Source organism: Littorina saxatilis, linkage group LG12, assembly GCF_037325665.1.
Source record: "Littorina saxatilis isolate snail1 linkage group LG12, US_GU_Lsax_2.0, whole genome shotgun sequence".
Lineage (NCBI taxonomy): Eukaryota > Metazoa > Mollusca > Gastropoda > Littorinimorpha > Littorinidae > Littorina > Littorina saxatilis.
The window spans coordinates 58,729,916-58,802,004 of NC_090256.1; the positions used below are offsets into that span (position 1 = coordinate 58,729,916).

The 72,089-nt window shown below is 41.4% G+C and overlaps 3 protein-coding genes across 3 annotated transcripts in view; all 3 read left to right on the top strand.

The window, feature by feature from the left end:
* Positions 1-8,316: 8,316 nt before the first annotated feature.
* LOC138983147 (uncharacterized protein F54H12.2-like) lies at positions 8,317-9,627 on the top strand. Its single transcript, XM_070356556.1, has one exon. The coding sequence runs from the start codon at positions 8,317-8,319 to the stop codon at positions 9,625-9,627; it is 1,311 nt and encodes a 436-aa protein (XP_070212657.1).
* A 13,845-nt stretch (positions 9,628-23,472) lies between these two features.
* Positions 23,473-48,317, top strand: LOC138982388 (ceramide synthase 5-like). Its single transcript, XM_070355653.1, has 10 exons — positions 23,473-23,657; positions 25,437-25,560; positions 25,860-25,966; positions 26,348-26,405; positions 26,861-26,911; positions 28,230-28,322; positions 31,420-31,548; positions 38,730-38,836; positions 45,675-45,831; positions 46,636-48,317. The coding sequence occupies exons 1-10, from the start codon at positions 23,473-23,475 to the stop codon at positions 46,789-46,791; spliced, it is 1,167 nt and encodes a 388-aa protein (XP_070211754.1). The 3' UTR covers positions 46,792-48,317.
* Positions 48,318-67,867: 19,550 nt separating this feature from the next.
* Positions 67,868-72,089, top strand: part of LOC138982389 (uncharacterized) — a 52,809-nt gene continuing 48,587 nt past the window's right edge. The window contains exons 1-2 of the mRNA XM_070355655.1: positions 67,868-68,529; positions 68,792-69,103. Coding sequence (XP_070211756.1) covers positions 69,044-69,103 — 60 coding nt within the window. The 5' untranslated portion in view covers positions 67,868-68,529; positions 68,792-69,043. The remainder of the gene's footprint in view (positions 68,530-68,791; positions 69,104-72,089) is intronic.

Genomic DNA, 72,089 nt, shown 5'->3' on the forward strand with positions numbered 1-72,089 from the left:
GATAGCAAATTTGATTTGTGGCATCCCAACCATCAACTCTAATCTTTTTTCGACCAAGGGCCTTCTCTTTCGCGTTAAACTTATGTTGGAGATGGATCTGTTTTGATGCCATGACCCACTCCAACCATTCCCGAGCTAGCTGACCGTAGGGATCTGTTTTTTCCGCTTTAAAAGCGTTTTCTTTTCTACGAATGACAGGGTGCTCTGTGGGCATGTCTTGCATGAGTGCAGCTAAATACAGCGCATTTGCATCAAATCCCTGAACAGACTGTACCGGTTTGTCCTGATTACCACGAATGTATGTTTTGTCTTTTTCGTGGTATCTGTGAAAGACAATAGACGGACCTCCGACAATGTTCTTTCGCAAAAGTGCGTGAACGTCTTTTTGTTTTTCGTTAAAAAGTGAAAAGTAGGTATCTGAAGACAACGTGTCAAACAGATACTTCAGTGTCACACCGGGGACAGAAATACCGTCTTTCAGCAAATCAACTCGCAGACTAGCGTACATACTAATCTGATGTTGCAAAGCAACCAGAAACGGCCCTGTGTCTAGGTTGTTGTACCACACCAAAAAATCCTTCAAAGTCATCATTTTGTTTTCAGTCCACACACGCTGACAAAAAGCGTACTCTGTATCAGAAATATTTGAGTTTTTGAGCTTACTAAAAAAAGCTGCATGGGGTGGGAGTTCTCTTTCATCTAGTGTACTTAGACTAGTGACGTATTCATAGCAGAAAAAACCCTTTTCCTCTTCGACACCGAACGCCTTGAGGTACTTGGAATAACTAAAACCCGGCGCAAGAAAATTGTTGATGTCGAGAAACCGAAGTTTGTCTGTACAAAGACACATATACTGATTGTTTCGTTTAACAACAAACTTGAAAGGGGGTCTTTTAGGGGCCTTCTTTTTTCCCTCTGTTTTGACTTCTTTGTCTTCTTCTTCTTCTTCTTCTTCCTCTTCTTCTTCTTCACCCACGGTATCAAAACCATCTGGTTCAAAAACAGGGTCTGTTTGACTTTCGTCTTTTGGAAGATCGTTATGGGCTGTTTTGTCTTTGACAAACTTTTCAATGAGAAAAGGTTTGATCACATTCAGATCGTAGCGGGAAGAATTGAAACCTACGACAGGCAGTTCTTGTAAATACTCATATAATTTCTGTCTGAGTCTTTCTACGGGGATGTTGAGGCTATCTGTCTCTTGTTGTTGTGTCTCTTCGATCTCAGTCAACTGGTCAAACACATCTTTAAATTCTTCACAAAGAAGAGCGCAGGAGGCCTCGGAGATACGTTCTAGGTAGTGAACCATGTTATTCACTAGTTCTTGAGGGTTACCTTTACTCACAAAACAGGTTGGTTCTGTGAAATGGGGAACATTACTGCATACAGAAACAGAAAGAGGAATATGTTTTGCTGTGTACTGTGTACAGTTTGACTCAGCTGATTTTGTCTGTGGCAAGTTATCTGTGTCAAAAAACACCTCAAAATCAAAAGTCGCTCTGTAGGGAAAAACAAAATCTGTGGCTACCTGAACACCGTGGCTTTGTAACTGTTGAAAAATGTTTTGGGGTGGTGAGTAAACCCCGCCTTTCAAGGTTTCTTTTGAACCCTCACCCTGACAAGTCTGTTCATGTCGATTCATTTGAGACAAAGACGACCAGAGTTTTCCACATTTGGAACAAGCCAACGCATGACCGAGTTTATCAATGTCTAAAATGTACATGAAATGGTCTTTGTAACGCAAGAGACGCATAACCCCAGAATGTTTGTAAGCGCTACGACGCAGAGGAACAAGACAGACGGGTGTTTGGCTCTCATCAAACTCAAACACATCTATGTTCACATTAAACTCAGATTCAATCGACTCAAGTTGGAACAAAGTGACCCCCGGAAAGTGGACAGGGGGAGAATGTCCGGCCCACTGTTTGAACAAGGTTTTTGTGGGTTTTTGCAAAGAATGACGCGAGGCTCCTTTGTGCAAAGCAAGACAGCGAAAGAGACACAGACCATCAGTATAAGGAAAATGATGATGCGCGTCTTTTTGCAACTTGTGCAAGAACTGTGTGTTTGTGATGTAGTCAGGTAGACTACCACAGGCGCATCGATAGGAAAGTCAGACAAAGGCGTGACATAGAAACTGGAAGACATGATGGTATGAACAGCATACCGAGAGTTTGGGCGTTCGAGTCTAACTTGTTCTAAAATGTCATGATCACTGATTTCACCGAGAAAAGAAAGAAAGTCCTGCTTTGAGTTGATCAGGCGCGGTCGTTGTAAGACAGAGTGGTTATTGACTGAGGCATGAAAGAAAGACAAGTCACCCGACTCTTTGTTTTTGAGAAGAAAAGAGTGAGAAAAATTGATTTTGAAGCGTTTGTTTTGTTCATGGAACAGATCAAGAAGCGACTCGTCCCAATCAGGGAAATCAGAACAAGGGTTCCAGAGAATGGTATAGGTTGACTGAAGTTTACCAGGCCGCTTATGAGTTTTAACAGAATTCCAATGCTTTTCGTACATTTGTCTTTCTTCAAAAGGTAACGTTTTGATTTTTTCTTTTTCTAGACTTCGTTTGTTTAATCCCTTTTTGGGGGGAGGGGCATCCTGTGAAGGCGAACTTTTTCTTTTCTGTCCGCCTGTCGGCACTGGTGGTGGAGGTGTCCGACTCGCAACATCTTGGCAGTTTTTGTTTGAGTTTTTATGTCGAGTAAGGCCGTGTTTTCTGCTAAACGACTTGCCACACATAGCACAGAGAAAAGGTCTGGCTTTGCTATGGACTTCGTTAACATGAACGTTAAGGTTTTTGGTCTGTGTAAAAATCTGTTCACAGTGCGGGCATTGGTTACGCTGTAATAAAAAAAAGAACTATGTCTGAGCTACAAAAAAACAATATCAAAAAACATCTTACATAAAAAAACATTTATTTTTCTAAAAAGCTATGTCTGAGAAAAAAGTAACACTCTACCTTTATTTTATTTTATTTTTTTTATTTATTTTTTTTTTATCTTTACAAGATATCAAAACAAAATCAACTTACCAAATCTGTTGAGGCTGGTTGTGGAGTTGTGTTCGCGTCACTGCTGGTGCTGCTGGTCGCCATAGTTGGGTTTTTTTCACCACCTCACACTTGTAAAGTCGAAGAGACACTCAAGACTTAGCCCCAGAAGAAGTTTATTTATACCCCTTTTGACCGCATCACAGCCGTATTCTAACTAAGCGTTTCTATTTTTAGGTGCTGACCAATCAACAAGTTCTAACATGTTTAGGTCTTGCATCTCTGTGGTGCAATACTCAGGCGTAAGCACCCAATGACCCCCCTCTGGAGGTTTACCGGAGAGGGGGCTCCGCGAAGCGCAGGGTTATACCGTTTAATTGCCTTACTCTGACACCCTCCCCTGACAGGGCACCAAACTACATAGCTATTAAAGAGAGAGGGCTCCGCGAAGCGCAGAGAAAGTGTGTGTGTGTGTGTGTGTGTGTGTGTGTGTGTGTGTGTGTGTGTGTGAATGAGTGTTGGTGTGTGTGTGTGTGTGTGAGTGTGTGTGTGTGTGTGTGCGTGTGTGTGACAGTGTATGTGTGTGTGTGTGTGTGTGTGACAGTGTGTGTGTGTGTGTGTGTGTGTGACAGTGTGTGTGTGTGTGTGTGACAGTGTGTGTGTGTGTGTGTGTGTGTGTGTGAGTGTGTGTGTGTGTGTGTGACAGTGTGTGTGTGTGTGTGTGTGTGTGTGTGTGTGACAGTGTGTGTGTGTGTGTGTGACTGTGTGTGTGTGTGTGACAGTGTGTGTGACAGTGTGTGTGTGTGTGTGAGTGTGTGTGTGTGTGTGTGTGTGTGTGTGTGTATGTATGTGTGTGTGTGTGTGTATTGGATGGTAGAAAAAAAGACTAACATAACTAGTTAGTTTTGAATATAAAATTTAAAGTAGATGGTTTTTTTTGGTTTTTTTTTGGAATTAATAAATAAAGATAAGGATAGGATCTTAGTTTAGTATGTGAAAATGGATCCAAGGTGGAAACATCCTTTTACCTGTGTGATTGCCGGTCCCACAGGGAGTGGGAAGACTCATTTTGTCAAACAATATTTGAATCACTTACAAGCTATGATGACACCCCCTCCAGAGGAATTGATTTGGTGTTATGGGGCGTGGCAGTCTGGTTACAATGAGATGAGACATGTGACGTTTGTGGAGGGTTTACCCGACGTGGAACAGTGGACAGGGGTCAAAAGGCGACTGGTCATCATTGATGATTTGATGAGTGAGACAAACGACAAGGTCACACAACTATTCACCAAAGAAAGTCATCATCGGAATCTGAGTGTAATGTATATTGTACAGAACCTGTTTGGAAAAAACAAAGAGCAGAGGACGATCAGTTTGAACAGTCACTACCTGGTGGTGTTTAAAAACCCACGGGATGCTTCACAGATCACCCATCTGGCCAAGCAGATGTACCCTGGGAAGCTAAAGTATGTCCAAGAGGCATTTAAAGATGCGACTTCTATGCCTCACGGTTATTTGCTGTTTGACTTGCGACAAGAGACACCCGATCATCTTCGTCTGAGGACAAAACTTTTCCCACCAGAGCACCCTGTAGTGTACCTTCAAAAATAACCATGTCTGCACGCCTGAAGAGAAATGTACCCATGTTGCGGATGTTGTGTGGGGCTAAGCCTGCCGTGATTAAGACCGTATTGAAAGGAGCTTCTCCAGATTTGATCCAGGCGTTGTGTGAGTGCTCCCTGAACATCTTAAAAGGCCATGTGCAGCTGACGCCCGCACAGAAGAAACGGTTGTCTCGACACAAACAGAACCTACGGGTCTTAACCAAAAAAACAACATCTGTCAAACATCGAAAGCAAATCCTACAGAAAGGCGGTTTTCTTCAGGCTCTTTTGAACCCTGTGCTAGGCATTGTATCTGGTTTGCTCGGGACCCTGGGTCTCTGATGCGATGGACCATACCAAAAAGATGATTTTGATTGAGCCACGTGTGTTGGCTTCTTTGCGGGACTCTGCAGGTGGACCTCCAGTACCTGATGCCACCTCACAAAGTTTGAAGGACATGGATCAAGTGATGCGGGGTATTTTAGACGAGAAGGATGTGGACAAACATGAAAAAGCAGACTCCTACCAACAAGTCTTGTGGCGGTTTCTTAAGCGTGTTGAAGAATATAAAAACAAACCTCTTGGAAGAGTGGAGATAGCACAACCCTCAAAACAACCTTTGACAGAACTAAATGAGGTCGAGAAAGCTCAGGACCTATCTAGGGTAGAAAAACGAGTGTTGGAGAGTGTCCCAAAAACCTTGAAGAAGAAGGCTCAGTTGCTTTTGGATATAACCAAGGACAGTTCTGACATCAAGTGGAATGAACAAGGACAGCTCGTGTATCAGGGACAGACAGTAGCAGGAACCAACATGGCTGATCTGGTGAATGATGCTCTTCGTTACCGTAAAAATGCACCTGATCCTCAAGGGTGGGAAGTGTTTGCAAGAGGTTTAAAAGCGGTTAATATCCCTCGTGAACTCATTGGTCACACAGGGCGATGGGAGTGGATGCACAGCGAGGGGGGTGATAGAGGAAGACCACCCACCAGGACAAAAAGAAGAAGAAGAAGAATTGTGAGTCCTTCCTCAGCATCTCCTTCTGCAGAAAGAGTATCATTTCCTTCTCCATCACCCAAGAAGAGGACGTGGCTATCTTATTCTTGAGCAGAATGCCAGTGAAAAAGAAAAAAGTCGCTGAGAAGCTGCGACGTCGATATTATGGAAGTCAACTCCCTGGAAGTTTGGGTGGAGTGGAGGCTTTGAGAAGAACCACCAGACAAGAACAAAAACAAGTTGAAAAGTGGTTGACATTTCAAGACACCTATACACTACACAAACCTGTGCGGCGAAAGTTTACTCGTCGTCGTATTATCGTGGGTGGCATAGATCACCAGTGGCAAGCAGATTTGATTGATGTTAGAGCGCTGAGAAAAGACAATGACGGGTTTACCTACCTACTCACATGTATTGATGTGCTGAGCAAACACGCGTGGGTGGTGCCTTTGAAGGACAAAACAGGGACCTCTCTGGTGACAGCCTTCAAAAGCATTTTTGTCCGAGGTCGTCAACCCCTGAGACTACAAACAGATAAGGGTAGCGAATTTAAAAACAAGGTGTTCCAGGATTTTTTGGACAAAAAAAAGGTACACTTTTTTGTGACAGAAAATGATGACATTAAAGCCTCAATGGCGGAGCGCTTCAACCGTACCTTGAAAGACAAACTGTGGAGGTATTTCACCAGAACAAGTTCAGTGAGGTATGTGGAAGTCTTGTCTAAGCTGGTGCGTGGTTACAATCATTCCTACCACCGCAGTATTAAGAAAGCTCCTGCTGACGTAACCATCGCTAATCAGGAGGAAGTGTGGCAACGGTTGTATGGTGGTCCAACTCTCTCCAAACCACCTAAACTGAATATAGGAGACCGTGTGCGAATCAGCAAGACGAGAAGAGTCTTTAAAAAAGGTTATATGCCTTCTTGGACAGAGGAACTCTTTACCATCAGTCAAGTCAAGACAACCACACCCGTGACCTATGTGTTGAAAGATGATCACGGAGAAGAACTGTTGGGGACTTTTTATGAACAGGAACTGCAGAAAGTGGGGGAGAAAGAAATATACCGTATTGAAGCTGTTTTGGAACAACGCCCTGGAAAAGGCAAACAGAAAGAGTATTTAGTCAAATGGCTCGGCTATGACCCGTCATTCAATTCTTGGATTCCACAGACGGCACTGACCCACTACACGGACTAGCTTCAGTGGTTCTGATGGAGGAAACTCAGAAGATTAATACGCCTCTGGATGAACCAGACAGTGTTGTTAAGCGACCAAGAACATCCAAGCTGTGGCGTGTATTTGGACGTCGTGTCCCTCGGAGCGAGATTGTCTTCCTTTGCCAGATGCTGCTTATTTATGTGGTGATTGGAGTGTCTCTGTTCAATCTGACAACCGGTCGCGGACCGGATAACTTGTGGGTGGCCCTACTGGGAAGTTGTCTCGGCTACGTGCTTCCTAATCCTTCCATTGATCCACCCTTGGTACAGTAACAACGTCTTCATTCATCATGTTCTACCTGACACTCCCCAGCAACAGCTCCTTGCAGCACTACCCTGACAACAACGCGAGTCACTACTACACAAAACTACCTCAAACAATTGACCTGGGCACCGACTACGAGTGTGGGTTGGCTGAGATTCAGTTTAACAACTCGTATGTGAATGTGGAAAAAGACACGTGTCAGTTTCGAATTTGTACCCCAATAGGTGTTGCTGTTTTGTGTGATACTCTAGTTTTACCAGAGGGGTTGTATGATTCACCTGCTTTTTTTATAGACTCACTAAACCAGCTCTTGGTTGATGCAAGTCTTACTGACTATGCAAGGTTTTATTACACCAAAGCAGCAAAAAAAGTACGTGTTAAATTACTCAAAAATATCTCGCTGTGGATGAGCCCCGAGTTGATGAGAATTTTGAAAACAGATGTCACCCAACAAGCCATCATAGGACCTGGTCACTTTGATGGTAAGGCTATGATGGATTTACATCAAGATTTTCACGCAATATACGTGTACTGTGATTTGGTGCGCGAAAGAGTGGTCGGAGATACATTAGTCCCATTGTTGCGGACGGTGCCAATTAAAAAGAAGACTGAAGAGGTCGTTCATCATATGTTTGAAAAACCCCATTACATCCCTCTGACTCGTTGTCAGTTCAACACGGTGGAAATGCTTTTAACAACGGACACGGGAAAACCTATCGCATTTGAGCAAGGGAAGACGGTGGTAACGCTTCATTTTCGTCGTAGACGCACCGACCATTTGTAGAAGATGGTTCGTCTAACCCCTTTCCAGGGCAGTGGAAAACTCTATGAAGATTATTACTGCAACCAGGTCGGTCACGGTCTCCCCGTGTTTGTAGGAGGAAGAAACTACAGAGGTCATGGCATTGGTAATCTCTTAGGGGGTATTGGTCGAGCCCTTGTGCCTCTTTTGAGAAGTGGTGGAAAAGCTCTGCTGAAAGAGGGGGCTAGGACAGGTATGCAGGTGGCTCAGGATGTGCTGTCTGGGCGTAGTGTTAAGTCGTCACTCCAGCAGAGAGCTAGCAATGCAGGGAAGCGATTGTTTCACCAAGCCGTGGGTCGAGTGACAGGCACAACAGCCGCGCCGCCTGGAGAACCTGCAAGGAAACGTATAAAATCATCTACACCACACCGCCAAGGTCAGACTGGGAGGCAGAAGAAGAAGAGAAGGAGGGCGACAGCAGCCGATATTTTTGGATAAGCATCATGGCCCTTGCCCACCCTCAGTCATGTGAAAGTGTACATACTGGACTAGATTTGTTTTCTGTACCCCCAACACAGACAGCTGTGCAGGAGGGAATGTTTGTAGAGTATCATCCTCTGGCTACTCTGGCCCCAGGAGCCCCTATTGAGTTTACCATCAGTGGTGCTACATCCGAGTACCTGGATCTAAGCAACACGTATCTCCATGTGCGAGCTAAAATCACCAAAGCAGACGGAACAAACTTGGATGCTGACTCCCATGTGGCTCCTGTCAACTACTGGTTGCACAGCCTGTTCTCCCAGGTTGATATCAGTCTCAATGATACTTTGGTAACCAATTCAGAGAACACCTACCCCTACCGTGCCTACCTTGAAGCCACCCTCAACTATGGACGAGAAGCCAAGAAAAGTCACCTCACCAGTGCCATGTATTACCGAGATAGTTCCAACCATCTGGATGAAACAGGTGGGGATGCCAACTGGGGTTTGAAGGTACGTCGTGAGCAAACCATGCGGAGCAGAGAGGCAGACATGATGGGGCGACTTCATGCTGACATCATGCACCAGGAACGCTACATGATGAACGGCGTGGACGTGAAGATCAGACTCATTCCCTCCAAGAACATCTTCCACCTGATGTCTCCTGACCCCTTTCAGGGTTTCCGCACTGTCATCACACATGCTTCTCTGTTTGTTCGCAAAGTCAAGTTGAACCCCGCTGTGAGCCTCGCTCATGCCAAAGCGCTGGAAAAAGGTACGGCCAAGTATCCTTTGAAAAGGGTCGTGGTGAAGACTTTCTCCATTCCCACAGGCAACCACAGTGCTGTGCAGGACAACTTGTTTCTGAGTCAGACACCCAACCGCCTGGTGATTGGATTGGTGGACAGCGCTGCTTTCAACGGACAAGCCTCACGCAATCCCTACCACTTCAAGACACAAGGATTGTCCTTTCTCAGCCTGTACCTAGACGGGAAACAGATCCCCGGCAAACCCCTGACACCGAACTTTGAACAACACCAGTATGTGAGGTCATTCTTCAGTCTCATGACGTCTACGGGTCTCGCCAACAGAGATGCAGGATCTTACATGGAACTGCGTGATTTTGAGTTGGGGTATGCTATCTACAGTTTTGACCTGAGTCCTAGTCTTCTGGATGGAGATCAGTTTGAACTGGTGAAAAGCGGTGCCCTGCGTCTGGAGCTGAAGTTCAACGAAGCTCTTCCAGCGCCTGTGATGGTGATTGTGTATGGTGAAATGGACAGTATGATCGAGATTGATCGCTCTCGCCAGGTCCTGACTGATTTTGCACTATGAACAGCAAAGACATTAGCCGAGTGTTGGGGAGAGACATTCATACCCGACGTGTGTTTCGAGGTGTGTTTCCTAGAGACAGACTCCCACGACAGGTGAACCCGCGACGTCCAAGTGCTTTTGTCATCAATACAGATCGCAGTACAGGCCCGGGGGAACACTGGGTGTGTGTCTGGTTTGATGGACTTGGACAAGCTGAATATTTCGATAGTTTTGGTTTACCACCCGTGCACCCCGCTATTGAAAACTTTATGCTGAAACACAGTTCAGCCCACGTGTACAACCCACGTCTTTTGCAAGACTTGACGAGTTCAGCCTGTGGCTTGTATGTATTGTACTATGTTTTGATGAAAAGCCGCGGCGCCAGTTTATTTCGAACGCTTCGTGTGTTTTCCCCCAACAAACTTTGGGGTAATGATCGAAGAGTATGGTTTTTGGTCCAACAGCTAAGAAGAAACTGAGGTTGTGTGCGTTGTCTTTTTTTAGGTCTGTAAACGGTTTTATTCATTTTATTGGGTGTGTGTGTGTGTGTATGTGTCTATATAAGAAGAAGGGGAGGATTCATCTCCACCACTTTCATCTCGTACCCACCAAAGTAGAGAGAGGGTTAGAAGAGTGTTAGTAAGAAAAGAGAGGTACACAAAACAAAAAAGTCATGATGGAGACGGCCAGTCCCTCTTTAGAGCAGATGTTGGAAGAATTGGAGGCTGGTATTCTCAAAGTTAAAGATCACCTGCGAAACAGTTTGTTCTTGATGTTTGTTAGTGCGTTAAAATGCGTTGTTTGCAAAAAAAAGAGAGAAGAAAAAGACTATCCAACACAGTGGACTGTTGACGCCATTAGAGCCGTCGCAGATAACGTCTGGGAACAACTAAATCGAGACAAAATTCTTAGTCGTTGGAATGTAGCCTTACCCAAGACACATCCAGACGGGCTCTCCTGGTGGTGTTTGCGGGTTGTTGTGTGGAAGTGGACAGAAACGACAACGTTTCGAAAAAGGGTTATCACTCATGTGACTGAACAACTGCTCTGTGAGTGATGCAACAGAGTGAAAAACGGCATAGCATCCCACGTGACCTTAGGCTAAACCAGTGTGGACCCGTTGAAACCAGAATAAACAAGATGTACATGAGCCGCGAGTGTGTATATAAGACAGGTCGGATGTAAAAAGACCACTACAGAGGATTTTTTGCGGAGTCGACCATGCCTTCAGGAACCATGAAGCAGCCACCACAGCCGGCTACACTCTACCCGCTAGGTGGAAGCCTTTTTACCTCAGTAAAAACGTGGAGAGGGGCTGTAAAAATCCATATTCGCCACTATGCTGTTCCCACCCGCACCAAAGGTGGGCGTGTTGCCCCCACCCAAAGAGGAGTCACCCTGGACTTGAAAAAGTTTCAGAAACTGCTTAGAGTGCAGAAAAAACTCAAAGAAGACTTCCACCAACAGGTATCTTCTCTGTCACCCACAGAGGAGAAGCAGGAGAAAAAACATCTGAAGAATCACACAGAGTGTCCGCTGTCAGACTACTACTGTTCAACACCGTCAACCACAGCCACGGATTCGACACAAAGCGAGGAATACCCTCAGCAGCTGCAGCGACCCCTGTATTCCACATGTCCGGCTTACTGTTCTGCCACAACCGTAAATCCTCTTCCTGTGACACCAAGAAGTGGTTATGAAGTTGACAACTAATCCGGGGACCACCTCGTTCCTTTAAATTGACAATCATGATTTGGATTTTTTTTGGTTTAATGTATGTGTATGCAAAATGTTAATTTTTTTTTTATTTTTAATATTCAAAAGACTGATGTCACTTTTATAATAAAATGATCATATTGGAAAAGTTAATAACTATGTGTCTGTATAACTCTTGAATGCTAACGTGAGTAGTTTATGTATTGTTTTGTTACTCTTTACGTCTGACTTTTACCTTCTTGTTTAGAAGTACTTGTGTAAACGTGCGCGCATGTGTGTGTGTGTGTGTGTGTGTGTGTGTGTGTGTGTGTGTGTGTGTGTGTGTGTGTGATCGGAGGGGTGTGTGTGTGTGTGTGTGTGTGTGTGTGTGTGTGTGTTTGCGTTTACATTTAATTTCCACCACACATATACCCCTACCGCTTACATAGTCTATCAACAACAAAATAAAAAAAATAAACACTTACGTTATCCCGGTGTGACCATGTCATATTTCTATTTTTAGTGCTGACCAACCAACATGGTCTAGCATGTAAGGTCTTGTGTCTCTGTGGTGCAATGCTCGGACGTGATCAGTCTCTAACCTAACATTAGGTATGACTGACTGTAGAACAACTCGTGTTCGGTGTAAAATGTACCTCCGATGTTTATAACACCCACATAAAAAACAACAATCTGAGTCTACTTGTTAAAACTTTTGTTATATGTGTACTTCAGCTCCCATCCCTCTCATCAGTCGAGCTAACTTCCACACCCACCCCACACCATTTGTCTAGCACTAATCTAAGCATTAAAACCTAATCAACCCTCGGGGTAGACAAACCACCTCCTATTAAACTTCTCTAACTGCTGGCCACCTCTGGTGGTTTTATCGGCGAAGGGGCTCCGCAAAGAGTAGGGATACCATTTTTATTACCTTATCCTGACACCTCCCCTGACAGGGCACCAAACTACATAGCTATTAAAGAGAGAGTGCTCCGCGAAGCGCGGATAGTAATCCTGTCATTACCCCAGCTGGAGTGGTCATTAGTACCGAGCAACAGGTACAGGCACATGAAATCACATGACAAAATATAAAACGCAATAAACCGTTTAAACGCAATCCCTCCTTATCACTACTTAAACACAGGCACCTTAACCTATAACCTTCTATCAAAATACGGCTGCGCGGCTGCGCAGCTGCGCAAAAAAAAGGGGTCCGGTTCGTGCGCGAATACTACTACTCATGTCAGGCCTTTGGTGGCTGACATGGTGGGTCATGTGAGAAAGAATTGCCAGAAATACCTTTGAGGCGGACTCTGTTTTTAAAGCCTGATATTGATTGTGCGACGTCGACTTCGCGAAGTCTACTTCACGAAGCTCGGTGCACAAAGCTGTGATACCGAATTTGTAGTAAAAAGATTTCGCGAAGTCTTCGGGAAGTCAACTTCGGGCTCAACTGAGAAGGTCAATCTTTATAATTACAATATAGCACACAGTTGCAAGCTTTTTGTTTTTGTTTTTAATTACGAGGGATTGTGAATTGATGGGAAATGAAATCGAATGTATCATATGTGACAGGGTGACCAGTCACCAATTATAGAGTAAAGTTTTGTTATTTTCCAGTCTAGTGTTTGTAGTTCATGTTGCCGATCGCTTTATGTTTTGTGTAATACCATTTTCTGTTCTAAGTTAAATGTTGAGATGCACATGTCCAGTCACCTGTAGATCCTAAGCGCGCTTAGCCGTCTGTGTCCATGTTCTGACTAGTCTTTGATCCTTTGAACTTAAGCCGCTCTCCTAGAAAGAGACGGGAGCCAGGGAGCCTGCAGGTGTTGTTTATTTATTTATTTATTTATTAAGGAGATTTCTATAGTGCATAACTAAAAGCACTATGCGCTTTACAATATCACTTGCATGGTATAAGCACACGCAGACATACTCTGATTAAATAGAACTTAGCCTAGCAAGACATACTAAGAACACTAAACATTTGAGTTCATACAAAAATAGAGAATTAAATTAAATACTGGACGAACGATTAAAATAAGCTTAAGGCCTACACCAACTGCAATGGGCTATTTCAAATACAAAAGTTTAGTTAACTATAAAAGGCAGTTCATAAAACTCCATTATCCTAAGAGGGTCGAACAAATAAGAAACATAATCAATCAATATGAGGCTTATATCGCGCGTATTCCGTGGGTACAGTTCTAAGCCCAGGGATTTATTTTTATTTTTTATTTTTATTTTATGCAATTTATATCGCGCACATATTCAAGGCGCAGGGATTTATTTATGCCGTGTGAGATGGATTTTTTTGTTCACAATACATCACGCATTCAAAACGGCCAGCAGATCGCAGCCATTTCGGCGCATATCCTACTTTTCACGGCCTATTATTCCAAGTCACACGGGTATTTTGGTGGACATTTTTATCTGCATAGTGCCTATGGAGGTCTCCCTATTGACGTCATCACTTCGTGCGCACCGGGGTTTGGAGGGCAAGAGGTCACCGCGCTTAGCGAAAACATGGAAGCGTGGTGCCGATCGCGAAGTTTCGCTGCGGCGATTCCGTATTTGCATCGACGATTTGGTTAAATTTCATTCAAGATGGTGAATACTTGTTGCATAATGTTTCCTTTTTATCCGACACCCTAAAGACAGTATTAATTTGATTTGATGGGGTTGTTATGTACAACTACAAACACATTTTTCATTGTCTGCGATGTTCTGCCTAGCATGTGTGTACAGTTTTATGCAATTCGACTGAAATGTGTGATTGAAAAAAAAATGCAACACTATTTACTTTTGATCTCAAGTCTGAATCTTTTTTTTTTTTAATTGGACCAATGTGCAGTTTTATGTTATTTTTGTATTTGACTGGTATCTACCTGATTTGAAACTGTTTACAGTGATGCTAAACCTGAACAGAACTGTGTACAGTTACTTTTATGTTTTTTGACAAGTGTGTGATTTTAAACAAAAACAACACTGTTTATGTGGATGCCAAACCTGAAACACAGTATTAATTTGACTTATGTATCTGTATGACTTGTGCTGGCGTGCATGTGTGTAGTTACCTTTTTTGCTTCCTGGCTCAAGTGTGTATTATTCAAAACATTTTTCTAGGGCTCAACACTATTCCTTATTTGATTTTGAGATCTGATGCTAAGTGTGTGGGTGTGTGTACAGTTCTTTTCTTTTTTACACTTTGACGGTATTGATGTGTAAACTGTTACCATTCATTGATTCTAACCCTCAACAGCAGTATTAATTTGGCTAATGATTGGAAACACTAATTCACTTATTGTCTGAGATGTGCTTTTTGACTGAAGTGTGCAAAAAGGAAAAAAGAATCGCTTCTCCAAACATAAACATACAAAGTTAGAAATACCATTTCTCGAATAACAATGAAATGAAAACTCACACACACTGAAGCAGAAATAATAGGTAATCTAAAACCAAAGAGCTTCACACATAAACATACAAAGTTAGAAATAGAACTACAAGTTCTTGAATAATAACAAAATGAAAACTCATGCACACACTCCCGAATCATCGAGCGGCGCACTGACGCTAGCCGTTCCGCTTCTTGCCCTCCAAACCATTTCTGCGTATCACGTGACACCGCTCCGAAGTACGCAAAAAGGAGACCTCCATACAATTTTGCCAGGAAAGACCCTTTTGTCAATCGTGGGATCTTTAACGTGCACACCCCAATGTAGTGTACACATAAGACTATTTTACTATAATTACTTCGTCAAAAATAATAAACATGGAATACAAAGCTGTAATTGTTAACAACAAATTTAAAAAGATTTTCATGCCATAATGCAAAACACATTTTGACTCACACCCAACCTCACACTAGCGCACATACACACACGTGTTGTTACGTCATATGGCGGCCTGTCTGTCTCTGTATTCCTCGGCTAGCTGCAAATTCCTTTGTCGGATCGGGTGGACCGAATACCAGCTCAGCTGGCAGGTGGTCAGTTGCGTAACTGTTATGACCGACCCGGGGTAGCCGCCGATAACACGTGCGTGTGGTAATGTTTGATGCGCTCAGATCAAAGTCTCGTTAAGAGGGTGTGAATCCCTTTGAATTTGATACAGCGAAGCGTGTCAGCTGCGGTTGGAAGGTCTTAATCCCTTAACCCCCCCCCCTCCCCCCTCCTTCTTCTGGTCTTTAACCAATGGAATGGCTTATTATCTTAGAATGTTGTGTTGCTAATAGTTACTAGGATTTTGATTGGATGTTTGAGACTCTAGCTAAAGTTTGATTATGTATAGTACATGCTAGGGTGTGAGAGAGAACTGAGAGAACTCTGAAAGACGCGAGAGAGAGTGGACGTATTTTGTTGTCTGCTCCACTAACTGACTTCTGGTATATGAAAAAAAAAGTCACGTTACTACAACCCCTGACTTGGCGTTTTCTATGTGAATTCTTCCTGACCTAGCACCCCCACTACTGTCTCCACCCCCCACCCCTTCACACATAAAAATAAAAACTTGAACATTTTTCCACCTGTGACGTCCGTCTGTTCGCTGCGCTTTTGGTCGCTTGTAGCTGTCACGAAGTGGTTTGCATGTGAATTTATTATGCGTGTTCTGCCCTTTTGCACTGTCTCTACCCTTTCACACCAAACACTTCAAAAACAGAACTTGGGAGGGTGCAGGCTCATTAATTCCTCAACCAAAAACAACATACTTCTTCACTTTAAATACATCAATACGAACAACTTTTCAACACACAGTTCGCACAATCTTCCAGCTTTCACTCAAGGCATGTAAATACATATTATAACAATACTCTCTCAAATATAGATTAACGCACACAAGAAGGTACCAACAGACACTCACGAGTTCGTATCACGGCTCACTGCATGTCGCCAGTTCACTTACTTGTCCCGCTGAATCCTCGTAGAATAATGAATTGAGATGCCAACACACAGAGATGCTAACACACACCTTTCGCTGAAGATGCCAACACACACCTTCCACTGAAGATGCCAACCCGCACCTTTCTCTGAAGATGCCAACACACATCTCATGGAAGATGCCCACACACACCTTCCAGGTTTCTCCCCGAGAAACCCTTCCGCCCGTAGCGGAAACAACCGTCGTCGGCTACGACCGGTCTCGATGAAGACTCCACTCGTCTAGTCATCTGCGCAGAGGTGGTCCCTTGCTTCCACCGTCGTCTAGCGCTTCTCTCGTGTAAGGTCCCTCCCTTATACGCCATGGAAATCCCTCATGGAAACTCCTTAAGAGACCCGTCTCTTGAAAGAGTACTTGTTCCCAGAACAAGTCTGACACACGCTGAACAACCTTCCCGGTTGGAAATCTCACACGCTGTGACGTTATTTACCCCAGACCAGCTACATGTCTCAAACACAACTCACATCAAGCTAAGCCAGTTTTACGTGCAACACCCGAAACACGTGAATAACGCCAGTCCGGTCAGCTACCCTCGCCTGTACAACATTTAGGGAGGTTAAAAACACGACGTGGTTTCACCTCACAAATATGCTACTCACATCAGTCTTTGTGACAGTAGCTTGGGCGTGTGTGTACCGATTCACCAGCGCTAACTTGAATAACATACAACCGAGTCAGGCCTTGATTAAACCACATGCCATGAGAAAGCATCTTTGGGCAGAATACAAAACACAACATACGCAAAAGACAAGCCGCCACATGATGCCGGCAAGCATGAAACAGCAGTATTTTATCTGTACGCGTTGTTCGTGGATGATTGATAACATTGACAACATAATCAAGCACACGACGGTTAACAAGATAGCATAATTATCCTGATATCTTTCACTGATTAAGCATCACCGACTCGAGTGCATCTTCGGTCGTCATCAAAATAAGGTCTACATTGGGAGCAATTTCCGACCTTGTGTTGCAATGTAACTGTTGGACCCACGAAGTTTAATTAGTGAACGGCCCGCTTAATTGATACATCTTTGCGACATTCGGTCGCTTTGTGGCCGATTCGTGCGCACATCATAATATTTTTGTCCGTATTTCTCTGGGTATCTCTTTTATTGTTATAGTAACTCATTCGTATGCCACACACCCACACGCACGAGCTTGAGCACGAGCACGCAGAGAAAGAGAGAGAGAGAGAGAGATCAAATCAAATCAAATCAAATTTTATTTTACGAGAGAGAGAGAGAGAGAGAGAGAGAGAGAGAGAGAGAGAGAGAGAGAGAGAGAGAGAGAGAGAGAGAGAGAGAGAGAGAGAGAGAGAGAGAGAGAGAGAGAGAGAGAGAGAGAGAGAGAGAGAGAGTTTCACGAGCGGTAATGGTAAAAGTACTCAAGATTCAAATCAATGAACCAACTGATTGAGAGAATGTGTACAACTGTATTCGAAGGGAACCTTTCAGTGCATCGAGTCAAAAGTAACACTGATGCAGTCCTTTCAGAACGGTGTTGACGAACTTGGACAAAATGATCGAGACGGTACATGTGTGGAAGTGTGCCGTTGATAACATTTGAGGTCACATGGTATGTGGTCAATGTTAATTGTCATCAATCCCCGACCACAGGAGCTTGTAGCAAAGTGTTTTGAGGCCAGTTGGTTCAGAGTACCGTACCGTACACAGGTTGTCTAATAATTATTGAGAATTAGTATTTCGCATGTGGTAACCGTAAATTTAACAACACAGAGACGTTTCTGATAAGTAATGAAAGACGTCTATTCTCTCTACATACACAATCAAGTAAGATAACTATCTCATTTTCAGTTTGACATTGACTGCATGAAACATCGGGGCTCCAAAAACCGAAATGCAGTGTCACCCCAACTTCACGTTATATTTTTCAACTGGGGATTATTGCAGAGAATGTAGTTACGTTTAGTCAATGTTGACTAAATGTTTTAACACAGACCGAGAATCGAGACGAGGGTAGTGGTAAATGTTTTTGATGACGCCATAAACGGGTTTTTCAAACGTTGAGGCAGCACAGTTCCGCCGTCTTTTTTTACTCAAATTTATTGAAATTTTGGTCAAGCAATCTTCGTCGAAGGCCGGACTATGGGATTGCAATTCTGCTTGGAAGCTTAAAAAATTATTAATGAGTTTGGTCATTAGGAATCTCAAAACTTTAATGACAATTAACTTTTTTTTAGTAATTATTCCAAAAATGAATTCATCCTATTCTTTATTATTTTCTAAATCTAAAAATATAATATAGATATGTTATGTTTGGATTAAAAGCAATTAGCTCAAACAGTTTTTTAAAAAAAGAAAGAAAAACAAGTCGCGTAAGGCGAAAATACAACATGTCATGTACACCTGTCGAACTCACAAAATGAAACTGAACGCACTGCATTTTTTAACCAAGACCGTATACTCGTAGCATCGTCTGTCCACTGCTCGTGGCAATGGCAGTGACATTGACAAGCCAGAATAGCGCGGTAGTGGTTGCGCTGAGCAGGATAGCACGCAATTTTTAAAAAAACTTTCTGAGCTTGTTTTTAATTCAAACATATCATATCTATATGTTTTTTGAATCAGGAAACGACAAGGAATAAGATGAAATTGTTTTTAAATCGATTTCGGAAATTTATTTTTAATCATAATTTTCATATTTTTAATTTTCAGAGCTTGTTTTTTTTACATTTAGTCAAGTTTTGACTAAATGTTTTAACATAGAGGGGGGAATCGAGACGAGGGTCGTGGTGTATGTGTGTGTGTGTGTGTGTGTGTGTGTGTGTGTGTGTGTGTGTGTGTGTGTGTGTGTGTGTGTGTGTGTGTGTGTGTCTGTCTGTCTGTGTGTGTGTGTAGAGCGATTCAGACTAAACTACTGGGCCGATCTTTATGAAATTTGACATGAGAGTTCCTGGGTATGATATCCCTGGACGTTTTTTTCTTTTTTTCGATAAATACCTTTGATGACGTCATATCCGGCTTTTTGTAAAAGTTGAGGCGGCACTGTCACACCCTCATTTTTTAATTAAATTGATTGAAATTTTGGCCAAGCAATCTTCGACAAAGGCCGGGGTTTGGTATTGCATTTCAGCTTGGTGGCTTAAAAACTAATGAGTGAGTTTGGTCATTAAAAATCGGAAACTTGTAATTAAAATTATATTTTTATTAAACGATCCAAAACCAATTTCATCTTATTCTTCGTCATTTTCTGATTCCAAAAACATATACATATGTTATATTTGGATTAAAAACAAGCTCTGAAAATTAAAAATATAAAAATTATGATCAAAATTAAATTTCCGAAATCGTTTTAAAAACTATTTCATCTTATTCCTTGTCGGTTTCTGATTCCAAAAACATAGATACATGTTTGGATTAAAAACACGCTCAGAAAGTTAAAACGAAGAGAGGTACAGTAAAGCGTGCTATGAAGCATGTGCAGCGCAATCGCTACCGCGAAAAACAGGCTCGTCACTTTCACTGCCTTTTGCACTAGCGGCGGACTACGTTCAGTTTCATTCTGTGAGTTCCACAGCTTGACTAAATGTAGTAATTTCGCCTTACGCGACTTGTTTTTTGTTGTTTTTTTTTTTTATCTGAATGCAACATATCTATATATGTTTTTGAAATCAGAAATGATGAAAATGAAGCTAAAATTGTTTTTGGATCGTTTTATGAAAAAAATAATTTTAATTACAATTTTCAGATTTTTAATGAACAAACTCATTAATTAATTATCAAGCCTCCTAGCTGAAATGCAATACCAAAGTCTGGCCTTCGTCGAAGATTGTTTGGCCAAAATTTCAATCAATTTCATTGAAAAATGAGGGTGTGACAGTGCCGCCTCAACTTTTACAAAAAGCCGGATATTGTGTCATCAAAGTCATTAATCGAAAAAATGGAAACAAATATCTGGGGATATCATTCCCAGGAACTCTCATGTCAAGTTTCATGAAGATCGGTTCAGTAGTTTACTCTGAATCGCTCTACACACACACACACACACACACAGACACACCAGGACCTTCGTCAAAACTTGACTAAATGTAAAACTTGACAAGTCGCGTAAGGCGAAAATACAATATTTAGTCAAGTAGCTGTCGAACTCACAGAATGAAACTGAACGCAATTCTACTCGTAGCATCGTCATTCCACCGCTCATAGCAAAGGCAGTGAAATTGACAAGAAGAGCGGGGTAGTAGTTGCGCTAAGAAGGATAGCACGCTTTTCTGTACCTCTCTTTGTTTTAACTTTCTGAGCGTGTTTTTAATCCAAACATATCATATCTATATGTTTTTAGAATCAGGAACCGACAAGGAATAAGATGAAAGTGTTTTTAAATTGATTTGGACAATTTAATTTTGATAATAATTTTTATATATTTAATTTTCAGAGCTTGTTTTTAATCCGAATATAACATATTTATATGTTTTTGGAATCAGCAAATGATGGAGAATAAGATAAACGTAAATTTGGATCGTTTTATAAATTTTTATTTTTTTTTACAATTTTCAAATTTGTAATGACCAAAGTCATTAATTAATTTTTAAGCCACCACGCTGAAATGCAATACCGAAGTCCGGGCTTCGTCGAAGATTACTTGACCAAAATTTGAACCAATTTGGTTGAAAAATGAGGGCGTGACAGTGCCGCCTCAACTTTCACGAAAAGCCGGATATGACGTCATCAAAGACATTTATCAAAAAAAAGAAAAAAACGTTCGGGGATTTCATACCCAGGAACTCTCATGTCAAATTTCATAAAGATCGGTCCAGTAGTTTAGTCTGAATCGCTCTACACACACACACACACACACACAGACACACCAGGACCTTCGTCAAAACTTGACTAAATGTAAAAAGAAAGAAAAGCGTGTTTTCCTGTTAAGCAGTAGTGCTACTGCGCTTTACAGTTTACTGACTGTCACTTCAAGCGATCAGCAGGATCAGCAATGCTATTATCTTGGTGAAAATAACGCAGTTCCATCAGTTTCATTCCGCTGTGAGTTCGACTGCAGATTGACTAAAAGCATTAATTTTTTCTTTACGCGACTTAATTGGTTTGTTTCTTGCCATTACAAACCCTTATAAACTGTTGTTTTTTTCTCTCTCAGAATTGGCTGAAATGTTTGTGTTATAATCTTGTTTGGCTTTTTGCGCTTCAGGCAATACGGTTTAGTTCCACCATAGACAATTGATAACATCAGGGGTCTATGATAATATTAGAAAGGCCGGTGCATTTTTCTGCTTTGACCTGTTTATTTTAAATGAGATTATTATCTTACATAATTATCTTGCATACTGCCATACCTGCTGGACATTTTGAATCTACTGGAAATCGTCTAAGTTTTATGGGTTTTTTTTCTTTCAGGGTGCATCGCATAGTCGAGTCACGCATGGTCATTTTGTGTCCCAAATGTGGGTCACCTCGCTGCTGTTTTACTTCATGCACATACGTTATCACAAAATGTGTACACAAAGTAAGCTTCCACGCAGGGAAGAATATGTCTATAGCTGTAATTGTCACCATTGATTTAGGAAGTGGCGGATTTGGGGGGGGGGGGGGGGGGGGGGGCTAAGGGAGCCCGGGCTTCAAGCATGTTCGGGCGCTTCGCGCCCTCATTTAGTGCGCCGTTTGCCCCCTCAATTCAGAAGCTTCGCGCCTTTAAGTACTAGTTTGTGCAAAAAAGTTTGGGTGGGCCCCCCCTTCCTTAAGATCCTGGATCCGCCCTAGTTAGTAACTGCTAGATTTGATGGTGTCAAAAAACCCAAGTTAGTTTCAGTAAACCTTTATTTTGCAACCAAAGGTGATCAGTGTCTGACACAACCAAGGGGAGATAATTCACAAATCGAACATTATTGTGAGTCTTAAAACAGGGGTAAATTTGGCGACGCTATTGATAGACTCTGAAGAAAAAACTCAGGGGGTCTAAACGTGGGGGTAGTCTTAAATCGGGTGTAGGGGCCGGATGGGCGAGTGAGGGGAAAGGGGTGGGTCAGTGGTGATAGTCCACTCTATATAACCTTCTAGGCCTATGGTAAGTCGATCAACTGGCCCAAACCAGATACTCGATCCTGTCCTATCGACCCAGCTGCATCTGTTTGACTTTGTGTTCGATCATAATCCGTGATTCGCCATGGTTAATTAAACCAGGTCAAATCTATGAGCAGACGTGAAAAGTTGGGTCACTGGAGTCACGCAGTTGTATTGGACTACATTTCAAATAAACTGCACGCACGGTTCTTTCCGTGTAAACGATTCGACTCACCACCTCAGATCTGGCGGTTACAATGACATAAGACGATGCCCCCACTTGGACACATACCAAACATCATCAGTCTGTGGGAATTCTTTGATAAATCAATTTCTTAACGGATTCTTGCGCTGATCTATGAAATAAATTCATTAAAAAAGTTCAAACTATGCACAAGAAGAAGTTAGGATGCTGAATGTTGGTATGGGTTCAAGTGGAGGGATGGTCGTATTCCATGTAAAACCCTGGGCAGATCTGAGATAGTGAGAAGGATTGTTTCATGCAGGGTCGGAATGGTTGTGCCTTTACTGAACAAGCCAGATCAATCTCCTTTTATGATCAGATGTCAAAAGATGGGCCACGATCTAATAGGCGCACAGTTCACATTTCAAAGCAGTAATGGATTATGAACATCCGATGTAAAAGTACACCACAAGTAGTGTGCTGTATTAGAGGTTGGCATTCCCGTAAAAGCATTTGCACAGTCTCACACCACCGGGGCTCTTTACTGAAACTTCCATCTAAACGTTGAAATCTCGATGCTCAGATCTAACAGGAGTATGGACCATACTAAACAGTGATTTGTTGTAGTTGTCAATAACAGAACATCCGAAGGATTGTACCAGCATTTAGACATAGCATAGATTTGAGATTGTGCAGCACAGATCGGTTTACTAGGCTCTGGGCACTCGGAAATCGAAAGTAGAACACCAATGCCCAGAAATGCTCATAAGGCTACATACTTTGCAATCGTTTCATTTTTGAGACTGAACACCCAAACATTTCCACAAATTGTTTATTACTCTTTCACAGTTTCTTTTGGTTTTGATGCAAAGGTTTTATTTGCTTCGGATAAGGGACTGAATCAAACTTTCGTCTGCTTCACACATTCCTTCGCACCGGAAGTTGTAGAAATGGTCGATCACAACCGGAAATCTCGCGAATATATTGAGATGTTGCGTGACCAAGAAAATGGCCGACTTGATCGAAGCAGTTCGCCGGACCTTCTGGAGTGAAAAGTTCTGGCTTCCAGACGAAATGTCATGGGAGTCCATGAAAAATCACAACCCAAATATATACAAACCACAGCTCACAGATTTATGGTCACCAGTTTATTTGTGCTTATTTATTTGCATCATCAGAATAATCTTTGAAAGGTAATGTGAAGTTAGTCACTTACTTGGTGTGACTGTGAGTGCATTGTTGTTCTGATAGGTTGGTACTGGTAGTTCCAATGTTTTGGCAACCCACATAATTGCAAACTGTTTTATTGAAGTCACGCATTGCAAATACATTGCTCTTTGTCAAGTGAACACCCGCACTTTCTGGATAAGCTGGTTTGAGGGATGTGTTTAAAAGTTTTCAAAGACAAGACATGGGACTTGTCAAACTCAAAGTTCGATGATGTAGATATAGATCATGCGCAATAAAAGCAAGTAGAAGTGGGCGATTCCAACTTGTGTGAACTGTTGTCTTAAACCTATTTTGTTAATGTTGATATAAGCGTTGTAAAAGACCGGCACGGTTGGCCTAGTGGTAAGGCGTCCGCCCCGTGATCGGGAAGTCGTGGGTTCGAACCCCGGCCGGGTCATACCTAAGACTTTAAAATTGGCAATCTAGTGGCTGCTCCGCCTGGCGTCTGGCATTATGGGGTTAGTGCTAGGACTGGTTGGTCCGGTGTCAGAATAATGTGACTGGGTGAGACATGAAGCCTGTGCTGCGACTTCTGTCTTGTGTGTGGCGCACGTTATATGTCAAAGCAGCACCGCCCTGATATGGCCCTTCGTGGTCGGCTGGGCGTTAAGCAAACAAACAAACAAAAAAAAGCGTTGTAAATTTAGAGTTCACACTCAAGTTGCATTATTCAATATTGACTTTTGATACAAATTGCTTTAAGTTTAACCAAACCAAAGAATATTTCTCGTGACATTTTTGGATTGACCTTCAAAGCTAAGCATAATTAATTAATTTGGTCATTTGATCAAGTAAAATGACTGACATGGTTGTTCCCCTTTAGATAAAATGCTTATTTATATATGATTAAATACATACTACGGAGTGGTTCGGGAACCGACTACACGGCCTAGTCGGTTACGGAGCCCCCTGGATTGGGAACAAACAGTCATCAGTAGGTCTGAAAATAGACCTCCAAGTTTTTGCTCTCACTGATATCTCTTGTGTATGGCACAGTGGTTAGTGCTCCGAACAATGGGTCTTGAGGGTAAAGCCTGAAGGGTTTGAGCCCTGCCATCGCTGATTCAGTGATTGTTTTTATTTCTTTTTTTCTTAAATCTTTCAACTTTCTTTTTTTCTATCTAAACTTTCCTTTCTATTATTTTGCTCTATTCTCATTGCTTCCAAAGCGCTTCGGTGACCGAAGATTGCCAAAATAAAGCTCATGAGTCATTAATTCAATTCCGAGTCACTGAATTTGTCCATTTCAGTTCAACATTTATCAACAAAATGGAGTACATAAATCATTGACATGGGAATAAAAACACTCTTTCTTCAGTTATGACAAAACATAAGTCTGCTTCGCATCGAGTTACACTGACACTGACAGAGCTGACACCTGCAAACTGCATCTCTCGCTTCGAATCAATCGCTCATGATCGTGCTGTTGCCTATATAATACATGTACAAGGATGGCCTAATCTCAAGATATCGGCCAAGAAAGTCACTAGCCCGACCAAAATATCGCTGGCCCGGTACATACCACAGTTACTTCATCTGTGTTTATATGGCCTTGAAACTCGATTTTACAACCAAAAGCGTGCATTTGACCAGAATTTCCACTGGCCAGCCGGGCGAGTTGCCAGGCGGTTTCTACTAGCCCGGCAGACTTTTTACTCGCCCCTGACGATCGGGCGGCCGATTTGGTCATCCCTGATATGTAAATTGTAATTTGTGTCATTTGAATCTTGATTGATGTGCAGATGTGTGGCAGCAGTGGTTGGGCGGCTGTACAACCTTCGCAGCAAGGTGAAAAGGGCTCCTGCAAATCCCATCATGGAAAAAGCATACACAAAATACAAAGTGCCTGACCAACAACTGCTTGAGGTAAGACCAATTTAGTTCTAAATGTTATGTTATAAAAATGTGATGGGTAGACTGTCCTTTCACAATTAGAACAAAAACAAAAGAATGACCATATGTCATTTTCTCTGTTGTATGGGCTGATAATGAAAAAGAGTAATCATTACGCATTAAGGTACAAAAGTGATAATTTTGCATACAGATTCAATCAGAAGCAGCACTGTTGGTGTTGCTTTTAAACTGATATGTTCATTTGTCTTCTCGTTTTCATTTAACAGAAAGAAGAGATTCAAAGTTAGTTAACAATGCTTTCTCTCTTTCAGAGTTTGTCTAAGCAGACAGATTTGACAACACGACAGGTTGAGCGTTGGTTTCGCATTCGTCGCAACCAGGACAGAACCCCAGTCATGAAAAAGTTCTGTGAGTCCAGGTGAGATTGGACATAGATTGACCCAGGATTAAAAAAAGGCATAGCATGCACAACTCACACAAAAAGGTGACCTTGAGATTGAGACTGAGAGTAACAAGCTCAGGAACACAGAAGGAGGAGAACATAGACCTACCTTATGTTACAATTTGCATCCTGCACATAACCAACCCAAGCGATGTATGATTCTTCCAATAATTAGAAGCACGGATCTACCAAATAGGCGAAAAACATTTGATTTGCAGGAGAGGGAAATGTCTGGAAGACAAAAGTTAAAGGGGAATAACTCTTTTTCAGAAGAATAACATAATTTTTAGTTTTACACACCTGTATAAGAACTCTTCCTACCATATTAACTTGATACTATTCCCTTTCCATTTTCAGCTGGAGGTGTACCTATTATGCTGCCATGTTTTGCTATGGACTCTACACACTGTGGGATGTGAGTTGTGTGCTATCGTTAATGCTGTAATACCGATAGTGCCCTGGAAATATCTCTGAAAGGCCAGCAACTTTTTGTTCGTTCCCTGGGCCTGTGAGAGAAAATTGGTTCTTTTTACTTGTCGCTTTTGGAGTTTATGAGCATTGTTACTAACTATTTAACATCTTCTGTGTTGATATAAGAATGTAAACTGAAGCCATTTGGGGTCATATAAAGAAATAGAACAAACTTGAGGACTATTGTGTTATTGCTAATTACAGTGGCTGGCTGTGGATTATAAATATTTGGGTTGGCAATGGAGGTGTGTTGGGGGGGGGGGGGGGGGGGTAGAGGTTGGTAATGGTTTAGGGGTGGATGGAGATAAAGAGGGTAGTATTACCAGTCTTTCTCCGGTTCTGTAGATATTGATGTCTGTTGATGTGACTGTATATTGTTGGTTTTGTTGTATGTTTCAGAAACCCTGGTTGTGGGACACCAGTTACTGCTGGAACAGCTGGCCAGAACATGTGAGTACTTGCCTGGGACATAACATACTTCAAACACGGATAGAGAGTATGATTTATCTATATATATATACGACTAGTGTCTGTCTGTCTGTGTGTCTGTGCGCGATGCGCGGCCAAGGTTCTCGATGGATCTGTTTCAAATTTGGTGATCATATTCAGGTACACCCTGGACACAACCTGGTCGATGAGATATTTCAACACGTGCTCGCAGCGCTGTGCGCGCTGAACCGATTTTGTTTTTTTTGGTCTGGATCCACTACCAGTAACTCTTCCTTATCTTCTCCAGTGTTTTCAGCCGCGATTATCTCCCTTCCTCCGTGTGGCGTCAATCCATATTCCCGTTACTACGTTACTATTTTTAGAAGGTCACTGCACGTTACTATTTTTAGAAGGTCTCCAGTGTTTTGCGCGTTTATCTCCTTTCCTTCGTGCGCCGGCTAAGCCGGCGTACACCCGGCAAAGCCGGGTCCCAGGCGCAGCCTGGTATTCGGGTCTACTTCTTCCCGGCGAAGCCGGTACCCGGCGAAGCGGGTAATCATCTAGTCCTACATACGTGACAGAAACCACCAATTACATTTGTAAACCATGCGCTCACACGTGTGTGTTATGTAATTGAGGTCGTGTCAAAGTAGTCTGGCAGGGACCTAATTTTTCTCTGCTCATGATTACAAAGTCACCACGCCAAACGTCATTCTGGGAACACTTTTGCGCTTGCTGTTTTCCCTGGAAGGATTTGGAAAATGTACATGTCACATTATACAAAGATTTACTGGAGGCTTTGGAAATTAGAAGAGATCAAAGTTCCAAAAGTAGTGTCTGCAATGTTGGCCCTTCGACTGCAGGACGTTTAGAGCAAAGGACAAGCAAGTACAGTATAGGATAAACAGCATACTGCATGGCTTGCTGTGTCATCAGATTTACACGTTGCTTTTATCAAATATTATACTGGTGTAAATCTAATAGGATAATTGATACACTCATACAGCAAACCCTTTAGTATTCTCTATTAACAATACATGATACATCAGTTGGAGGAAAACATTTGACAAACCATAGGAAAATATTTGCCAAACAAGGTGCAGTGTTTTGCGAACTAGACATTACTCTAGCAATAGCAAAATTTGTTGTGTCATGTTACCTTTACTGCTGTATAATGTTAAAATCAGAGACGCACACTGATACTAATTACCAGTACTTGTGATATATTTTCAATCCAGGACAAACTGACCTATTGTCCTCTGAGTCTGGGAAGAACACTGTTTAGAGATACAAATGATACCTTTCAAACTGTTTATCATTGTTGTTGTGTTCTTTTCAGCACGTTTCTATGGATGTTTACTGGTACTACACAGTGCAAGCTGGATTCTATTTGGCGTTATCATTATCCCTCTTCACTGATCACAAACGCAAGGTAGGTCTTAAAATCTTGTAAATCTATTAAAAACTTGCGAAATATTGTGACAAGACTTACATTTAAGTTAACCTTTTAACTACCAAGTTTATTGTTCTGTAGAATCCCTCAGCTCCCAAGTTATTTTGAGCAGAGACGGTCAAAAACGGGTATGCGTGTTTAAATTATTATTACTCAGTTTCTCTTTGTCAGATTGATAAAAAAAATTGGTATGTTATTGGATAGGGATCAAACTTCAAAGAGTATGTGTTCTTCTTCTTCTTCTTCTTGGTGGTATGTATGTCGCAGTGTTATCATGATTTATCTACCTGTTTACCTGTCAATAAAGTTGAAAAATTACGCTTACTTGTTGCTCCGGTATATCATCCGTTTCGCTGTCACTTGTTGATATTCATTGAACGATCAAAGTAGGTCAGATCAGCAGTGTTCACAGAAATGCTGATGTCGAAGCCAGAATCTTCTAATTGATGTCTATTTTCGTGGAGATAATCAAGCATAGTCATGAAATCAGGATCACTGTCATCTGAATCCATGTCGGCACCAAGCGCCCAAAAGATTTGGTGAAAAAAGATCGATTGTAACTCTCACAGAGATCGAAAGCACATGGGAAAAAAACAAGGCGGAAGTGAGACAATCCCACAATGCATTTGCAACCGTCTTATTACTACTGCTCGCGCACAACAACCGCAAACAACCGAAACAGACGCTACACCGGCGAGGGGCGGTATCGGGCGGTATGGGAATAGCGGCAATGGCGGAAGACGGGCGGTATCGGGCGGTATGGTAGTTAAAAGGTTAATCAGTAAATGCGGATCAATGTAATTGTGACTGAGAGATATAATTTGTAAAATCAAAGCCTAAGTCGGCCCATTGCCATCTGATTATTATGTCCCTTGTATTAAAGATACAGTCAATTCCGGTTAATCGGCCATCCGGATAATCGGCCAATTCCGGATAATCGGCCAATTTTCCCTGGGACCGAATCTTTTCTTCCTAGTTACAGACTAACCCTTATAGCACGAGCTCGGATAGTACGAATTTCGTCATAACTCGACTTTTTTCTGGGGCCCTGCAAACTGCTCTCTCTTTCATAGTAAATAAATTATTGATAACTCGAAGCTTCATTAAGACGAATATATTGATAACTCGATGTTATTTCACGACCCCTTGACCCCAAAACAGCCCACATAAGTCGAATAAATGAAGAAAATGAAAAAAATCTCACCAGAGTGACACCTGAGTAGTATTCAAATACATGTAGGCAATCAAATGCTGAATGGAAACAAACATCAGAGCCCACGCTTTTATACTGCTAACAGAGTGACACCTGAGTACTATTCAAATACGTACTGTACCACTAAGTACATGTACGCACACTGAACTGTTACTAACAATTTCGCTCAGGCTGAGCTTTTAGAGATTTTTTCATTTTCATTTTCTTCATGGCAGTATACGTGTGTAAAAGCCTGGGCTCTGATGTTACTGTAGTTTTCATTCAGCATTTGATTGCCTACACGCTACTGCCACATCTTAACATGGACGGAACACTTGCATCAGCCTTCTTCAAGGACTTCTTCAACCATTAGTTAAACGGTATTGTGACTTTGTATTGTAAAATTGGATAACTCGAATTCTTTCTAACTCGAATTAATTTCCCTGTCCCCTGAAGTTCGAGTAAACAAGGTTGCACTGTATGTGTTAAAATGTTGGGTTAATCGGCCACCACGAAAACTTTGCACATCGGCTAAACGGCCACCTCACACCTCACACTTTTCACGTTTCACGTTCCATGATCATTACTCACATGACAGCACAAAGGTCTGCCAGTGAGTTTACTGAGTACAGGGCCCTCCGTCTGATTGGTAGGCACATTCTCCTCATTGACAACTGCACAGCGCATGTGGTAAGAATTAACCTGAATAACATCCAGCTTGAGTTCCTTCCCCCCAACACAACCAGCATCTTTCAGCCAATGGATCAGGGTGTCATCAAGAATCTCAAAACGCTGTACAGGAAAGAATTGATCGAGATGACCCTAAACCACATAGAAAAAGGACTTCTGGAAACCAACGCCACAGCCTGTGACGTCAGTTCAAAGATCAACGTTCTTGATGCGATCATGTTTGTCTCCAGAAGCTGGCGAGCGGTAAAACCGTCTACTGTTAGCGGATGTTTTAAGAAAGGTGGATTCATTCGTCCTGGCCGACCCCCTCTCATGGAATGTGATACAGAAGACCCCGAGGATTTTTCATTGCCAGAAGAAATCGTCAACGGGGAGGTCTTCAACGATATAGACGACAACATCGTCTGTGTGGAAGGCGAGTTGACTGAGGAAGACATCGTGGAATGCATCTGTGAAAAAAGACCAAGACTAGAAGAAACAGAAACAGAGGAATCTGATGAAGAACCAGATCAACCACCCATCACATCAGTGGCTGCCAAAAACGCGCTTGAAGTCCTGAGCGTCTATGCCCTGGAAAATGCCTTCGGGGAAGAAGAACTGCATTGCCTGGACGTTGTCTGTGCTGCAGTGAGGAAACGTGCCAGTGCCAAACAGAAGCAGACGACACTGGACACATTCTTTGGAGACATGTAGAGCACGTATGCCAATGCACGAAACTTCCGCTTTCCGCTACCATAAGTAACTTCCAACATCCAACATTTTTGTTCTGAGGAACTTCCCGATGCGATGTTCGGATAATCGGCCACTTCGGATAATCGGCCATAATTCAGTCAGTCCCAAAAGTGGCCGATTAACCGGAGTCGACTGTACTATGAAACCGCATTGCGTACCTGAAGAAGTGTGTGATCTTATCAAATCCCTTGATGTACATCAGCTGCCTTTTTCTTCCAGGCATGTGCACACGCACACACAGACAGACATATATACACACAGTGACACATGCGCACTCCCAGACTCTTCCAAAAAGTAGCCTTGTGGGTGCAAGGGAAAAAAACAACATATTTTTTCCAGTTTTGCCCAGAATTTCTGGTGATTTGTACATGTATTAGAATTGCTATATTTTGTGTTCAAGGGAAAAATCCGGAGGGCTTCAGGAGGTCTGAGTTTGACGTTGCATTTTTTTTATTGTGTCAGGATTTCACAGAGATGATAGTTCACCACTGTGCCACGCTGGGCCTGATGTTCCTGTCATGGATGGTCAACTTCACCCGTGTGGGGACACTGGTTCTCCTGGTGCATGATTGTGTGGACCCGCTCATGGAGGTAAACTATTTTTATAACTTTTATTTATACCCTGGTGATTGTGAACTAGGAAACCAGAAAATCATGTAACAGTGTGATTGCAACCACTGTATGAATCCATCAGTTATTCAGTCGTTTAGTGACATAAATCAATGAATACCTTTTCTTACAAGTTGCCAATGTGGCCCATTCATTTAGGACATAAACCATTTTTCAGAATTTGGATTGGAAATGGGAATTTAGCTTATAACTCAAAACCAGGAAAGATTAGTTTGTGGGACATTTAATTCAAAACTCAATGCTCATCCGTCACAAAACATTGAAACAAATGAATGTTTTGTACTACATGTACATTGTATGTTTCGTATATATATCAAAATAAATGTTCTGTTAAGTGTTACAGAGTCTTGATTAAATTACATATCTTATCCCAACTCACAAATAGAAATTTACTTCAGTTTAGTGCTAGAACGCTGTAACTACGCATCACCTTGGTAACAAGGTAGATAACTCTAAAAAAAGAGCAACCCTGACCTATAAACAGGACAAAAGCCAGACCGAGGCTGACTTCCTACTTGTGCCGCCATATTGAATTCTTTACAACTTCCAGCAAGCGTGCTTGCGGACGTTTTTTGACTACGCTCAGGCTTTTCAGCCTTTCGTCTGGTCTATGCCTGAGACAGACTTCACCTTGGTTCTCTCTTCTTCGTCCTTCTACTCTCAGACTGTGTGGGGTGAGCCCTTTCCAAACTTTTGACATTATTATCGTTTTGACACAGTTGTTTCTTGTTTACTTATTTTTGTACACTTTCGTCCATATTGTCGGACAGTGGCAAAAAGAAGAGTTCTAAGCAGGTTTCTGCCGAGCTGTCTCCGGTTAAGAAACCCTCTCGGAAGCCTAAAAGTTCTTCCAGTCAGGCAATAGTTAAGGTGTTAGACCCTTCATCTAGAAATTCGTTTGATGTCACTATCGATTTGCCAAAGTCACCCTCCATGCCGGCTCTGCCTTCAGAGATTGTTCCGTTTACAGCTAGCTATAGCTCAGCTAGCAATAAGCATGATGTTTCTGCATTACTCCTCTCTTTGAGTGCGCAGATTAACTCTCTTTCAGCGGAGCTTTCTTCCACTAGGGCAGAGTTTCTGTCCTTGCCGGCGGGAGTTGGCGATACTCGTTCCTTGGCTGAGGTGCGTGTTCCTCCCTCGGCCACCGTGACTTCGGTTGATGTACATGCTGCCCAAGATGCTGGTGACGGAGGTTTTCATCGGCGTACTCAGGCCTCTTCTGACGGTCGGTCCGATCGTATTCAAGGTATTTATCCTTCGTTAGTAGCTGGGTTCTCCGGCCAAAACGAAGTGCGACATTTGGAGAAAGTAGCTCCACCCGAATGCCGGGCGGCGAGTGAAAGTTCTGATCCCCTGGCCACTTCGTTCCACGAGCGCGGGCGGGTGGTGCAGGGTAGGGACCCAAATGCGCGTTTGGTCTCCGACCAAACAGGGGACTCGCTACCGTCAGCAGCCTCAGTATACGGGGTCGGATTGGCACAGCGTTCCCCGCTTCCGCCCTGGGGGCAGGAAGCAGTCCTTAGGGAAGCATCACTTGGGTCTGGAATCCCTCGGGTGTCTTCCCTTCCGGTTTACGCGTCACCTGGCTACGACAGTCAGTGTGGTAGCGTACTTCCGGTATGCATGGACGTGCAGTAATACGGTTAGGATTTTGGTGCTTCCGCTCAAGAAGAAGAAGACACCAACTTCCGGTTACCATAAAGCTCCCCAATGCGGGGGTCTTCCGGGTAAAGCTTCACCAGACTGTAGCAGTCAGTGTGGTAGCGGACTTCCGGCATGCACGGATGTGCAGGACTACGGTTCGGATTAGTGTGCTTCCGCTCAGGAAGAAGACACCAATTTTCGACTACCATCCAAGCTTACCCATGCTTTAGCATCGGCAGTGGAAGTAGTTTCGCCTATTTTGAGGAAGGGGTGGTTGCTTCGGCAAACTTGTCCGTACCACCACCTTCAGCTTTGGTTGACTTCCGCTCAGCTCGGGAAGAAACGCGTTCCTTTCGATCTGCGAATCTCCCTCTGTTGCCTCATATATGGCCAAGTTTCTGAGCAAAACCGACTGCAAGTAAACGCACCGACTGACACAGTGCCGCTTTTGGCAGCATACAGTACGACGTCGGACTCAGTCAAACCGTGGCTTGCTCATGCGAAGCATCCCACTCCTCTCTCTCAGGGTGCCTGCCAGAAGTTCACTTCAACAGCCACTTTTTCAACCTCATCGACACTTGCCCTCCCGCGTGCTACTCTTCCGATTACAACGGAACTGGTTACGCTTAGGGAAGACGGCTACAGTAAGAACAGAGCTGTACCTTATACTGAGTCCTCTCTCTTGTCTCTGGGGGAAAAGCACAGGTATCTTTTCGAGTTATCCTCTCTTTCGGAAACTTTGCAAAGATCTCTCTCGCGCTCCATCTCCTCTGCTCTCGACAACTTCGAGTTTCGTCGTGACGCGGGGGAGAAGGACGTCACTACGCTGCTAGCCACTTTGACTAAAGTTTCTGCTGAGCAGATGAGCCTCCCAGCGCGTCTCTTTGCACACTCCGTGCACGCGCGCAGGGTCTTCTTTCTCTCTGGGGCTAGGATCCAAGATAAAGTCACCATCGAGTCACTTTAGTCTTCTCCTTTCACAGAGGGTTCCTTGCTTGGTCAGCTGTCGCTTGGCTCAAGGTGCAAGTAAGAGGCGGATCTACTCCGGCACTTATTGCTTTTTGTGTTCACCAGGGGAGTGTTCGCATGTCTACGCTACGTTGCATACCTCCCCATCTTCCGGCAAGAAACCGGGAACTGCTTCAGCTTTCCACACACTGCCTCAAATTAGGCAAGATAATGGATAAGCTAGGCAAGCACACATTGGGTTAGACCCTCTGGCTTAGGCAGCTTTGCGTGTATGTACGTCCACTTATGGGGAAGTTGCATACCTCTTCTTTTCCGCCTTCTCGGAGGAAGCTGCTAAGTGCCACCAATTTTCGCCTAAGCGGCGGAAAACAGGTCAAGCTATTAAAGCAAACACAGCTTTTCCGGTTTACGGAATCGCTGGCATTCTCATAAGAGTCATAAGCTCTGGTTTTCCATCAGCTCTCCAGAACATGGCCAACTAACTGGTGCACATTCTGACTCAAAAACCTTTAGGTTTACCGAGCCACTGTCCTTAACCTCTCAGACGGAACATTTCCGGCGAAGCCTACCCCTTACGGTAGCGGCATTCTGTCAGCGACTATCGCCGGGCAACACAAAGGACTCGCATAAATTCCATAGTTTCAGAGATTCACTTTAAGAGGTTACGGAAAGAACTAAGGACACCATCATGTGGCGACCCTTATGTTTGACACAGAAGCTTATAGCATTGGGGATTTTTTTTCCCCATACGCAAAAGAAAGTGAACATTTATGTTTTTGGCAATAATAAATAGAAACACATACCTTGTGGTTCAGTGATTCAACTTCGGCATTATGCCCCTCGGGGTCCTTTTCTCCCGCGAGTTAACAAGCTACACTCTTATTGTAGTCTTCATAGAGGCGACCCCTGGGTTTTTCATAACGTTGCAATGTGCTAGGAGGTCTCTCCTACATTGCAGAATAGTACGCAGTTGTACGCCCTGTTAAAATCTCAAGCCTTCTCGGCTAAGCCATCGAAGTGTCGTCACAGTGATAGGCTTCCGGCTTTACCGCGCCCCTCTTTTCCTCTGAAGGCTGAATCACGGCACTCCAGTTTCAGGGATTCAGCTTCGGATACATACTCAGATCTCTCTGCACGCTTTTCTAGCGACAATATAGGCCGAGTCAATTCCGCACAAAGGGCAGAAAGAGGGTACAAATTACAGGTATCCAACTTCAGGTTTCCAGCACTTGAATTACCAGTTTAACGAAACCTTGGCAAAATAGAGGCCTTCTCTTACCCTAAGCCAGTTCTCTTACCTTGAAGATATCTTCTCAAGGTATCAGAACTAACTCCTTGTAATGCCTCTAGTCTTACAGTCATCGGGAAACTGAAAACTCATAAGACGCTCACGCACCCCTACCTCGGGACGGGGATCGATAGGAGCATGGTCTGAGAGCGGATCAGGTTACTGATACCCGCACGTGCCTTTCCCAATTGCGGGCTGGATTAACACAGAACTAGCACGCAATCAGGTTTTCAATACTCCCGACTTTTCACCCCTGCTTTTGCAACAGGGAAAGTATACCCGCCTCTTTGCAGCCACGGCATAGACTTTCTCGTTTTTTCAGCAAAAGGCCGCAACACGGTCTCGTTCCGACCACCGAGGTTAAGCAGCATCGGTCCCGGTTACTACCGGGATGGGTGACCGTTTTGAACACGGGCCTGTCAGGCAATCTTTTTAACTTTCAAGCTGCGGCCTTACGGCTTCAGCTATTGTACTGTCGTTTACTCAAACACAACTTCAGCAGTACTTCGCTCCCGCGAGGGCTACATGTCCGGTTAACAGGAGTTTGCCCTCTTTATTTCAAGCCACCGCGTAGGGACATGGGTATAGAGGACTGGGTGGCCGAGTGGTAACGCACTTGCGCTCGGAAGCGAGAGGTTGCGAGTTCGACCCTGGGTCAGGGCGTTAGCAATTTTCTCCCCCCGTTCCTAACCTAGGTGGTGGGTTCAAGTGCTAGTCTTTCGGATGAGACGAAAAACCAAGGTCCCTTCGTGTACACTACATTGGGGTGTGCACGTTAAAGATCCCACGATTGACAAAAGGGTCTTTCCTGGCAAAATTGTATAGGCATAGATAAAAATGTCCACCAAAATACCCGTGTGACTTGGAATAATAGGCCGTGAAAAGTAGGATATGCGCCGAAATGGCTGCGATCTGCTGGCCGATGTGAATGCGTGATGTATTGTGTAAAAAAATTCCATCTCACACGGCATAAATAAATCCCTGCGCCTTGAATATGTGCGCGATATAAATTGCATAAAAATAAAAATTAAAAATAAAAAAATAAATAAATCCCTGCGCTTAGAACTGTACCCACGGAATACGCGCGATATAAGCCTCATATTGATTGATTGATATATAGTTCTCACTGATACCACTCCCTTAGCCATTGAGGACAACGGTTGTCTTCTCTGGAGCTTGATTTCCTCTCAGAACTTCATCCTTTTCTTTGAAAAAGACCAGTGACATTCTGTCACACTCTCGCAAACGGGGCCTTCCTTCTCATTCATTAGCCTTTTGAGATAAGGCGGAAAGGAAAAGAGGGGGGAGGGGAGTGTTTTGTTACTTGGACAGTTCTCCCTTGGGCTCCGTCCAGGCTGTGCGAGATATAACATGGACCTACTTCTAGGCCTTACCTGAATCAGGCAATGCTTCTTCCTAATCTTGTCAGTGTGACTTACTTAGCTCGCATTATAAGATGACAGGTCTCTTTTCACAGAGAGACCATAATTATGCTAGATAGGGTTCAATACCAAAAGGTCACAGCAAGACAAGTCCAAGTCTTTTGGTACCGGAGTTTCTACGCTCCACAGATTTTGAACCGCTACAATCCGCTAGCCTTCATAAACCTTACGTGCGAAACGTTCTCCCTTTTACTCCTAGCTACAGCACGCAGAGGTAGCGAGATTCACGCACTTTTCGGCTTACCGGGAGACGTAGTTTTCAATAGAGGCTCTCTATCTCACTCCGTTTCCGGCCAGACTTCTTAGCCAAGAATCAGAAGCTAGGACAACCATCTCCGATGGTCTTAGTTTTTCCTCTTGATAGGATTCTCGCCGCAGGCGACCCATTCTTATGAATCTGACCAGTTAGATCACTATGCTCCTTCCTGTCTCATACAAGGGGTTTAAGATCATAAGCAAAAGCTACTCTTATCGTCTTTGAACACAAAGGTAGATAAGGACATATCTAAGTTGGTGCTAAAATCGGGAAGATTATCTGAAGTCCTTGACTCCGCCTACTGGAGATCGGAGGACGTCTCTATCAACCTCTACCTGCGCGACATTTCCAGCGCGTGACAGGACGGTTCCAATGCGCTACCAGCAATGGTAGCAGCAGGGCAAATTATTGCCTAGCTCATAGAGTGAGCATCCCACCACCTACATTAGCAATCTGCTATATGTGAGTTGGGATAAGATATGTAATTTAATCGAAAATTTCAGTAATAAATTTTCATTTGATTAATATACTTACCCAACTCACATAGTTAATTCCTTCCCTCCTACCCCACTACTAGGATTGACTCTAAAAAGAAGATGGTGTTTTTCTCCGCTTCAGTGGTAATGAATTCAATATGGCGGCACAAGTAGGAAGTCAGCCTCGGTCTGGCTTTTGTCCTGTTTATAGGTCAGGGTCGCTCTTTTTATTTTAGAGTTATCTACCTTGTTACCAAGGTGATGCGTAGTTACAGCGTTCTAGCACTAAACTGAAGTAAATTGATATGTGAGTTGGGTAAGTATATTAATCAAATGAAAATTTATTACTGAAATTTTTGATTATGGAACATTGGCAGTCTATCTGTTCTGAAAATTAAGCAGTATGTCAGTCAGTTTTCTAACTAGTTTTAGCCAAGATATCAATGCAAATGTACTCACCAGATACATGTACAAGTTCGTGTTTGTATCTGGTGAATACATTTTTATTGTTATCTTGTTCTAATTCTTCTCACCTTCAGTATTTAGTTCCATACAGACCTGGGAACCCATACGCTTTCGCTGTATTTTTGTACGCATGATTGTCTAGAATACAAGCAGTACGGTCACTGGAAGAAAATACGATGAGAAAAATTCCTAGACTAAATTCCCTCACAAGCGAATCCCAAAGCCGATCCAGTATTTTGACACATGATTACAGTTTTTGTCAGTAAACACGGAAAGAAGCGTTGTTTTAAATGTATGGGTAAACTTGATTAACGGTGCGACGGACGCGCGTGAAACATGTTTGAATCATGGATGTTCAAATGCTGTGTGGAGAATGCTCATTTTTTTCTGAAAATAAACAAAGTTTTCTTGAGAATACTCAAAGAGCAAAACAGGGGTTCCCAGATCTGTCCATATCTGATTTTAGCCAGGCAAAATGGCCTTCTCCTTCAAGGGAAAAGCTTTATGCACAATGTTAAAAGAAGCCCAAGATTCTTTTTTTAGGTCCATAACAGCATGGAGGCCGATGTTCTTCATCTTTGTGTATGTTTCACTTTCAGGCAGCCAAAATGGCCAAGTATTTAAAGAAGGAAGCTCTGTGCACTGCACTGTTTGTCTGCTTCCTGCTGACGTGGGTGGTGACTCGCATGATGCTCTACCCTTTTAAGTAAGTCCTTAAAGCAAGCAAGCTTTGCTTTGACTTAAAACGTTCAGTTGGGGGGGGGGGGGGGGGGGGGGTGGGGGTGGCATGTGCATGTGGTTGAACTACAACCTGTAATTACAAGCAATTTGATCAGTGTACACTTAGTAGCTGGTGGCTCTAAATAATTTTGAAATAGATTCAACGACAGACGCAGGAGATTTTTTCAATCTCCAAGGTTAACCTATGTGCAGACCTGTTAGTGCCTACACCCAGGCACAAGACCAAGTGCGCACAAAAAAGATCCTTTGATCCATGTCGGAGTTCGGTGGGTTGTAGAAACACAATAATACCAAGCATGCATCTCCCGAAATTGGCGTTTGGCTGTCTAAATGGCGGGATAAAAACGGTCATATACGTACAAACCCACTCGTGTTTAATCGTGGGAGTTTGGGCCGCAGAAGAAGAAGAAACGTTTTGAACCATTGTAACTTTTCACTGTACCCCCAAAACTCGACCAAGTTTCGCTTCACCATGAATGGTTGGGGGGTACACTGAGAAGTTAAATTGGGGAGTGGAGTGGAGGGGAGGGGATAGGGTGCATTTTGTTTTTAAATGAATTTTTGTAGTTTGTGAGCTAAACATTGAAATGTGCATGTTAGAGTAGACTGCTTGGGACAATGTATGCTGTATATATTCTTCCGATGTGGGTGCATATCCTGTAAAGTAATTCCATGAATCTGTTCACGGTTCATTGTCATGTCATTCCTGTTTTGCTTAAGTAGCATATATATTCCTTTGGACTTGGAGATAACTCATTAAAAACAAAATTCAGTCATGCACGTAGAAGTTCAGTTTCAAACATGAACGCATATTGTGTTGTACAGTCGAACTCGCTTAAGACGAATCACTGGGGATCGGGAAATAAGTTCGTCTTAACCGAAATTCACATTAAGAGAATTGATTGATTTTTTTACTGTCACAATTTTAGAAGTAAAATTTAAAAAGTCGTGTAAAAGCATGTACATGTACATTCTGATCAATCTCCAATTTCATGGTGTCCACCAGTTCTGGTGCATGTACTACCCTGGCCAAGTTTCCTCACAAGACATCAAAGAGACCGCCCCATAGGTTAAACTCCCCATAGGTTAAACTCGGTCACTGACCCGGGTGCAGGAAGTGTTTCCTCTCTCATATGAAAGGGGAACCACCTCTCATAGCTAAAACTGGGTCAATGACCCCTGGGAAGAAGGTCAGTGTCTATAAAGAAGGCCACCCAGCCATCACAATGGACCTGCCTTTGATCTCGCCTCACACGCAGATCCTTGTAGCCTTGTGACTTTTAGAGACAAAGCGGCTCTGGGGCGATAAAAAACGTGTGTGTTAAAAGAGGGGTTCGTTATGCAAATGATATGATATGTCGATCTCGGGACGAGTTTAAAGATTTCGTCATAAGCGTGAGTAAATTACAGACATTATGCATGCTTGGGAATTCAAAAAGTGCTCGTTATAAGCATAAATTCGTTACAAAGAATTCGTTTCAAGCATTTTTTTTAAGCATGAAGAAAGAGGTATTCAGTTGGGAACTTAAAACTAATACGTTATAAGTCAAAATTCGTAACTAGCGTGTTCGTTTTAGGTGGGTTCGACTGTATGTACATGTATACTGTGTTAGTTAGACTAGTTAATTGTTTCATCATTCAGTTTTGAGCCTGGTTTGCCTTGTGTTTAATTTTTCTTTTGTAACTGAGCTAAGGCTTCCTGAATAATGTCACTTTCTGGGTCAATGCTACCTAGTTTTGTGTATTTCATATTATGCATGTGTGCACGATTACATTATGTTCTTGAGATGTTTTGCCTTGTGGACATGTCTCTATTTATGTGTGTGCTTATTTTCTTTAAATTCAGATCCTTTATTGCAAGAGGTGGGTTAAGTTATATTCCGTTTGCTGTGACAATAACATTCTGTTCAATCGAATCAATGTACTCACCAAAGCACATGTGACAAATCTGTCTCTACATACAGTATAGTATAGCAGCAGAATTTATTTAGAAGTGAGACATTGTACATGTACCCTTTGCAATGTGGTTGGGTCTGTTTTATCTGATGTGGGTGTATGTGTGAGTGGAGTGCTATGGCTATATTAATGGAGGTTTTGAAATTTAAGGGTGATTTAGGATAAAGGAGGGAACATTGACTTGAGTGAAGCTTCTTTCTTGGAGTTTGTTATTTTGGAAGTGTGTTGAAAACCTTTGTAGTCTTCTTAATTTAAAACTGCAAAACTTTTTTGCTAGGATAACATTGCTAACAAACAATGTTGATAGTCTTAACATAGACAAAGACAGTTGTGACAATAGTTTATACAGAGCTGAAAACCTGCTTGTGACATAAAGTTTCCGTCCTTTCCAAGCTCATTCCATACATCATACGACAATTTTAATGCATTCCCTGGAATTCTGTCATTGATACTCTGCTTAATTATAAAGGACACTAACATTTACACACACAAAATCCATAGTATGTATAAATTTTCTGTCTTTTCAAAATTTCTTTTGCATTGAAATCCATATCACCTCCTTTAGTTTGCAATACTTGAAATGTACTAAATATAGACAATAGATCTGTGCAAGTTATAATAATAATAATAAATCACTTTTCTATAGCGCAAGTCCCGGATTCACAGCTCCAAGCGCTTTACAATTCCAATAAACACACACACCGGCCCACACACACACACACCGGCCCACACACACACACCAGCACACACACCCACACACACACACACACACACACACACACACACACACACACACACACACCGGCCCACACACACACACAATATACAAATCATGACATTAGAGAATACAAGCAAACTAACCCATCATAGCGATACGAAAAATTACACAGTCAATTACAACAACATTCAGCAAGCAATCGTACTCACTACTAAAATAAGAATGCATGCTCTCTCTCTCCCTCTCTCTCTCACCGCATCCTCACTTTATTCATTAAGGAGATTTCTATAGCGCATAACTAAAAGCACTCTCTCTCTCTCTCTCTCTCTCTCTCTCTCTCTCTCTCTCTCTCTCTCTCTCTCTCTCTCTCTCTCTCTCTTGCTCTTTTATATCTTCTGCAAGCATGTGTCCTTGATTTGTTATCAGCAGGCCAGGGAAATATTAATAAAATCAACTTCCATGTTTGAGATGTCTTGTTGGAAATTAAAATATTGCTTGCGTAACATGCAATCCACTGAGGAACAACCTAAATCGAAGTTGATAACTTGATCTTGGCAACTATTCCTAGTTCCATATTCACATGGTGACAAGAATGTGCCTGGTAGGAATACACACCACAGAGAGTTCTGACCTTGTATCAAGCATTGCCTTAATATACGGTTCATGGAAATAACTGTTGGGGTTTTTAAGGGCTGAGCAAGAGTTGCTCTGCTAAAATTGCTAAGCTGCCGCATGTAGCAGCCTTTTAGTTGGCAGCCAAGCCAATGTGGCTGCTGCAAAGATGTGCATATTTTCTGAAGATAGAGGCGTCAAATGAAGCGGGCACTGCTTAAAATGCACATCGGTGCTAAGTTTCACTTTGATGACTTTGATCGCCTGATACAATATATTACAGTAGCATGAATATTTGCCTGAGAGAATTAAGGGTTGCAACTCTTGCATGCCCCATGAAAACCCTGATCGAGTTGTTTCTGATTGTTAATTGTAGAAATCACTGAGCTAGACCAGAGCTGCAACAAACTGTTTTGATTTTTAAGTGATTTACTTTTTCAGATCACACAAAACACTGACATTTCTCAAACTAACTGCTGTTTTCAGTAGCATTTACTCATTTCAGTCATAACCACACCCAATTCACGTTTGTGACAATGGTTTTATTTTTAGAACCAGAGGTAAAATCAAAGACAGATGGTTCATTTATATGAAAACTGAAGGTCACAGGTTTGCTGAAAGTAATTCTGCAGAAGGTCATGACACCCAGCAATGTTCACTGTCTGAGGTTGACCAGATCTACTGCCGTTTTGAGTTGACAATCACCATGACAGTGTACTGAACCAATGAGAGTGAACACGGCACGGTTGGCCTAGTGGTAAGGCGTCCGCCCCGTGATCGGGAGGTCGCGGGTTCGAACCCCGGCCGGGTCATACCTAAGACTTTAAAATTGGCAATCTAGTGGCTGCTCCGCCTGGCGTCTGGCATTATGGGGTTAGTGCTAGGACTGGTTGGTCCGGTGTCAGAATAATGTGACTGGGTGAGACATGAAGCCTGTGCTGCGACTTCTGTCTTGTGTGTGGCGCACGTTATTATGTCAAAGCAGCACCGCCCTGATATTGCCCTTCGTGGTCGGCTGGGCGTTAAGCAAACAAAACAAACAAAAATGAGAGTGAACCATCTGTCTTTAATTTTGTCTCTGTTAATATCAGGCTGGGGGATTCTCCTTGGATACACGAATTTCAGAGGAAAACTGATTGGTTTTCTGATGTGGAAAACAAATCTGCAAGAGAAAAAAAATCTGAAGAAATTTCAACCTGGATAAAATGATCATTTTAATTTCTATTGACTTAGTACACAAGTAGTGAAGTACTGATCAGTGTGCTATAATACACTGTTCAGAAATAATGCAATTTCCTGCAAGCAGGGGCCTCCTGATACCTTCCAGAAATGCCAAAAATGATTTTCAGACGAGCCCATCAAAGGGGCGTTACCCATGCACCCCACCAGGACCTTCGTGGCCACTGGACCCCTGCCTATTAGAATTTTTTTCAAAACAGTGGTTCCCCAGCCTGTAGTATCCAACATGTTTGCTTCCAGGCATTTTTTACTAATCTTCTAAAACAATATTGCTGCTTCCATAGTAGTAGTTGTAGACACAGATATGCTTATTAACATCCTGAGTTAACACTCTTGCTTGTTATTTTAATTCTCTTCCCTCTTCACCACAGTGGGGATCACAGGTGCACCAGATACTAGTTGCATTATGACGGTTTCAATTTATGTACAGGTCAATTTTATTGCAGGAAAGGATTACATTGTGCTTTAATGCTTCTTCAGGTTTTTTTACAGCTTTTTTTTTTTTAGAATGCAATAATGCTCCTGTGTTCCAGTGTAGAAAAAGGAATACAGTCTTGTGAACTAATCTGTATGTTAGGAATAATTAAGTAAAAAAATAAACATACATCAGCTTTAATCTGCAGCATTTTGGTGAAGTTGGCAATAATTCAGTGTTCAGAAACTGTGGGTTCCTTATCTTTCTTTTCTTCCAGTTACCGCAGTCTTAACTATTAGTGTAAATCCTACATGTAACCAGTGTGGCATGTTTACATTGGTTTATAATAACGCACACATATATAATCATATGACACTTTAGTTACAGTTACAGGTAAAAAAGCATTCTTTTTTTACATTTAGTCAAGTTTTGACTAAATGTTTTAACATAGAGGGGGAATCGAGACGAGGGTCGTGGTGTGTGTGTGTGTGTGTGTCTGTCTGTCTGTGCGTGTGTGTGTGTGTAGAGCGATTCAGACTAAACTACTGGATCGATCTTTATGAAATTTGACATGAGAGTTCCTGGGAATGATATCCCCGGACGTTTTTTTCATTTTTTCGATAAATTCCTTTGATGACGTCATATCCGGCTTTTTGTAAAAGTTGAGGCGGCACTGTCACACCCTCATTTTTCAATCAAATTGATTGAAATTTTGGCCAAGCAATCTTCGACGAAGGCCGGACTTTGGTATTGCATTTCAGCTTGGTAGCTTAAAAACTAATGAATGATTTTGGTCATTAAAAATCGGAAAATTGTAATTAAAATTATTTTTTTATAAAACGATCCAAAAACAATTTCATCTTATTCTTCATCATTTTCTGATTCCAAAAACATATACATATGTTATATTTGGATTACAAACAAGCTCTGAAAATTAAAAATATAAAAATTATCATTAAAATTAAATTTCCGAAATGGATGTAAAAACAATTTCATCTTATGCCTTGTCAGTCCCTGATTTCAAAAACATATAGATATGATATGTTTGGATTAAAAACACGCTCAGAAAGTTCAAACGAAGAGAGGTGCAGTAAAGCGTGCTATGCAGCACAGCCAAACCACTACCGCGCTAAACAGGCTCGCCAGTTTCACTGCGTTTTGCACGAGCGGCGGACTACGGTCATTGTTAAAAACTGCAGTGCGTTCAGTTTCATTCTGTGAGTTCCACAGCTTGACTAAATGTAGTATTTTCGCCTTACGCGACTTGTTTATTATTGTACTGGTTCACGCACATAACAATATATTTTTGACAATTGAGTATACATTGTAGCTATATATTACAAGCACATACTTGACAAGGACATAACAAGTACAGAACAGAATCTTAAACGAAATGAGGCAGAGCGTTGTTAAGATATCAAATAACCAAAGGGAAGTAATCTGGTTATTTGATATAAGTACAGAAGTTATATTGGTCTTTGTTTGGTCCAGTTTTGAGTTTTAATTGTTACTACATGCTAAATGTATTTGTTAGGATGTTTGAATCTGGTTGCTTCCCTGTCTGACTGGAGCAACGTGTTGTAGGTCTCCAGCCCCCAAAACCCTATTTTTATTTCATATAGATGATAAATGAAGGCGGAAGGTGGTGGTGGTATTATATTGGTGATGATGAAAAATGTCCCGTTTTGTATTCTTTGACGCCTGATTGGAGCAAAGTGGCATGGACCTCAAGACCCAAAATCCCCCATTTTCATTTTATTTTGTCAGTAAATGTTAAGATGATGATGATGATGATGATGATTGGTATTATGATGAAGATGACGATGATGACAGATGATGACACTGATGTGTGTGGCTGTGTAGGATCATCCGCAGCACGCTGTACCAGGCGGTGCCGGTGGTGGGCATGTGTGACATCTACTACCTGTTCAACGGCCTGCTGATCACACTGCAGGTGCTGCACGTCATCTGGTTCTACTTCATCCTCATCATCACCAAAGAGGCCCTCTTCACGGGACAGGTGAGTACAGTTTGTATCCATTGTGTCTACCTGTCGTCTGGTTCTACTTCATCATCATCATCATCAAAGAGGCCCTCTTCACGGGACAGGTGAGTACAGTTTGTATCTATTGTGTCTACCTGTCGTCTGGTTCTACTTCATCCTCATCATCACCAAAGAGGCCCTCTTCACGGGACAGGTGAGTACAGTTTGTATCTATTGTGTCTACCTGTCGTCTGGTTCTAGTTCATCATCATCATCATCACCAAAGAGGCCCTCTTCACGGGACAGGTGAGTACAGTTTGTATCTATTGTGTCTACCTGTCGTCTGGTTCTAGTTCATCATCATCATCACCAAAAGAGGCCCTCTTCACGGGACAGGTGAGTACAGTTTGTATCTATTGTGTTTACCTGTCGTCTGGTTCTACTTCATCCTCATCACCAAGGAGGCCCTCTTTGTGTCTGTTGTGTCTACCTGTCATTTGGTTCTACTTATCCCCTCACTGTGAGAACACCCTCTTTGACTTTTAAGGCTTATGTATTCATTTTGTGGTTGCTCCTCATCTTCCTAGCTGCCAAGGATACGCTCTTTGAGTTTGATTGTAGTGAAGAGGACTTTATTTGCATTCTCAGATTGTTCATAGTTACTACATGTACACTAATGACCTGAGCACTGACAGATATTTAAAAAGACAAAATAAAAATGTAGTCTGTGTACATGACAGGGCAAATCACTGAGTTACTCGCTAAATGATGCTGCTAAAACTGTTCCATCAAACCATTCTCTACAATTGTCAATTTTTTTTTTTTTTTTTATCCCAACAGCTAAAGAAGGACTCTCGCAGCAGTGACGAAAGCATCACAGACGAGGAGCAGTCGAGCGACAGCAAAAGCTCCAAGACCAAAGTCCTGACAGACAAGAACGGATTGAAGTTCTTGGAACAAAATGGCCGGTCTGCTCACAGGATCTCCAAGAAGTAATTGGTACTCGCAATTTTGCATCACATAATTTCCAAACCTCATTCACACCTACTCACAGGCTCTGGTTGTTTTAGAAGACTTGAGTTTAAATATCTGTAAAAGATCATTGGTACAGCTTTTGTTCGGATCGGCTTGCAAATTTGATGTGCTTGCACCAAAGATATGCATGTGGAGAGCCAAACAAGTGTGTGTCTGCTCAAGTGTCTTTTTTGTTTGAGTACCTTCTACGGCTTTTAAATTCTGTCCTGTAATGTTTTGTATTGTGTAATTCGAAAGAAACTCTTTCACCGGGCATTATTATACTGCAATACACAGACCTGTTTACTAGTACGATTTGGGCGTATTTTGTATGCAAAATTATTATCGGTACGCAAATACGCGACACACGCACAAAATACGCATAAGAAAAAGTTTAGAATACGTTTTCCGGTGTTGGTGTGCTGATTACGGGATGGTACAACTGATACCAGTTTCGGTCGAAGGGAGATAACAATGACAGCGAGTCTTCAGCTGTGGAAACATTGTTCAGTTGTTGGCACGTGCGATCGTCTGGACAATCGTGGCAAAATGAAGCGGTAAAATGTGTCAGTTTCGGATGACTGTACCAAGTCTAAGCAGCAGAAGCAGCAGATTTTCTTGGAGAAATATAAGAAAGAGCCAGGAATTGTGGAGTCTACTATGGGAAAAAGTCATGCACACTGCAAGTATAGTAAATCAGATTTCTCCGTTGCCAATGCTGGGAAATATGACATCGAACGACACTGCATTTCCAAAACTCACCTGGACAAGGTTGCTGCAAAGAAATCCGCTGAAAGCTGCCAAGGAATTATGAAGTTCATTCCTGCAAAGGAAATCCTGCCAGAAGAAAAGGCTGTAGTCCGTGCTGAAGCAATGTTTTCTGAGATGATTGTAAAAATGAACTTGCCACTGTCAACCGCAGATGTTATTTCACGAACTTCATCTTTTCATTATCAATCTGTTTGGAAGACACTGGTTATAATGCTATAAACTGACAGGTAAATAAAATTGTTTTATCCCTGTTGTATTGGAAGGAGTTAAATTCTGAAGGTGTTCACAAGACATGCTATTCTTACACAAACACGTTTGCACCCACGCGTACATTTTCCCTAGCCCATATGGCTTTGCTTGTAAAGTACACCAACTTTTTGAAAAATACACAACTTTTTGGGAAAGTACTCTTGCCTCGGGTTTAGGGTAAACAGATCTGAATACACTGTTCTATCAAGAAAAAAGATAAGCACGTTTTTGCACAGATGACGCCAAATTTCTAGTAAACAAAGATGTCTAGTTTTATAACTGTTACATATCTGTTGTTAAGTTTTGATAGACAAATACGTACATTTGTACAGTGATATTAAGCTTTTGATTTATTTTCAGCTTGATAATGTGTGCAAAGAAGATTGTCAGAACACCAACTTTGGTCTTTTGCACATAGGCTGCATTTTTGATATTGTTTGATATTTGAACTCTTGAGTTTTTGAGTCAAGAAAATTGTAGAAACTTGACTAACTCCCATTCAAGGGCAGTTTTGATTTAAGTTTATTTTAGATACGTTTTGGCTAAATTTCATTGAAATGTGTATGTGAATGCATGTGATTTTAACCTGTACATGAATTTGTTTACAATTTTGTTTAGAGAATTATGGTTATACTAGAATGAATACCCGCTTCGCCGGGTACCCGGCTTCGCCGGGAAGAAGTAGAGCCGAATGATACCCGGCTTTGCCGGGAAGAAGTAGAGCTGAATACCCGGCTTTGCCGGGAAGAAGTAGAGGAATACCCGGCGAAGCCGGGATGAAAGCGTTGTGGACAGTGACCTTCTAAAATTAGTAACGGGAATATCCGGCTTCGCCGGGATGAAAGCGTTGTGGACAGTGACCTTCTAAAAATCGTAACGGGAATATGGATTGACGCCACACGAAGGAAGGGAGATAAACGCAAAACACTGGAGAAGTTAAGGAAGAGTTATTGGGAATGGATCTGGGAAGATGAACAGAAAAACCAAAATCGGTTCAGCGCTGCGCGCTGAGAGCACGTGTTGAAAATTCTCATCGACCAGGTTGTGTCCGGGGTCTACCTGAATATGCCCACCAAATTTGAAGCAGATCCATGGAGAACTTTGGCCGTGCATCGCGAATACACACACACACACACACACACACACACACACACACACAGACAGACAGACAGACACACACACACATACACACACACACACACACACACACACACACACACACACACACACACAGACACAAGTCGTATATATAGATGTGTTTTGTACCTGTTGGAATCATTTACAGTGAATGGGCTCTTGTGTTAAGAGGTATTTGTGATTGAGTTTCTGTGGCAAGAGAGTGGGCATTGGTTTCTACGTATTATTTCAAATTGTTTGCTTTGATGCTTTATGCAAAAGTACATTCTTGTGTGTGATTTACCTTTGAGGGCTTTTTTTATTCCAGATTCCAGTTTTGAAACTGTTGTTGTTATTTTTTACCGGCTTTTAACAATTCAGTGCAATGCGGTTGTTAGTTCAGTTGGGTTTCAACTTGATTATTTGAAAAAGAAGAGGAAAGGGCATGGATTTTTACAATGTGGCCAACTATTTTAATATGGTTGGAAGAAAGGGAAACTAGATTTCCTGACAGTTATAGGATACCGATAAAAACACTGTCAAATGCAGTGTGCATCAGAGTTGCAAAAACATCAAACACAACATGGAAAACATGGTAAATAACAGATCATTGTAAAAAAAAAAAAAAGTAAGAACAAGACATGTAACACAACCCCACATATTACATTCCAGATAGGTCCTACAATGTAGGGCTTTCCTTGCTTTACCTCTCTTGATGCATTGCCACACATTTAGAAGGATGAATATGTCTATGTGGCAGAAGGTTACAGTACAATCAACATAATTCAATTAATTTTGTGAAAGTATTGGGCAGTGTGCTGGTAAAATTGAACTTGTTTTTGGTGAAAAATATCTGTTTTACCAAGGATCATGTGTTAAAATTATCCTGCCTGATCTGTAGCTTCCTGGATTTGCTGTCAGCGTTATGTGGGTGATTTTTACACTGTCAAAAGAGTTTTTTCTTCCAGAGAAATACGTTTGTATTTTTCCATTTGACCAAAGCAAATCGGACGTTATTCAAATTATTGTCCGTTCCACCCCCTCACTTCCATTTTTGTGGAACTTTACTGAAACTTTGAACTCATTACCTTCCCCCCCTCCCCAAAAGGCCCATGATATTAATGTTTTGCCATTTTCTGAATGTTTGGGCAGTCCTTGGGATCACTTTTTTAAAAAAATGTGAAGAAGTTCAGCAATTCTGTCGTAATGTAGTATCCATGAAGTAATCACTTTGTGTATCAGAAATGACCAGTTTCTTCAGTTCACAAGCAACATTTTCTGTTCACTGGGTGGTACATTGTATATGTAGCTACGACTAAAATTTAGCCAATGAAATGTATTGACAGGTGGGAATTAAGAACAATGAGTTTCAGTTAATTAAGGTTCATGTTTTTGTTGTACAAAAAATATATCAAGGTTATCATTGTCGGGAACTGTTTGGTAATGCTGTGGTGTGTAGTTTTAACGGCCATACGTTGTAGTTCTGTTACCCAAGGATAAGGTTTCTCGTAGCTGAAATCTATAGTTTACCAGATCCTGAAGGGAAAATAGTTTATTCCAGCTCCACAGCACACATCTTCTTCTAGGTTGTTACTTCCCTTGAGATTCTCACAACAAAAACGATTTTTAGTAGGATACTTACTGCCTTTTATTCAAGTGTTAGTGCTGCTATTTTCTTCCTATAGTATCCAACAAAAATAGTAGGAAAAGAATATAGGATCCAAGGGATATACATATAGTGTCCAAAGGAACACCAGAGATGATTGGTTATATGGCTTATTGTGAATAGTAGCAAGAGTTGTGTTTGCTTGATGCTGTGAGCAAACCGAAATTGTTCTTGTTGGTCTGTTAACAGACTCTGTCTGTCCTGTTACTGTTAGTGTTGATTTGTGTCTCTGATTGTTTGATTTTAAAAGAAGTATTTCCTTTACAGTATAAGGTTAATTTTGTTTGCAAATCTTCATACCTGTTTTGTGTGTGTTTTGTGTTTGTATGTGGATTTCTAGATTTGGGGTACTTACATAAAACCAGTTTTCTTACTCATATTTAGGTGCTGAAATTACTTGTTTTGAAGACTACCTTTGTTTGTTTGTAAATTCTTTTATTTGATATTGTTTTTGTTTGATAGAAATGTTGTCAGTTTTTGTTCTTGCTTTTTTCTTTGTCTGTCTCTGTTTAAAACCATGACTGTTAATTGATTGAGTAGTCTGCAGTATTTATTTTTATAAAGCCAGTTGTATGTTTAATGTAACCAAGTTATTACTACTGCATGATTGTAGTGTACTGTGGGTTTGGGTTGTATTGGGAATTGTATTCTAGAAATATTACCCAGAATGTGTACCTTTTTTTCTCCACAAACAAAAACTTTCTGACTTCTTATGTATGAAAGTCAGTTCTGGTTGGTGAGTGTTATTGAAATGCTGGTGTCAGGCTTCTACCTTTTATGTTTGATCAGAAATTTCCTTTCATTTGTTTCCTTTGATGATTCATAATATTGTTTTCTTCCTTTTATGTAGTATCAGAATCAGTTCTGAATGACGCATCTTTTAGAGTGAAAGTTAAAAGTTGAAGTGTATGGAAAGCAAGTTTGAAACACACACATTCATGCGTGTGTACTTGCACATTTCACATTCTCACTCTCCGTTTACAGTTTTGAGCAGTCCAGTATGCATGAACTGATGGAGATAAAAAGAGAGATGCAAAGATTTGGCATTATTTTCTTCATGACTGCATATTAGTTTATCTCTCGGACAAGTTTTCTTTTTGGCAAACTGCATGAATCAAGGCACTGAAGAGTTAAGGGATTCAAAACTGCAGTTTTGATTTCAAGCAAAGACAACAACAAAAACATCAGTGTTTATGGTAATATCAGTTATACAAATACCAATACTTCAACATACCGTTCTGCCTGTAATTTTTTTAATTGTTTTTGTTGTCTTGCCAACTCTATATTCATTAGAATTATCACCGTTGCTGCTTTTCCCCCACATATCTTGAAATGATGCAATGGCATGGCCAGTGGCAATGGTGTATATGTTATGTCCAGCTGTTAGGTAATTTAATAGGCATGTATTGTTACCTGGTAGCTGTGTTTGCTCAAAAGAAATGTCTGTATGTAACACTACATGTACAATCGAGGAAACGGCTGAGCACAGTATGACCCCAGACTTGTGCTATGAAGCTGTTCTCTTTGGTTAAACTGTTGGAAAAACCCATAACTTTGGCCTTTTAGAATTCAGCAGAAGAATTTGATGCTTAGTTTAGAACTTATCAGAAGTATCATATATTTAGTCTGCCTATAATCAAAGCTTTGCTTGTGCAATAAAAAAAAAACACCAGCTGGTGTGACTTCTCTACAAGTCTATGGTTATTCTTGCTGAAATACATTTTTGTTTTTCATTAAATATATGCAGTTATGTGGGCAATGCAAACAAGATAATCTCCCTAAAACAATAAGCTGTGGTCTTCAGACTTGGGTATAATTGGTGACAGTAAATTCTTCTTGTAGTGTAGGTCAACCGTAAAATGCATGCATTCTATTTTTGTCGGGCTGTGGCAATGTGGCTTTTTAATTTCTTAAAGTATCTTGTGACTTTGTTAATTTCTTTATACAATTTTCTCATGGCCTTTGAACGTAGTTGAAGGAGATGTGCTGGATCTTTGACTTGGGGTAACTTGGGTAACTACCTGTTGGTTTTATTACTAGCCTATGTGACATTTTGTGACTTTGGGTTAGTTGGTAAAATGCTTGTTGGTTTTATATTGAGTCTTAATGCTGTAATCAACTTCCTCATGTTTTTTGGTGGCACTTAAAGGACATGTGCTGGATGGTTGATTTTGGAAGACAAGTAAAATCTTTTGGTTTTATGACGTGTGCAGATATTGTCCAAAAAACATCTTCCTCATGGTTTTGAAGACGTTGAAAGATATGTGCTGGATCTTTTGACTTCGGGTAATTGGTAAAATATGTCTGTTCCTTTTAATAACAGGCGCAGATTCTGGTCAAACCGTACTTTTTTTTAATATAATGTGCAATATACCTATCTTTTTGGGGTAAAACTAAAGCATGGACAGTTGGTTTTGAGGTGCAGACTATATTTGGTTTTTAATGTTAATGTAATCTTGAATTAAAACAGTTCATTCCCATCTCAGTGCAAGCCTAATTTGCTTGGCCCTTTAAACACAAACCATTTGTTTCATTAGGGCTCTACTAACTTACCTTTTCGTGGTTGTGTGTGTATGTATATATGTGTGTGTTTCAAATTGAATTTTCATGAATGGTTTGTCGTTGAGCGATTATTTCTGATACAGGTCCCTCACCGTTTTTTCTGTCCGTTTCTTTACTGTGCCTTGGTTACTACTTTAGTTTGTGTGTACAGAAAAGATGCGACAGCTTATAGAAGAATTCAGAATATTCTATAAAATCATTTGTTCTAAAAAGATAGGGTAATGATAGGGGTAACGAGAAGAAATAAAGGGTAAGAGATGAACAATGTGGACTAGGTACTGTGGGTAAGTGATAGTGAAAGAACAATTTAAGAGAGATGTGAGGAGAAGTATTTGTAAACTGAAGAGTGAATAGGTGAGGCTTAATTACAACAGAGAACAGGGAGAAGAAAAGGAAGGAGAGAAAAAGATAGGGTAGAAGAGTAATGTCAGAAATTGTAAGGATGGTGGAACAGAACCTGCAAAGGACAAGTAAGTTGATGAGAATCAGAATGATATTTGGGCTATGGATGGGGTTGTTTGGAAAGGGATGTTTACCTTCGTATACCTGTACAAGAATGTCTGTTCCTTGAGGACTAGTGAGAGAAAAGGAGTGGAAAATGGAACATCCTGTGTGCATGCCTACTAAACAGTGCCGTGATATGTTATCTACCTCATCCCATTGTTTTATCCCTGTGTTTTTAAAATGACTTTTAACATGTCTTGGGCTTATATTTTATGCATGTGGATAATTTGAGAACTCTTTTCTTATTCGACTGCCAGGAAAATCTATCATTTGTTGTCCAAAATTCAGTCCCATTTTCTCCAAAAAGGACTGTGTGCTTTCTTGCTGTTCGTTCTGTTGGCTCTGAGAGATTTCCTAAGAAATAGTTTTAGGATGAAAACTTGTTAAAGAATAGCTAACCGGCTCCAATGTTTTCTACGCTTTTATGTTTGTTTGTTTGCACTGAGTTGGTATTTTTCCCCTCAGAATAATTTGCATACATATCCATATCTACGCATGTTGATTTTATCCCTATTTTATTTAAACACATAAGTAATTGTGATTCCATAATTGTGATTTCACCTCAAAGTTTGAACCTTTTCTTTTTCATTTTCCAAAACTTTGTTGTTAAAGTTGTGTGACGGCATTGACCCAGTTCTTATTCCTTGCCCTTGTTGCTTCCATTTTTTAAATTTAACATTTTGTTGTTTGTGAGAATTCCTGGAAATGTATATAATTGCTCATGGAGTGGTGTGCAGTAGTATGTACCTCTGCATAATACACAAGTTCTATTTGAAGAAGATTGTGTCTTTCTCTCACTTGAGTATTTATTGCTTTTGTATCTTGTCATGACTTTTGAATACACCACTTACTGTATGTACAAAAGGCTTTGTACGGTTTTCTTAATGAAAGTAAGTGTGTTCTATCTAAAATAAGATATGCTTGTTTGAATCATTTATGCACATTGCTCTAAGACTGCTTCCTCTACTTGATCCCAACCCCATCTCTGCAACTTTTTTCTCATTTCAGTGTAAACAAAATTGCACCTTTTTGTTTCTGAAAGATACTGTTCCTTCTTTGGTAGGCGATCATTACACCGCCACGTATCTATCCAGGATTTTACACGGGATAACAGCATCCTTCCACTTCTTAAGCGATCATTATACCGCCACGTATCTATCCAGGATGTTACATGGGATAACAGCATCCTTCCACTTGGTAAGCGATCATTACACCGCCACGTATCTATCCAGGATGTTACACGGGATAACAGCATCCTTCCACTTGGTAAGCGATCATTACACTGCCACGTATCTATCCAGGATGTTACACGGGATAACAGCATCCTTCCACTTGGACTCATGCCTGTGCACAGTGGGAATTTTTTGCCAAGTAAATTTTAACCGACACCCTAAGTCAATCTGCAAAATGAATAGACATATTCCGGAAATAATAATAATAATAATAATAATAATAATAATAATAATAATAAGAACATTTATATAGCGCTAAATCAAAAACTTTCGTTAAAAAGGCTTGCTCTAAGCGCTTGACATCTAAACTAAAACGTCATTCACACTCTTTACAATGATGTACAAGAACTTCATGTCACACTCTTTCATTCAGTATAGCACCATTCACACAGTTGTTATTCTGTACAAGACAATAAGTTAGTCTAACATTTAGAATGTTCATAAGATGAAAACAAGAGAAAACCAGACTGATTAAAACAACTGCTTAGTGCTAACAAAGCATGAATCTTAATGATAACGTAATACATGTTTAACTGTTAAGACCATAAAAAAACCTATATGCTAAAATAACTTCGAACTTTTAAGAACTTCTTATAAGATACACAGCACATCTAGATAAACACCAGAATGATAAAACAAAAGGCAACTCGTTTAAACTATTAAATGCATCAATGTCTAAAACACGAAAGACTCAAATATAAGATACACAATTCTCTAGAATTGTTTATTAAAACTGAAACCGACCTGCTCAAAGTAAACCATACCCACCCCCTCCCTACCCACCCCCAACCCTCCTCCTACACTAAATACTAATTATTTCTACTCTTAACTTCCCAACTACACGTTATCCATAAACTATGCACAGGAACATGTGTGTCAGCATTATGTGGCACCGACATGACTTGTGCATATCTAGCTTACAGCTAAGGGTTAAAGTTAAAGGACTACTGCAGTGAAAAATTATATTTATAATAATTTAAAACAAAAGACAAAAATAACAAGCTGAATAGAGATGGAACCGTTACAGAACAGGATGGCAAAATGTTGCGACTTTAGGAGTTGTGTTTCTGGAAGAGGTGAGTTTTGAGTGCTCGCTTGAATGACTGTACTGACTGAGAGTGGCGAATGTGAGAGGGGAGAGAGTTCCATTGAGTAGATGCGCAAAATGCAAAAGTGCGTTGTCCATATGCTTTTGATTTTGTGTGTGGGATGACTAGGGTGCGGCTATCAGAAGAGGAGCGGAGTTGTCTAGCAGGAGTGTAAACAGTGAGAAGTTCAGAGAAATAAGCAGGAGACGAGGCAGAGAAGAAGTGAAAGCAGAGAGTGGACAGGAGAGTTTGTATTCAATGCGGGCTTGGATGGGTAACCAGTGGAGTGTGCGGCGAAGTGGTGTGACATGATCTTTTTTTCGTGCTTTGAGGATCAGGCGTGCTGCAGAATTTTGAACTTTCTGTCGGGTTTGTAGGGGTTGTAAAAGAGTGAGTACCCTTGCATTTGCCAGACAAACATTGCCATATGCTTCCTGTATAGGTGTTCGAGACACACCCTCTCGCTAGTGACTGGCCTGTAATGTCACATGGGAAAGTTTCCCCATGTGACCTTATTTCCCACGTGGCATTAAAGGCCAGTCACTAGCGAGAGGGCGTGTCTCAAACATGTGTACAGGAAGCATATGGCAATGTTTGTCTGCGCAAATGCAAGGGTACTCACTCTTTTAGAACTCGTGCTAACGCGACAGAATTATTTCTGAAAATCGTCTATTCAGCAAACAAACCAAAATCCAGCTCTTCGCAGGAAGCAGTCAGGCTGATGATTTTTTCAGTGTGTCCGAAGGGAAGAATGTTCTTATCCAATGTAAAGGCTTGGAAAACATGAACACACGCCTGCAGGGAGAAAAAACAAGTCGCGTAAGGCGAAAATACAATATTTAGTCAAGTAGCTGCCATTTTTCAGCAAGACCGTATACTCGTAGCATCGTCAGTCCACCGCTCATGGCAAAGGCAGTGAAATTGACAAGAAGAGCGGGGTAGTAGTTGCGCTAAGAAGGATAGCACGCTTTTCTGTACCTCTCTTTGTTTTAACTTTCTGAGCGTGTTTTTAATCCAAACATATCATATCTATATGTTTTTGGAATCAGGAACCGACAAGAAATAAGCTGAAAGTGTTTTTAAATTGATTTGGACAATTTAATTTTGATAATAATTTTTATATATTTAATTTTCAGAGCTTGTTTTTAATCCAAATATAACATATTTATATGTTTTTGGAATCAGCAAATGATGGAGAATAAGATAAACGTAAATTTGAATCGTTTTATAAATTTTTATTTTTTTTTACAATTTTCCGATTTTTAATGACCAAAGTCATTAATTAATTTTTAAGCCACCAAGCTGAAATGCAATACCAAACCCCGGGCTTCGTCGAAGATTACTTGACCAAAATTTGAACCAATTTGGTTGAAAAATGAGGGCGTGACAGTGCCGCCTCAACTTTCACGAAAAGCCGGATATGACGTCATCAAAGACATTTATCAAAAAAATGAAAAAAAACGTTCGGGGATTTCATACCCAGGAACTCTCATGTCAAATTTCATAAAGATCGGTCCAGTAGTTTAGTCTGAATCGCTCTACACACACACACAGACACACACACACACACACACACACACACACACATACACCACGACCCTCGTTTCGATTCCCCCTCGATGTTAAAATATTTAGTCAAAACTTGACTAAATATAAAAATATGGGTAGCTGTATGGCAGCCAATGCCTTCCCCAGGGAGACAGCAACCCCACAGGACTATGATTTTACCTTACCTTACCTTGCCTTACCTTACCTTACCTTACCTTACCTTACAGTGGTGGTTGACACGATTGTTTACTCAGAAGGATTAGTTATCTTTGAACACAGATTTATGCCAACTAATGATCGTGTAGAAGCAGTATCACTTGAATGCTGTGTGTGCAATGTATGCATTTCTGTGTGCGACCAAGCAACATGCACATAGAAAAGTCCTTGTCCATAAATGAAGTGTTTGCCCTCTTGTATCCATACTGCATGTAGCAATGGTATAAGTAGGTAGAACTACACTTGCTTCTGTGTCTTTTGGAGCCAGTCCCGTGATATATAGAATGGCACGTCCCCTACCTTCCTTCTCCAGATTGGTACCGCCATACTTTTACAGTTGTGTTGTGAGTCTTACAATCTGTCACCTTGAGTTGGATATGATAAAGGCACACTCTTTCTTATGTTAACAGTTCAGCTCACCATCTAGGATCTGGCCATGTTTTTACATGGGATAAGACCAATCCCTCCACTTGGTCACATACCAAAAGTAAACAGTCTGGATGCTCTCTGTGCACAGTGGGAATTTTGTGATAAAATACAGGGGTTCCGGACCCCCCCCCCCCCCCACCCCCCCCCCCCCCCCCCACCCTGTCAACAAAACAAAAATTAATACTAACTTTACCCCCCGCGGGTTAGGGGGAAGAATTTACCCGATGCTCCCCAGCATGTCGTAAGAGGCGACTAACGGATTCTGTTTCTCCTTTTACCCTTGTTAAGTGTTTCTTGTATAGAATATAGTCAATGTTTGTAAAGATTTTAGTCAAGCAGTATATAAGAAATGTTAAGTCCTTTGTACTGGAAACTTGCATTCTCCCAGTAGGGTGATATATTGTACTACGTTGCAGGCCCCTGGAGCGATTTTTTGATTGGTGCTTTTGTGAACAAGAAACAATTAACAAGTGGCTCTATCCCATCTCCCCCCCTTTCCCCGTCGCGATATAACCTTCGTGGTTGAAAACGACGTTAAACACCAAATAAAGAAAAGAAAGAATACTAACTTTAAAAGAAACAAGAGTCAAGAGGCGAAGCCTTCAAGGCTCACGTAAGAAATCAACAAACGGTAACACAAACTCCGTCACTCCGTCACACATACACACACACACACACACAGTAAGCTAGGTGACACGGTGCAAGAGTGCGAGACACTAGATCTAGATCTGTCTGTCTGTAGCCTACTTACGGGGACACGACTGCCAAATGGCCAGATCGACACTGCGCTTTCGACAGCGCTCCCTCGCGCAGACACTGGAAACACGCTGTGCAGGTTTCGACAGCGCTTCCTCGCGCAGACACTGGAAACACGATGTGCAGATTAACCTGTAGGAAATCTCCTTTGGTATCTTCTTTATCTATTTTTCTGGAGCTACGAAACCGAACAATGTGAAATCGTCTTCTCCGAATCGGCGAACTGCAGCTCGGTGATAACTGTATCTATACCACAATCCTTCACGCGAGCTGACCTAACCTTGACCCCTGACCTGGTCTACATACCACACACGACACAACCCTGTCACCTGTTTTTAACCCCCCAAAACCCCCCACCACCCATTTTCTTTGGTTACACACTTTAACTACATACGTGCCGACGAAATGTTGATCATTGCTTCAATATTTTGAAGCTGTTGCTTGGATAATAACCAAGTAAAATTAGTATTTCGGTGTTTAGTCAAATGTTAAAGTTTCTATCACACACATACACACACACACACATACACACGCACAGACAGACAAAGTTTAGCATCGCATAGGCTACACTTACGTGAGCCAATAATGAGTGGCTGCTGACACCAGTTGATCATGTTTAAAATCAAGGATAAGCCATAAAATTTATTTAAATTGTTCATAAAATAGCTAAAACTCTTCAGCTTCTGGGGGGCAAAGCCCCCGAGACCCCCCAACGGGGCATTGCCCATGTACCCCACAAGGGGTCTACCCCTGGACCCCAGGTTGTAACCCCCCCCCCCCCCCCCTCTGGCTTAACTGCTCCGCCCCTGAAATAATTGTGTACAAAATTAATTCATAAAAAAAAGTTCAAACTGACCACAGCTAGCATTCAGAATGTTAATTTTGTTTGCATGTGACCAAGTTGAGGTTTTGGTATTATACATATATGGCCAGATCTGAGATGGTGAGCCCAAACTTTTCACTCAAAGTTAAAGGCTGTTTTTTCCGTCTGGATAGATCCCAGACAGCTTGTCCTATTGATATTAATGTGACGCTAGATGGGTAAAGGCAAAAACGCTTTTGTTGCAAAATCTCTTTGCCTTGTTGCAAAATATGTCACTTTATTTCCCCCTCTGCTTCTTTCTCTCTGTAAACTTGTAGGGCTAGTTATTTTTCGGTAGAACTTACCCAACAGCCAAAATCACTTACCCAACAACGGGCCTGAATCCTCGATAGCTCATGGGTAGAGACTGTACACATTGTGGATCTACTTTTTGCGACTCAAAAGTTCAGAACACTGACTCTAATGTACAAAATATACATTTCTGGAGCAAACAATATTGTATACTACCATACCGCATTTAAACCAGCAACTACAGGCTTGAACACATGAATCTCAATATAAAATCCATGAGTTTGGTTGTTTTCTGAATTCAGATGTGCCCGCCACAGGCGGAAGGTATCGTTCACTGGACCACTACTTACATAGAAAGACTAGTGAACGATACCTTCCGCCTGTGATCTGCCGTGCACAATCGTTTATCGCTAGCAAGAGTCCAAGGAAAAGTAACTCATACTTAGTCTAGCGACACGAGTAGTTCCCCTCCCAGATTTCGGCTGCATCGACAAGACTGCAATCCGACGGTCAGTTTTCAACAATATTTCATTTTATAAACAGATCACACGCAATCAATTGCAAACATTTAATCAACTTTAATAACATGCAGCGGTTTCATACACTATTTTGCCCCAGAAAACTGAACTTCATACAGTTTTTAACGTTGGAACACGGGTGTAAAACTTCGTCTGCTAGTCACGTTCGAGGAAAGAACATTTCCTGAGCGATACCAAAACATGAACAGAACACACACTATCTGCCTTTACCGCCACAGCAGAATGACGACATAACAGTGTACTTGATTTTTAGTTCAAAACATGGAAACTGACAAGAAGTGTTAACAGAATTGAATGATTTGCACGGAACTATACAACCGCGCATTAATCGATCGCCTGCGCAGGTAGAATGGTTGGGTGAATATGATTCGATCAAACTTTCGCACAAAAACTCCTCTTTTCTTTGAATAACTGAAGAAAGGAGGAATAAAGAGGTTACATACCTCGTCTCAGTGATTATCAAAATTAATGGTCTCAGTTCGCGGTCATGAAAAAGCTTGCTGAAGCTCGCATTTTTCATGATCCGCCAACTTCGACCATTATTTTTAATAATCATGTACTGAGACTCGGCATATAACCTCTGCGTAACAAGCCCTGTTTTTAGGCTTTTGCACCGAAGAATTACATGTTGAAGAACATTTTTTTTAGATAGTAAAACAGTAACTGACAAGTCCCTCATTGCCATCTCCCATGCAGTGTTTTGAATTAAAAAAACCAATTAAATGATGATTTACCAAGTGCCATGGTGTGATTTCTGAAATGTGAAACGCCTGTAAAATGTTTGTTTTGAACAACTTTTGAAGCAATTTTGTGTTTTGACTTACTTGCATAATTCTTTTTGCTGTTTGTTAAAAAACAAATATTTATGACATTTCCGGCATCTTTTTGTAGCTGTTTCTGTTCTCATTGAAGTTATATAGCTTTGTTTAATTAATTACTTTTCTATGCAAACATGTTGCACCAGCTGCTTCTTTATTTTCTATGCTCTTCTTCCATGTCATTCTGTGACTGATTGCATTGGTGTTTTCTTTGGCATATGTTGTTTTTAGATAGTAAAAATTCACTTTGAATTGGAGGTGTGTGAGTTTTGGTGTGTGTAATTCTGTGTGTGTGAAATTCTGTGTGTGTGAGTGTGTATTTCTGTGTGTGAGTGTGCAGGGGCGGATCAGTTGCTTTGTAAGGGGGGGGGCACTTTGAATCGAAAGTGAATGTGATGGGCGCGAAGCGCCCGAATTGTGCTAGGGGGGTCTGGGGGCATGCCCCCCCCCCCGGAAATTTTTTTTGCCCAAAGAAGCAAAATGGTGCCATCTGGTGCCATTTGAACTTAGAAATGGTCATAGAATCAGCATAGAAAAATCTTTTTTTTTTCTTCTTCTTTTTATTTTTTTTTTATTTTTCCGGGGGGGGGGGGGCACGTGCCCCCTGTGCCCCCCCCCCCCTCGTCCGCCCCTGGTGTGTGTATTTTCGTCTGTATGTGTGTGTGTATGTGCGTGCGTGCCCCTCTCTCCCTCTCTTGGTGTGCGTGTGTGTGTGTGTGTGTGTGTGTGTGTGTGTGTGTGTGTGTGTGTGTGCACGTTTGTCGGTCTCACCTTCAGTATACTGCTGTGTGTGTTTCTGTGCGTGCGTGTGTGAATGCACCTGTGTGTGTGTGTGGTTATAGTGCCTCTTTCTTGTGTGTGTGTGTGTGTGTGTAAAAGGGGAGGTGTTAAAAAAGTCAAGAAAACAAGAGGCGAAGCCTTCAAGGCTCACGTAAGAAATAGACAAACAGTAACACAAACTCAATCACTCCGTCACACATACACACCCACACACACAGTAAGCTTAGGTGACACTGTGCAAGAAAGAGAGACACTAGATCTAGATCTGTCTGTGTCTGCATGTAGCCTACTTACAGGGACACGACTGCCAAATAGTCTCGGCCCGCTCAAAATAACAATGACCGAGACCACACACACCACGCGAGAGAGAAAGACTACAGGGAGGCATGCCGTCATGATGCATTAATTGACGTCAAACACTTTTGACCGTGACGTAATCTTATGCGAGCTTTATCCATAGTCTTGGATAACCACTCACACATAGACTCGGAAATGTTAAAGTTTCTACCACAGACATACACACACACACACGCACACACACACGCACACACGCACAAACGCACACTCGACAGACAAAGTTACGATCGCATAGGCTACACTTCGTGAGCCAACGAGCGTCAGAGTAAAGACGACCGCTGCAGATAAATCACCTGGCAAGGATATCGAGCCGAGAACTCTTGAGCAAATCGACCTGATAAACAAATATCACATAAATGGACCAGACTAAAAACCACAGAGTGACGGTGAGTAGCAAGTCGACTAAAGAGGACAGATGGGGAGGGAAGGGGGATTTGGGGGATTGACAATTGGGCGCACAGAGGTTACTGTTTACTTCGTGTCCGTATTTAAACGAAAAGTGAATCATTATGGGCATGGGCAGAATATACCTGCGCAGTTTCAGCGGCACAGACGACACTGCCTATTATTTATGCCGCGATAGGGATTATGACGAGTAGATCTACTTGGCCTGTTTTCCTTTCATGCAACGTGTAGCGGGCTGGGATAATCTGCAGTGCGTTGTCGGTCCTGCTGAAGTTACATATGTGAGCGGAGCCCCTTACCGATAATTCAAGTTCATGGAATACGCACGCAACTTATACTCTCCATGCACTCTGCACAGACACCAACACACCAACACGCGTGCGTTCCCACAGAGTGAATTAGTGCTAGGCACTGTGACATACCACACACACACAGTCACACACACACACACACGGACAAACACACACACACATACTGTGACACACACACACTGACACACACACTGACACACACACACACACACACACACCGGCACATGCGACAAGCGCAGATAAGATACATGTTTATTTACGAATGTTGTGGCATTAGCATAAAAGCGAGCTTTTTTTCAACTAGCCTTCTCCGCGAGAGAGACAACTCTAAAATCCCATGATTATATTGATACACACAAATTCATATCAAAACAGGTCGCGTTAAGCGATATCAAAACACTTAGTCAATGTGTTGATCTGAAACCAAAAGATCGATACTGTCGGAAAACCTGGGATCATTCACAATGATCGTCGAAACTATTAAAACCTGGCTAGCCGAAACCCGTAAATCGAGACGGGTAGAGCTGCGTACCGGGGTCTCAGCGAAGCATGCCAACATTAGACGTAATTTGCATAAACCGAGTTTCACGCTGAGGACAATTTCATACGTATATATTTTAGATTCGGGAATTGATACGGAATACAATACAATCATTTTTACATTTAGTCAAGTTTTGACTAAATGTTTTAACATAGAGGGGGAATCGAGACGAGGGTCGTGGTGTATCACGGTGTGTGTGTGTGTGTGTGTGTGTGTGTGTGTGTGTGTGTGTGTGTGTCTGTGTCTGTGCGTGTGTGTGTGTAGAGCGATTCAGACCAAACGTTTAACTACTGGACCGATCTTTATGAAATTTGACATGAGAGTTCCTGGGAATGATATCCCCGGACGTTTTTTTCTTTTTTTCGATAAATACTTTTGATGACGTCATATCCGGCTTTTTGTAAAAGTTGAGGCGGCACTGTCACACCCTCATTTTTCAATCAAATTTTGATTTGATTGAAATATTTGTAAAGCAATCTTCGACGAAGGCCGGACTTTGGTATTGCATTTCAGCTTGGTGGCTTAAAAATTAATTCATGACTTTGGTCATTAAAAATCTGAAAATTGTAATAAACTTTTTTTTTATATAAAACGATCCAAATTTACGTTCACCTTATTGTACATCATTTCTTGATTCCAAAAAAATATAAATATGTTATATTTGGATTAAAAACAAGCTCTAAAAATTAAAAATATAAAAATTATGATCAAAATTAAATTTCCCAAATCGATTTAAAAACAATTTCATCTTATTCCTTGTCGGTTCCTGATTCCAAAAACATATAGATATGATATGTTTGGATTAAAAACACGTTCAGAAAGTTAAAACGAAGAGAGGTACAGCAAAGCGTGCTATGCAGCACAGCGAAACCACTACCGCGCTGAACAGGCTCGTCAGTTTCACTCCGTTATGCACAAGCGGCGGACTACGGTCATTGTGAGAAAAAAATGCAGTGCGTTCAGTTTCATTCTGTGAGTTCCACAGCTTGACTAAATATAGTAATTCGGCCTTACGCGGGTTGTTTTTTAAATGTTCGTGAACATTCTATTGAATTCGAACGCACATAACTAATTATTTGATTGACTAACGAATTGAAGTTTTCGAGCTGAAATGCAAACCCGTAGTCTGGACTGAGTCAAAGAATGTTTGACAAACGTTTCAATCACTTTGCTTAAACAATGAGGTCACCACAGTGCGACCTCAACTTTTGCAAAATGGCGGACATGACGACATCAAAGACACTTATCGAAAAAACGAAAGAAACATTTGGGGTTATTATTTGGAAACTCTCACGCAAAGTTTCATGAACATCTTCACACAACCGGCACGGTTGGCCTAGTGGTAATTAAGGCGTCCGCCCCGTGATCGGGAGGTCGTGGGTTCGAACCCCGGGTCATACCTAAGACTTTAAAATTGGCAATCTAGTGGCTGCTCCGCCTGGCGTCTGGCATTATGGGGTTAGTGCTAGGACTGGTTGGTCCGGTGTCAGAATAATGTGACTGGGTGAGACATGAAGCCTGTGCTGCGACTTCTGTCTTGTGTGTGGCGCACGGCGTTATATGTCAAAGCAGCACCGCCCAGATATGGCCCTTCGTGGTCGGCTGGGCGTTAAGCAAACAAACAATCAAACAAACATCTTCACACAAAGTTTTAGGAAATGCTGTGCACGCTCCGCACCCGGCGGCACACACACACACACACACACACACACACACATACATATGGCATTCCGTTTGTCAAATAATTATTTGGATACTTTTTCATGTTTTTTTCACCAGTTTTAGCTAAATAATCATTATTTAGAAGCTCATGTGCTAAATAATTAATTGTTTATAAACAATGTAAAATAATTCTAAATAATTTTTTTGTTACGTAAACCATTCATTATTTACCTAAACAATTCATTGTTTACGTAAACAATATATTATTTAGACGTATTTTACATTGTTTGTAAACAATCAGCAATGTTGCTAAATAAATCATTATTTACGTAAACAATGAATTATTTACGTAAACAATGAATTGTTTAGCCAACACATTTTCCATTATTTAGGGGTTTCTTGGATTCAAACAAATTTACGAACATTTTCTGATAAATAATGTTTGGAGATACCTTGTATTGAATTATAGTATATACACAAAGAAAACAAATGAAGCTTAGAAGTCAATTCTTGATTCCCCTAAATAATGAAAACTGCTTTCCCTAAACAATTCATTGTTTAGCCAACACATTTTCCATTATTTAGGGGTTTCTAGGATTCAAACAAATTTACGAACATTTTCTGACAAATAATGTTTGGAGATACGTTGTATTGAATTATAGTATATACACAAAGAAAAAAAATAAAGCTTGGAAGTCAATTCTTGATTCCCCTAAATAATGAAAACTGCTTTTCCTAAACAATATATTATTTAGACGTATTTTACATTGTTTGTAAACAATCAGCAATGTTGCTAAATAAATCATTATTTACGTAAACAATGAATTATTTACGTAAACAATGAATTGTTTAGGTAAATAATGAATGGTTTACGTAAAAAATAAATTATTTAGAATTGTTTTACATTGTTTATAAACAATTACTTATTTAGCACATGAGCTTCTAAATAATGATTATTTAGCTAAAACTGGTGAAAAAAACATGAAAAAGTATCCAAATAATTATTTGACAAACGGAATGCCATACACACACACACACACACACACACACACACACACACACACACACACACACCATCAAAAACTTGACTAAATTAAAATGTAACAAGTCGCGTAAGGCGAAACTACTACATTTAGTCAAGCTGTCGAACTCACGGAATGAAACTGAACGCACTGCATTTTTTTCACCAAGACAATTCAGCTTCGTAAATCTCCGCGACAAGGAAATAGCTCATTTTTCACGTGCAAAACGAAGTGAAATTGACAAGCCAGAATAGCACGGTAGTGTATTGCGCTAAGCAGGAATTAAAGCGCGCTTTTCTATATTCGTTTTAACTTTCTGAGCTTGCTTTGAATACAACTTATCATATCTATATGTTTTTTGAATCAGGAAATGATACAAAATAAGATGAAATCATTTTTGGATCGATTTCTTAAATTTTAATCTTAGTACTAATTAATATATTTTCGTTAACTGTGATCACATTTTAAGAGTAAACAGGACATATGTAATATATTTTCAGATTCAGAATTTAATTAGGAATACGATGCAATCAATTTTAAATCTGTTTGCGAAAAATCGATTTTAATGACAACTTTAATTAGCAAACTCATTAATTAATTTTTAATCCTCCGTGCTGAAATGCAATAACAAAATCCGGGCTTCGTCGAAGATTACTTGACCAACATATCAATCAAATTGGTTGAAAAATGAGAGCGTGACAGTGCCGCCTCAACTTTCACAAAAAAGCCGGATATGACGTCATCAAAGACATTTATAAAAAAACAAATTGGACAAAAACATGTGGGGATATCATTCTCAAGAACTCTCATGTCAAGTTTCATGAAGATCGGTCTTGTAGTTTTGTCTGAATCGCTCAACACACACAGACAGAGACACAGACACACACAGACACAGACACACAGACACAGACACACACACACACACAGACAGACAGAAACACAAACACACACACACACACACACACACACACACACACACACACACCACGACCCTCGTCTCGATTCCCCGTCCATGTTAAAACATTTAGTCAAAACTTGACTAAATGCAAAAGAACAGTTAGAGAAAGAGAGCGAGAGAGAGAGAGAGAGAGAGAGAGAGAGAGAGAGAGAGAGAGAGAGATGCTCACACACACACACACACACCACGTACGCACACGTTCAGTGCTTTGTACTGCGACAGGAAAGTGCATGACCTGAACACTTCGCACGAAATAATCAGCCACCCAACCAACCATCCAAACAAAACAAACCGAACCAAGCCCCAGTTTATCACCAAGGCCCTCATTCACTCAATTCACACTTGACTCCGCGAAGCACCCAAAGGCGACAGCCGAGACTTATAGAGACTGCTTCCGTTCACACACTGCACGCGGCCACCACCCGGGGTAGATAGTCCCGTCAAGGCAGCTAAAGTGTAACGCTACCACAGTCCGGTTGTGCTTGGGACCGTGCGGGTGGAGAGATAAAAACACAGTGACTGCTACCGCGAAGAAAACCCCTCAGTATTTACTTCTTGAAAGCGGAACTGTTTCTTCGACAAAGAGTGCTTTTTCTTTTAGGATAACACGTGACCTTGCATTATTACCGTCGTCTGCAAGTAACCAGACAGAAGTGTTCTTGCTCTCGGTGTGGATTCCAAGAAGCACTGTATCCTGTGTTGTTCGCTGAGGAAAGTCACGCGGGATAAAACTAAAGTAAAAAGAGCAAATGGGAAATACAACTTTTCCAAATGAAAGAACATTGATTGCAGGAGGAAAAAGCGTGCCGAGTGCAGAATCACGTGTCGTGCTAACAGCTGCTTTTAAAAAGTCAAGAATAGGACAATACGTATACGTAGTACCAGAAATCAGCATGATGTTGGAATAAAAACAAAATCATTTAAAGAGAATAAGCTACCCAAATTGTGATTAAATTACCATGTAGAATTAGCGTGTCAATTTAATTAGCTCCAGTGACACAAGACATAGAAGAATAAATCAAAACAAAACAGAACAAAGCAAAACTGTGATTGCGCAAGGAAACTGAGTTCAAAAGGTACGTTCCTGCAGCGGACTGAGTGAATCAAGTCGAGAGCTACTCATTAGTGTTGCAGCCCAAACCGAAACGTGCCTAGCTTTAGTTCAATACCGGTCCTTGCAATTGGTGCTGATCACGGTTTCCCAGAAATTGTGCTGTGCGGACGTATTTGACAGACTGTACCAGTGCTAGAGCTGAGCGGCGTTTTTTCTTGGATTCAGAATTCAAGCAGCAACAGAGTGTCTAGTTTGTGCTGCAGACCTGAGAAAGTTAACTGCAGTTGACTTACGGTGTTTGGGCTTTGAACTCTTACCGGCCTGACGTGGGTCTTTGAGGGATTCATTAGCATCAGAGAGAGTCATGGTGCAGAAAGAAAGGTTGATTGCAACTTCCATCGTTTAGTAAGTACTCTTGAGTTGCTGAGTTGATACTATACTGTAAGTTGTGAGAGCTGTCGAGCAAAGTGTGTGAAAACCTGGATATAGAACTGTGAGCTGCTGGGTAAAGTGGGGAAAGAACACGAACATCGTTGATGCCTCTCGTGCCTTCCTGGATGAGCTGCCTCATCTTCTTCTTCATCTTCCTAATTCAGGTAAGATAAACTTAAACAAATCATAAACAAGTCGCGTAAGGCGAAATTACTACATTTAGTCAAGGTGTCGAACTCACGGAATGAAACTGAACGCACTGTACTTTTTCACCAAGACAGTACAGCTTCGTCAATCCCCGCGAGAAGGAAATCGTTCACCTTCCACGTGCAAAACTGAAATTAACACGCCAGAATAGCGCGGTAGCGTATTGTGCTGAGCAGGAAAGCGCGCTTTTCTATATTCTTGTTAACTTTCGGAGCTTGTTTTGAATACAACCTATCATATCTTAGTATATGTTTTTGGAATCAGGAAATGATAAAGAATAAGATGAAATCATTTTTGGATCGATTTCTTAAATTTTTATGGTAAGACTAATTAATCTATTTTCGTTAATTGTGATCACATTTTAAGAGCAAAATTAAAACCAATTTGGTTGAAATATGAGAGCGTGACAGTGCCGCCTCAACTTTCACAAAAAGCCGGATATGACGTCATCAAAGCTATTTATCAAAAAAATGAAAACAACATCTGGAGATACCATACTCAGGATCTTTCATGTCAAGTTTCATGAAGATCGGTTCAGTAGTTTTCTCTGAATCGCTCTACACACACACACACATACACGCATACACCACGACCCTCGTCTCGATTCCCCCCTCTACGTTAAAGGCACAGTGCAGCTCACAGCCTTCGTTTTGCGTTTTTGTTGCAGCTGAGTGCATTTACAGTTCAAAAATCCTCCTATGGTTGTAAAACAAACCCAAAACTACCCAACGACGACATCTGTGAAGCTCGACAGTTTCTTGTTCACGCGAGTGCATAAATTAACCTAGTTATTACGTGGTGTTTGGTCGGAGTTCGATTCAACTGAGTGATTCCGGCCTCCATTTTGTTTTACACAAACTCATGATGACGTCTGACATAGTTTGCTCGTGACGTGTCTTTTTGTGCATGATGTGGTGATCTACCCGATCTAAATTTAGATCCAAAAAATAGGTCAAGACCAGCCGGGTCCGAGTACGAAATTAATTCGTAAAAAAAGCGCAGTTCTTGACTCTTTGGGTGCAAGTCAGGATAGCTGCCTGAGGTATGACTAAAAGCCCCAGGGGCTCCGTGCACCTGGATTTGACAAGTTCAGTACCTTTAAAACATTTAGTCAAAACTTGACAAAATGTAAAAAGTACAAGTCTAGGTACAATGTCTCAACACCAAAAAACAGGCCGGCTTATATGCAGGCAGAAAGGCAGGCAGGCAAACAGACCCACAAACGCACGCACGCACCGACCAAGAGAGAGAGAGAGAGAGAGAGAGAGAGAGAGAGAGAGAGAGAGAGAGAGAGAGAGAGAGAGAGAGAGAGAGAGGGACGGACGGACGGACGAACGAGACGGAGACACACATACACACACTCTCTCACTGTGTGTGTGTGTGTGTGTGTGTGTGTGTGTGTGTGTGTGTGTCTCTGTCTCTCTCTGTCTCTCTCTGTCTCTCTCTCTCTCTTTCTCTTTCTCTTTGTTAAATAAAGTTCAATTCAATTCTCTCTCTCTCTCTCTCTCTCTCTCTCTCTCTCTCTCTCTCTCTCTCTCTCTCTCTCTCTCTCTCCTGTAAATTGTTTTTCTGCCTTTTTAAAAAACAATTTTACTTTTGTTTATCTTTTGTAAATGATTTACATACATGTATATAAACGATTAGAGTAGTCCCTCTCTTGGCGAGGGCTGGTTGAAAAGAAGCTAATTTGTATTATTGCTTTTGCCACAACCCTCGTAAAATAAAATTTGGTTTGATTTGATTTGATTTTATTTGATTTGATTTGATCTCCATCTCTCCCTCTCCCTCTCTCTCTCTTAAATACACCAAAGGGAATCTCAGGTATAACAGTTGTGTTTGTTCAATCAGAGTGAACCTCAGGATCCTCTGAGGTCAATGCTTCTTGGGATTTCTTTGATGTAGGCTTAGAAGAAGACATGATTCATATTACAATACAGCGTCAGTTAAATACAGTTTTCTTCCCATGCAGACGAAATCGTACATCGATATCGATCGATTCTGTTCCCGTAGACTTTTACCTAGAATACGAGCATCCTTCTACTTGGTCACATACCAAACAATTACAGCCTAGCTAGCTGCTTTCTGTTCAGTGTGACTTTTTTTTTTTACATATAGTCAAGTTTTGACTAAATGTTTTAACGTAGAGGGGGAATCGAGACGAGGGTGTGGTGTATGTGTGTGTGTGTGTGTGTGTGTGTGTAGAGCGATTCAGAGAAAACGACTGGACCGATCTTCGTGAAACTTGACATGAGAGATCCTGAGTATGGTATCTCCAGTCCTTTTTTTCATTTTTTTTTTATAAATGTCTGTGATGACGTCATATCCGGCTTTTCGTGAAAGTTAAGGCAGCACTGTCACGCTTTCATTTTTCAATCGAATTGGTTGAAAGTTTGGTCAAGTAATCTTCGAGCCCGGACTTTGGTATTGCATTTCAGGCTTAAAAATTAGCTAATGAGTTTGCTCATTAAAGTTGTCATTAAAATCGATTTTCCGCAAACAGATTTAACATTTATTGCATCGTATTCTTCATCACATTCTGAATCTAAAAATATATACATATGTCATGTTTACTCTTAAAATGTGATCACAATTAACGAAAATAGATTAATTTATCTTACGATTAAAATTTAAGAAATCGATCCAAAAATGATTTCATCTTATTCTTTATCATTTCCTGATTCCAAAAACATTTAGATATGATAGGTTGTACTCAAAACAAGCTCAAAAAGTTAACAAGAATACAGAAAAGCGCGCTTTCCTGCTTAGCAAAATACGCTACCGCGCTATTCTGGCTTGTCAATATCACTACGTTTTGCACGTGGGAGGTGAGCGATTTCCTTCACGCGGGGATTGACGAGCTGTACTGTCTTGGTGAAAAAATACAGTGCGTTCAGTTTCATTCCGTGAGTTCGACAGCTTGACTAAATGTAGTAATTTCGCCTT

Coding starts and splice junctions, on each gene's coding strand:
- LOC138983147 (XM_070356556.1), top strand. CDS start 8,317: ATGGCCCTTGCCCACCCTCAGTCATGTGAAAGTGTACATACTGGACTA.
- LOC138982388 (XM_070355653.1), top strand. CDS start 23,473: ATGGCCGACTTGATCGAAGCAGTTCGCCGGACCTTCTGGAGTGAAAAG. Junction 25,561..25,859: donor CTGACCAACAACTGCTTGAG/GTAAGACCAATT, acceptor TCTCTCTTTCAG/AGTTTGTCTAAGCAGACAGA. Junction 26,912..28,229: donor GGAACAGCTGGCCAGAACAT/GTGAGTACTTGC, acceptor TGTTCTTTTCAG/CACGTTTCTATGGATGTTTA.